Source organism: Amphiura filiformis, chromosome 15, assembly GCF_039555335.1.
Source record: "Amphiura filiformis chromosome 15, Afil_fr2py, whole genome shotgun sequence".
NCBI classification, from domain to species: Eukaryota; Metazoa; Echinodermata; class Ophiuroidea; order Amphilepidida; family Amphiuridae; genus Amphiura; species Amphiura filiformis.
In genome coordinates, this window is record NC_092642.1 from 62,584,464 (window position 1) to 62,656,552 (window position 72,089).

At 35.8% G+C, this 72,089-nt stretch overlaps 1 protein-coding gene across 1 annotated transcript; it reads right to left on the reverse strand.

Moving 5' to 3' along the window:
• Positions 1-38,654: 38,654 nt before the first annotated feature.
• On the reverse strand, positions 38,655-40,226 carry LOC140171097 (uncharacterized). The gene is made up of 2 exons (XM_072194265.1): positions 40,221-40,226; positions 38,655-39,725 (listed from the first exon to the last, which is right to left on the reverse strand). Exons 1-2 carry the CDS (start codon positions 40,224-40,226, stop codon positions 38,655-38,657), a joined length of 1,077 nt encoding a protein of 358 aa, XP_072050366.1.
• Between the last annotated feature and the right edge of the window lie 31,863 nt (positions 40,227-72,089).

A 72,089-nucleotide genomic window follows, 5' to 3' on the forward strand; every position in this document is an offset into this window, starting at 1 on the left:
CACTCTTTTATTTTTGATCAAAATCAATCCACTCTGTCAATAGCACCGCTTATTTTACATGAATAGAGCAAATACACAGTTATCTCAAAAAACAAATACAACAGATCGGTCAGGTACGTAGGACAGGTTTCTTGTGATCCAAAGGCACCTTTTCAGGGGAAATAATAAACATCTTGCAAAGAGAGCAATGTATACGAATGGACCTGCAGTTATTATACCTAAGAGTACATTATATTAAACAAAGACCAACAATTCAATATTAATTTGAAGCCACGTTCTGATAGCTTTATTCTGAGTATTGACATGATTGATGATGATGAAGATGCGTGAAGACGACGCGTGAAATTACCATAGTATTCTTTACTTTTTAATGGATTCAATGTCATGCTATTAAATATCAAAAAGATTATAATTAAATACTAGAGAACTGATTGATTCCCCAATATTAAGTTACTGTGTTGATAATTTGAAATGCGCCTGATGGCTGTTTTTTTAAATTTTTTTTTTCAGAGCAACCATGTTCATCACTATTTTGTTTTCTTAACCACATAATTATGCTCTCGTAGCAAAATGATTCTTATTAACTTAGGTCCTGAGTGTCACGATAACGATTACATATGACAGCTGATGAAATGCGTTACAAACTCATGGCTACTTTTATATACTTACTTTCTTACATTCTTACTTGCTTATTTCGGGTGGTTTTCCCGAAGCACGACAGCTCTCCATATCCTCCTAGATCCTGTCCTGCATCGCCGTACCAGGTCAGATGCTTCCCATCCAGAGACCTGCCTGAATATATCTAAATATGTAAGGGCTGTCTACCAGTTTTTTTTTTTTTTCTCGTTCCATGTTTCCAATACTCAGTGTGGCTACAGGTTCGCTCTTAATCCAGTGTCCAGCCCTAAGCGTTCGTACAGCCGTTCAGCTCTTTAGAGAGTTTGGAAGTTACAGACGTAGGGCATGGAAGTTGGGAAGAATAAAAAATAAATAAAGAGTAAATAAATAAAATATATAAACAAATAAATAAATAAACAAATAAGTAAATAAATAAATAAATAGATAATAATAATAAAAAATAAATAAATAAATAAATAAATAAATAAATAAATAAATAAATAAATAAATAAATAAATAAATAAACAAATAAATAAACAAACAAACAAATAAATAAATAAATAAATAAATAAATAAATAAATAAATAAATAAATAAATAAATAAATAAATAAATAAATAAATAATAAACCATTCTCTCTTCTTGCTATTATACATAACGTACGAGGTACAATTAATTTAACATCTACTCATCATTTTCAAAATATTTATGAAGTACTCCAGCCGGAATTGTTTTTGCATAGTTTAAGTGTCTGGTACTTTAAATGATAACTAAAGCACATGATATTAATACCAATGTAGTGTGTAAAATAAGGCGGACTTCCATTTAAAGGATCAAATGGCAAAGTATGTTGCGTGATCTAACACAAACTGCAAATTGAAACTAAAAATGAAAATTTTTTCCTTTAATAAAGATTATACAATTTATTATAGAATATAGAATATCGTCAGGTGTGCTCAATTTCAGCATTAAAAATGTTATTACGTTGTTGTGTTAAAAATACAGACAAAATATTGTTTTTAACCTATAATTTGATTCACTAATAATCCTAATCAAAACGTATTCAGAAGTGTATAATGAAATATTAATTTTCATTAATATTGACGTAAGTCTGATGACTCACGTCAACGTGATGTAGATAGGATTTCAATTGCCCGTCAAGTTATTAACCTTAATATCTGACACCTTTTAAAAAAGCTTTATACATGTAAAATATATAGCAGGGTAGATTAGTGAATCAATCTACCACATGGTGATAGGAGCAATGGATTGGCATACACTCATTATGGATCACTTTATTACGAAATAAAAATTCCTTTAAAAAAGGAATGGGGCGCCCAAATTATGTGAGCTTGGACGTGATATGGTGAATTCCATGGCATGGTGTTTAGATTTGGTCCCGGGGATTTGGTATCATAATGATTTTTTCTAGGGAAGAGTAGAAGATGATCAAATGCAAGACAAATGTGTTTGATTGGGGAAGGTGTATCACAGGACCGTTTTGGATGAAATAAATTGAATTGGAATGAAGCTGTCGTGTCAATTTGCGATTATGTGGGGGGGGGAGTTCAATTTTGGGGCATATTGTAGTGATGATATTGCTTTGGATATTGAATATTGTTGAATTTCGTTATGCAGGGGGTATATGATGGATAGTATAGAAGAGGATCTACCCCTATGTTGACCAAAAGAAAAGTTTTTATGAATGTATAACGTCTGTGATACATATACATCATAACGTCTGTGATACATATACATCATCTACTTGCTAATACACTGAAAATCTAATAGAGATGAAGGATAAAAGACAATTACAGAACATTCATTCTTCAAAAGTAGCTATATGGGTATACAATGTTTACAAGATAAGAACGTTAATGTTTTGTACATGAACGTATCATCTTTGATACATAGTTGTTAACACACTGAAAATCTGACTAGAGATTTACAATTTGATGATATCCAAAAGAATACTTACTAACTTAGCATTGAAGAATTAAAATAATTACAGAACTTTCATTTGTTAACATACACGTAGCAATGATTAACAATGTTGAAAATACAAACGTAACGTTTTGTTCATAAACATAACATCCTCGACACATCTAGGATCCGCATAATTTGTTGATTAATGTCATAAACAGTCACAAAAGATTTATGGTCTGATCATTTTATCATTTTAAGGGGGACCTGATATTGCATTTGGAAGAACCAGGCTTTTCAATTACTATCAAAACTGCTGGGTACCAAACTTTTTGATACAGCTTGTATAGTAATTTGTTCTAATTTCCATGCAAAAGGAGCCAGTTGTTTCATCCTTAAAACAAATAGGCTACACCAGAATTTCCAATTACCCCATGCAGATAGATAAGACCTTGGTAAGATAAGCGTGTTAATTGTTATGTCACTATCACTATCTTGATCTTGATAAGATGCCTGACTTTGAAACTTTGGGTACAAAAACTCATACTCTGCAAGTTAGGTCAAATTTTGCACTATGATTGTTTATTTGAGCTTATTGGACTATGCCATTCAGATTAGGCTATTGTAATCCAAAGTGTTGGTCACCGTCTATCGGGTTCTAAGAGGCGGTAAACTGGTTACAAAGGTCAAAGTGGTTACAAAGGTCAAAGGTCTCGATTTATTTGGTGTTTTACAAATCCATTAATTTTGTCTTTTAAACAAAGAATATACGCACACCATTTTATCCTGTGCATAACAGAAAACAATAATAAAATAAAATCCAAGCATATTGTGGATTTATTTCTGAGCAAGGGCATAATTTTAGCAAAATAGCACAACAATTGCGGAGTAAATCTAGTAAGACTGAAATTAGAAGCTACTCACAAGTACATGCCAATATTGTGGGACGCCTCCGTAGAGGGCGCCCCAAAAACATTGACCAATTGGCATCTTTGAGGAATGCCAGAATTCTAAGGTCAAAGTTTATTACATGTTTATATTTACAGTTGGAAAACTCTCATTAAAACCAATAGAATTTTCCAAAATATTCTTCTGATCATAATATTTCCTACAACTTTTCAGTCAGGAGTTATTTGCAAACGTCGAAGATCAAATTTTGGTTTCACATGGGTAAAAATATATAGACAATTTCGCTGATTTCATTTCTGGTGATCCGTCAACGGTTAGGGTTAATATCAATTGGATGAGATAAGCACAAAAAACATATTCCCATAGCATCGACGCCTGGAAAATTCAGAGTATATTCAATATTTGTTGTCTTGAAAATGTTCAAGTGGAATATGGTAACTTTAGCACTATCTCGGCTAATACGCTGCGGAAAAATAAGTCAATGTTCGATTTGTATTAGTTACCATTGGTTACCGTCTAATATGTGCTATACTGGATCATTTTACATTGGTTGACTAACATTTAATCTTCTTATTTTCTCAAATTACATCAACAAGTCGATTTCAATGTCTAATCGTAGATGTACTCTTGGCATATGCATGTAATATTCAAAGGACCTTTTCAGACCTTTTTCACAAATTTAAATTTAAAATTTAAGTTCACCAGAGACAAGACGGTCTAGTAATTGACATCCTACGTCAACTAAGACTACGGTGGTTTGATCACGTTAGAAGACTGTACCACAATAGAAAACTAAAAATAGAAGCTTTTCTAGACCAATACGCAAAGAGAAGACCAAAAAGCAGATGAAGCGACGTAATGAGAAGACGTTACAGATTGGAAACAGCAAGTGGCGGAGAAAGAATCGTGATGACTTGAGGGGCATGGTGTATCTTGTCTCAAGTAGAGAGTAACGCAATATTGGATTTCATAATGGAAGATTCGAACCAGTGCATTCACGCTGTTCCGTAGCCGTAGTGTGTATACGCCCCGCGGGTTTAGGTTAGTATGCGATTCGAATAGCTTCGAATTTCCCACTTCGAAATCCAACATGGCGTTACTTTCAACTTGATACGAGACACAAAAGGAACTATAGTCGTAGTGAAAAATCCCAACCGATCACGCAAGGGGCAAAATGCATTAATTGTTTGCAATGATGAAATATTTTGTACTTGGAAGTGCAAATATATCTATTATAAATTAGAGAGTTTGGCAAACTTGTAGGGCTAAAAACCTTTACGGTCTACATTAGAAGGATTTAATAATTATAAGATCATGAGAATGATTGAAAATGAACTGAAATTCCTAATTGGGATTCGGTATAAAAGGCAGAGGTGTCAACACAATGAATTGCGATATGATCTATAAATTTAGCAACATTAACGGGGTCCTCTCGCTATTCCGAAGGTCCGCCATTCCGAAGGTTCGCTATTCCGAAGGTTTGCTTTTCCGAACGTGTAATTCGGAATAGCGAACCTTCGGAATAGGGAACCTTCGGAATAGAGAACTTCGCCCTCATTAGCCAGATAGGAGTTATAGCGAAGGTGCTATAAATTAAGCCGCTGAAGTAAGCAGAATAGCAGACTGTGCGCAGTTATCTCAAAAAGAGGAATTAATTTTGGTCTCGTCTTCATCGCTCTTCATTCTGACAATTGATTCAATGAGCTTCTAATTTCTGTCAACTGGAACAGAATGGATGGATGTTCCTGAAGAGCAAAGAATAAATAAATAAATTTACCTTAAAAGATTTATTATAGATTATAGAAAATCGCCAGGTGTGTTCAATTTCAGCATTGGAAATGCTAATACGTTTGTGTGGCGAATGTAACTATCATTTGCACTGTCATCGTTGCCAGACGGATATATTGTTTTATATTGTGCACCCGAACATTGTATCAATACATTGATATACAAACTGAACGAACTTCCCTTTAATTAGAAAACACGGAACATGTCCAGTGTCGTTAGCGTAATAAGTTCTTTGCTACCTTACTTGCCCGTCTCACTTGGGTACCATATACTCACATCCGATATAACAACGTTTACACTAGTAGGTAATTGTATACATTATATCACTTATCGTTAAAGATCTTGCCCGGACAGGTTGCTGGCGATCAGCAACTAAGTAAAAGGACCAGTGGCAATTATGCAAAACAATTTTCTCGACATGCCGATGCTCAAATTTCCCAAAGGATCTACGTGGACATTTAATGTGGATGCAGATGTAAGCAGAGGTTTAAATCAAGAAAATTGTGTGTCAAAATATCGACACATTGTCACAACAAGGGAATAAGAGAAGTAAGATCATACCCATGACTAAAGTACATATATCATATCATTATATGAATTCTGAAGACTCGCAAATTGAAACTTTTCAGCAAATTGAGTTAATGTATGATTATGTTTCAGGTGATCTTCAGGTGATCCGGTTAAAATGGTTGTAAGTTTGTAGAAGAAATCAGTTGTTGTCATGTTTTGTAAAATTCGCCATAGTTTTCCTTTTCTAGCAAAATAGAACAGTATCGGGTTTTCTAAGTAAAGCGTGAGAGGTTACCGTTTTCCAACCACATCTAAAAAAACGAAAACAATATTTGAGGGATTTTGAAACCCATTTTTAAAATTTTCGACTCCGTCGGGCTATTCCAGAATGAGCCATAAATCGCGTTTGCTGTAAGATTTGGGTAAGCGAAGTAAGCCAGAACTATTTCAAAACCTTAGATCAGCCCAAAAACCTTATCATACATTCTGTTTAACATTTTAAAGTTCAAATATATACATCTCAAGACTAATAAACTGCTCAAATAAAGAAAGTCCGCAGTCATGTAACCCGTCCTAGACCAAAACCTGATCTTGTTATGACAATTTGATTGAAAAGGTCGTGTTCAGAATCTTGTTAGCTGCAATTTGATACCCAATTTGCTGCCGAAAACTCTAAATTCACAGAGATTGATACCAGTTTATGAAATTTGGTGCATTTTCAAAAGTTGCAAATTAAAAACAGACCACGCGGACCTGTAGAGGAGAATGGCAGAGCGCGACCATTGGCATAGCCCGAACCAACCGCTAGGTCATATCGATCGCATCGTGCCCTAGTATTCATCAGTAAAGCACTGTAGCAATCCATGCGTTTTAAATTAACAATTGAATAAAGCGCGCACTTGGGATAGTCGGCGTGGGCAAGCAAGCTTGACCATATTGCCATGCTAAGCAATTTCGACCGCGTGCTTCGTTTTGATTTGCAACTTTTGAAAATGCACCAAATGCCATAAACTGGTGTCAGTCTTAGTCACTTTTGAGTCTTTGGTTGAAAATTTGGTATCAAATTGGAGCTAACAAGAATCTGCACACGACCGTATCAATCTAATTGTCATAACAAGATCAGGCTTTGACGTAGGACGGATTACATGACTGCGGACTTTCTTTATTTGAGCAGTTTATATACCGCAGACCTCGTTTTTCAAAAATTAATGTCTTCATTTTGCAAACTTACTGATTATGTGCTGGTTATAAATTAAGGTTCTGAAATGATGGGAATACAAGAATCGCTGCTGTGATCTCGTGCAAACATTGGTTATCAAACAACGTAACTCTTTTTTTACCTCTTTGCCCTTTTATCGAAAATGTCAGCTGGTATATAACCATATAAAGTCAGCATTCCCTGCTTTTGAATCTTTAATATTTCAACAGGGTTCTTTCGTATATCTAAAGTGTAAAACATAGGGTGGGTGCACTGTAACGACCTGCAGTGTAAACAGTGGCTACATGATGAGTGTTGTTTGTTCAGACTATATAAGTGGAACTATCTCGCTCCATATTGCAGTTGTACTTGTTTCAATGTATGTGAGGTTGAATCATACTGACCGCATTAACTGAATCTTAATAATCTGGGAATTGATTAGCAAAGGGTAAATATCAATTGTGTAAAGTATAGAGAGGGTAATAGAATAAAGAATATTGCTTATCCATTTTTCTATACTCTAGTGCTTTCTATTAAGCATTCTATTCATTATTATATATTTAAATTGAATCTCAAACACTATGAAGTCACTTGATTGCGACAAAATCCATTCAATTGCCATGAAACTAGGCACTTGAGGTACACATTGCCGTGGTTACGCTTTTATAGTATTTACTCTCTGTCGAGGGAACAATGGATCGATCAAACCCGTAATTTTATTTACAAAAAAAAAATGACTCGTTTGATTTAATGGGCCTCAATAATATTAAATAGAAATAGAGACTACAACGAGTTTTCTAACCCAAGCAGATGAATCGGTGATGCTTATTTCAGAACTGCTAGGTAGAAGAGGGATTCACGGTAATCAGCGTAGGGCGTTTAAGCCTATCTGCACTCGACCGGCGCAGATGAAACACGCAAATGGTCATGCAAACACTATACGTGTTACGCAGAATAATCGTTATAAGGCCAAAAGAAAAATACACAATATAAAGCCAAAAGAAAGTTGTTTGCTTGTCCTCATCTGACTGTCTCGACTTTGCAGTGTTTTATAAAACACTGCAAATGTTCTAAGTCTGCAAAATAGCAAAACCTCTATATCAGTATCATTTAACCACGTACGATCGCCTTTGGCGGGAGTTTTCTTGACTTACTATACATTTAATGATTGATTGATTGATTGATTGACTGGCTGATTGATTGATTGATTGATTGATTGATTGATTGATTGAATAAATGATTGATTGATTGATTGATTGATTGATTGATTGATTAATTGGTCGATCGATCGATCGGTCATTCATTCATTCATTCTTTCATTCATTCATTCATTCATTCATTCATTCATTCATTCATTCATTCATTCACTGCTCGACAAATTGAAGAAGCAGCGGTCAGTGCTAGTTCTAACCGATCGATGTTATAACCGCCGCTCATTATGAGTGGAATATTTCATTCTAAAGCAAGATTACGCTGCGCAATCTGTTTGAATTTCAAAGTTTTCGAATCGCAACAATTTTTAAAGGATCGTTAAAATCTGCAGCTGAGAAAACTCTCAATACGTTAATATTAATTTAAAAAACTGAATCGACAGCAAATGAACTACAAATCGGAAATTATGTTGAGTGGCACTTTCAGTATGATGTTTAATCAATTACGCGAGTATTTTAATTTTAGAAAACTGACTATTTGTACACCTGCAAGATGATTGGGATGTGCAAATTACTAGTACTTCTGATTCAATAAGCATTTTAACGGAGAAATAACACCACCATATGTCCTACCATGTTGTTTGGGCTTTAGGCTATATAATCATGATCGTTATTGCCATTGATTATCGAAATAACATACCGACGTAAACGACGTGTTATACGACTAGGTGTAAAAGCTTCGTTTCAACTTTCTAACACGGCAACAGATAATATAGAAGTGTCAAAGCACGTGTGCACAAAGTGAGATGATTTCATGTTGTTACATTTCACATCAATTGAGATGATTTGGTGTTGCAATTTAACGCACATCAAGAGGTGTCTGCTAAAGCAATCCGAAAGAATGGCAAAGCAACGCCCTTTGGAACCTACAGATGAAATGCCTTTTGTGTTTTAACACATAATCAGAGCACGCACCAGTCTGTCGTTCTGCATATTGAATTATCACGACAAAGAAATAGTATCTAAAATATTGTATTGGTATAATGATAATTATTCTGGTATACCATGTAAAGCGAACCCATTACTACATGGTGTCTTCACATTCAATCACTCGTTTCTTTTATAAAATCTGTAATCCAAAACAGGAATGCAACGCGATTATACAGGGATATACTGCTTTTGTCTGTTTTCAAATATTCATAGCATACTCGAGGTGTAATTGTTGTATGCATATTAAAGTAATACGCACTCTATTTGGTTTTTGTCATTCTTTTTCGTTACCACAATTTCATGAAGGTGTTATTATATATGAGTAAATTGTAAAGAGTGTAACATTAGCTATCCCTTGTCGGTTTTAAATTATTGCACCACGTAACTAATATAAATTCTCTCACTTCTCATCTCTTTCTCTTTCTCTTTCTCGTTCTCTTCTCGTTCTCTTCTCTTCTCTTCTCTTCTCTTCTCTTCTCTTCTCTTCTCTTCTCTTCTCTTCTCTTCTCTTCTCTTCTCTTCTCTTCTTTCTCTTCTCTTCTCTTCTTCTCTTCTCTTCTTTCTCTTCTCTTCTTCTCTTCTCTTCTCTTCTCTTCTCTTCTCTTCTCTTCTCTCTCTTCTCTTCTCTTCTCTTCTCTTCTCTTCTCTTCTCTTCTCTTCTCTTCTCTTCTCTTCTCTTCTCTTCTTCTCTTCTCTCTTCTTCTAATGTAATGTCTAATTTAAAAATGTAACAAATAATCTTATCTAAATAAAAATACACACAATCTAAATTAGCTGGTATGTGTGAATTAACAATCACGACACGCGTGTTTTTGGTTCATCTTCAGGTCAGGTATTATTCGATCTATTATGCAATAAGCTACATACTGACTAGGTACATAAGTGCCTAACATTTTCTGTGATCACGTATGAAGCGATAGATGATGGAGGGAAATGCAATTAACCAAGATTGTCAACATCATAATAAGGCAATACATAACTACTGCATAAGATATTCATCACGTAACATATGCTCAATTTGATATAGAGTTTCTAATAAACTTGACTTAAACTCGTATCATTCATTTTTTATTTTCAGATACGTTTTGCTAAAGTTATTAAAATTCCAAGAATTCGAAATGTGATCAGACGTATCTCTAAAGCTTTCAAGCAAACACAACTTCCTACATAATCGTTAACTTGCACTTAACACTCTGGATGAAAGTTTAAGTCATACGTCTGAATTACAGATATTTTTGCAGGTAAATAACAGAGCTGCTAAAGTCCTATCTATTTTGTAAGAGTTTTGACCAAAAAGAAAGAATTATTGTTTCCTTTTAAATATAACTTATTATCTGCCATCTGATGTAATTATTAAAAAAAAACGCATTTTAAATCACATTTTTAGTTGTTTGCTAAACTAGCCAATGAAAGTATAACTAATGATACATGTGGTTTCTCTTTGGAAAGAACAGTCCATCTGATTGGACATAATAATAAATAACAATCCTTCACCACTTTTTCAGTAGCCTGATGCGCAGATCGGTGGTTCAGATGAGGAAGAGGGTATGCAATCAATGTATCCACAGCCCAATATCGTATCACCTGTGTTCTAGAGTGAAATCACACCATCGCGTTGACGAGATTTACCATTTAAGAAAACAACCATGTCTTCAAGGAGGTTTAATCAAAACGCAATAAAAGCTGTCAATACGAATTCGATTTCGAAGCTGAGCAAAACAAAACCAAGGCAGACTGCAATTGTTTTAGGCCGGAAAATCTTGAGGATTTATTTATTTCAATTCAGCACCAATTGTCCTTGTTGGCATAAATGATATGATACTATATTCAATTGAAAATAAATTTGGACTTTAAAGTCTTTAAAGTTTGTTTTAGAATGTAGAAGAGCCCAATTTATGGACCATAGCTTTCTTTTAACATTGTGGATAGTTAATATAAAAATTAATAACTCAAATTGTATATTATCGTACAAATCTACATGATCTTCATTAAGCGGACTTGAAAATAATCACACAATTGCATGTAGCAAAATACCGTAGCAGTTTGCAACCACTGTAATTAATTTTTACAAATCCAGCTCTATCTGGTCTCACAAGAATAGTACACATCATCAACAATAAAAGCAAACCAAGGATTGTATTTGCAAATCAAATTCTTATAGAAACCCCTTCTAGCAATGTTGATACCTTGCTTTAAAAATTCTTCAATCCATTTCAAACCTCTTTATAATGAAAACAGGTCATAACACTCTATTTTCCGCGGATATTGATCGTAATCCCATCCATAAGTCATTATTACAGTTCATTTTTCCATGGCCCCGTGTAAGAACAGCATTTTAGCTGATCGGGCTATCCTGGGTAAATATGATGTAACAAATAAATAATAAATAATTTTAAAATGGAATCAAAGAATGCAGAGTAGTCTGCAATTGAAATAAATGAAATACAGCTTGAATTTTATTGATAATCGTTAGGATACAAGTTATCAACCATTCAGTAAAGCGTTTGTAGAAAACAAAATCAATATTCAAATAAGTTTACTATCTTATCAGTTACATTGTAACATTTTAAACATAACTTGTCTCTTCTCCGCAAAATTTATGATTCAAAGAATTCAAAAATTATTAGAGAATATGCGGAAGGACACAAATATTTTTAAAGGTTAACAGAGTGTTATTTGCCAAGGATCTTAAATTGATATACAATACGGTACATAACGCTTTTTGTTTGATTTTCCGACCGACGAACATCACACCTTTGGTACCAGTGCCTCATTTCAAATATATAGTTTTAGTTTTGGTTTTGGTTTTGGTCACGTGGTTTCCTATTGTCCTGCCTAACCACTTGAATCATAAGATATCGAACTCATTGTTTCTACCTTTTGTTTAAAACCGAACATTTGTGTCAGTCAGTTTCGGTTTTGGTTTCAGTTTCTTATAAGTGGTGTGGATCGTAAAATTATTTGATTTGAAGTTACCTACTCTAAGTATACAAAAGAAATGTTTAAATTTCGCAGTGCAATATTCACGAGCAGAGAAGTCGAACAAAGCAGTCTACATTTGAAAGCATTGATTTAGTTTGAAAGCATTGACTTGAGACTACGAATTAGCCTAAGCTGATTTCACTGTGAAAATATATAGACCATCGAAATATTTCCACAGACATTACAATAGCCACTTGACAGATTATGACTTCATTGATATCAACACTATTATACACAACTCTATTTATGTGCATGTCGCATGACGGAAGATCAATATCATAGAAAGCTAGTTTAAACTAACTTTTATTCAATTTATTTATTGGAGAATAGAGAGAGAGAGAGAGAGATAGAAGAGATCGCCAGGGAAAGAGGGTATGTGTGTGTGTGAGGGGGGAGGGGTAAGGGTAAGGAGAAAGAGAAACAGAGGGAGAGAGCATTGGAAGTGGGAAGGGAAGGAGGGGGAGAGAGGAGCTCAAGAGTGGAGTGGAATAATAGGGAAGAGTCGATATCGAGTGTGGGGAGGGGGAGGGAGGAGGTTATATAGGTGGCGGAGGGAACATAGGTAAGAGGTATGGGTTGTGCTTTCCGGGGAATAATCTAATTCATAATCAAATCATCTACATCATCATGCATCGTTTATATTTCAGACAAATAAACAAAACACACCCCCCCTCAATATATGCACATGATTTCTACATGTAGGCCTAGGTCTCGTATATATCCATCCATTGTGTCTCAACGATGTCTATGCATAACTTATCAAACGAATCTCGGAACTCGGGTGTAATTTTATGGTGTCATGGAAGTGTGCCACCTACGGCAAAAGTCGCCCGCGTTGATAGATATCGATAATGAAAATGTTAGCACAATAGGCTATTATATACGTATGGTTATAGGCCATTATACTTTTGATTATATATACCTTTTTTGGTTTCTGAACAATAGAGAAACCAAAACTATATATTTGAAATGAGGGAGTGCCTCATTTCAAATATGTGACTCTCGCCACAACTGAGCCCGGATGTCGCCAGTGCCACTATTGAGATATGCTCCATCGAACTTAACAATAAACAATAGGAAAGAAAGGATTTATTGACTGTTTTATTGATTTTTCACTACTTAAATGTCAAGTACTATAGACATGATATACATCATTTTAAAGCTAATTTCAAGCAGAATATTTTGGTTGAATATCTCAAAAATGATGATTGGCGACATCCGGGCTCAGTTGTGGCGAGGAGTCACATATATAGTTTTCGCAGTGCAATATTCGCAGTGCAATATTCACGAGGAGAGAAATCGAGCATGGTAATCTACATTGAAAGACGTGGTTTACAAAACCGAATAAGTCTAGGCTGTGAAAAAATATAGACCATCGAAATATTTGCATTCGACATTACAAAAGGGGTCACTATTGTAATTGTATAGGTGCTATAAACAAAATCGATTCATGTCCTTAATCCCATGTACCAGAATCGATGGAAGGCCATTATATGACCTCTAATAACCTAATGACTTTTACTGAAGCAATTTTTACTGCAAAAAGTAGAAGATCGAGGGGAAAAGAGATTGTGTGGGGTGGGTGTGTGTGTGTGTGTGTGTGTGTGTGTGTGTGTGGGGGGGGGGGGTGGTTGGAGGGCAAGGGGATATGGGCCGGGAGAGAGAGAAACAGATGAGAGAGAGCATTGGAAGAGAAAGAGAAGGGGGGGGAGAGCTCGAGATGAAGATATCGAATGTAGGGGAGGAGGAGGGGGGAAAGGGGTAATTTAGGGAAGAGGTGGTTATATAGGGAGGGGAGCCCCTCTTAAAGAGCTTTGGGTTGTGCTTCCCGGGGATAATTAACTAATTCATAATCAAATCATCTCCATGCATCGTTTATGTTTCATACAAACAAACAAATCCCCCACCCCGCCCCATCCTTCAATATACGCGCATGTATATGATTTCTAGGCCTAGAACTCGTGAGTGTAAATGCCACCTACCTTCGACAGAGAGCATCAACTGTCGTCCGCGGGATAGATTTCCGATATCAATCATGATAATAATTATGTTAGCACAATAGGCTATTGTATACTTCTGGTTATATACCCCATACTGTGTCCTTCCAGCATAATAGTGTTATGATTGCAAACCAGATCAGCTCTACTTTTTAATCCCTTGATTTTTGGTTTCTAAACAAAAGAGAAACCAAAACTACATATTTGAAATGAGGGATTGTATCGCCGTTGAAGTTGGTATCTGCGGTCGAGGAGTACGAAATCGTTGTAAAACATGTCAATACGAAATAAGCCAAGACATTAATAGGATCTTGTCCAAGCGGTACTATACATGTCAAAATAAAAAAAATTCCAACGAGATTTCGATCACAACCATGAAAAAGCATTGATCAATACCGAACTTGAGGCGAACCAAGATGATGATGGTTATGAAACATTGTAATCACACTTTTGGAGACACTTTCAGTAACAAAACTTAACATGCTAAATATGTCAAAAACCTACTTTACTTATGGAACTAATTGTTTATAGATATCCCTACGCGACTTCTGTCTAGGAGATTTCTTATGGTCATACACATCTCTGGTAGTTTGGAGGTTGAAAACATCCTGTGGAATAAAGCTTGGTTTATACCAGGGTCCACAAAAAGCGGCGCGCACACACTTGTGGCGCGCCGTGGCGCTCGTTTAGATTTAAAAAAAATTTAAAAAATGTTATCCTTATAAAGACAGGCTAAAATTGTACAAAATGTTGCACCAAATGGCGTCATTTGCACCTCAAATTTTTACAAAAAATCGATCGCTTTAGGGGAGACACCCCCCTTGACTCCCCCCGGCGGTGCTTAAGCAACGCGGCAGCCATTGAGTGGCGCTTTGCAGTTTTCTTTTATTTCATGTGGCACTTCAACAAATCTATTTAAGGAAGCCTGGGTTATACTCAAAAGCTTAGTTTATACTCCATCGCGCAATTATTGAAAATAACAATAATATCTCTCTGTAAATACATGTGATTACAATATAGGAAGTGTGTTATGGAATACAATCCCAATAGCTTTCAATCCAGACTTTTAAAATGTGTACCTTATCTAACAGAGTTACACCAAATTGTAAGTCAAAAAGCCAATTAGTGAGTTTTTCAAACCAAACCATTTGAAGTTTGTTTTTCAGTACTTAAAATCGAGTTGCATATCACATACATCACACACGCGCATACTTGATCCACTTATCGCTATATTAATGTTTTGGTATTTTATCTTGTAGACTCATTAAGATCCGTCGTTTGACACCGTTTTTCCTGTGCCTTAAAGTATGCATGCAGACACCTCAAGTCACACTAATATTGTATAGAAAATACATAGCAGTATCTGCACTGATAATGCCTTAAAATATTCATATCGGCTTCCTATATCGCTTCGCCTCGCTACTTGACATTTACCGTATATTTCCGCTATACTTAACACTGGTGCGAAGATTGTGCATTCAATTCCTTAACTAGAGGCCACGCGGTTAATTCTGTCTTGTAACCAAAAATCCGATCTAATGCAAATGAGCAACACTTTCAGAAATGTTAGAATTAAGTCCATTAATATCAAAAATTTTTGCTATGGTTTGCCTTCATTGTAACACAAAGATTTCAATCCGTTGAGTTCTATACTATGGCATCAGTGGTCCGATTTGTTGAAGCTTGGCTAGTGGTCAGGCTTCCTAGCCCTACCGATGTGGATCCATTGTATTGATTCATCTTTCTATTTTATGTACGTCAGAAATTGTAGGCACTGGTGTATAGGACTAATTGGGCTTAACTTCAAGTTGTAAGCCCAACTAGTGACGGCTTAGAAAGAGAAGAGAAGAGAAGAGAAGAGAAGAGAAGAGAAGAGAAGAGAAGAGAAGAGAAGAGAAGAGAAGAGAAGAGAAGAGAAGAGAAGAGAAGAGAAGAGAAGAGAAGAGAAGAGAAGAGAAGAGAAGAGAAGAAGAGAAGAGAAGAGAAGAGAAGAGAAGAGAAGAGAAGAGAAGAGAAGAGAAGAGAAGAGAAGAGAAGAGAAGAGAAGAGAAGAGAAGAGAAGAGAAGAGAAGAGAAGAGAAGAGAAGAGAAGAGAAGAGAAGAGAAGAGAAGAGAAGAGAAGAGAAGAGAAGAGAAGAGAAGAGAAGAGAAGAGAAGAGAAGAGAAGAAGAGAGAGAAGAGAAGAGAAGAGAAGAGAAGAGAAGAGAAGAGAAGAGAAGAGAAGAGAAGAGAAGAGAAGAGAAGAGAAGAGAAGAGAAGAGAAGAGAAGAGAAGAGAAGAGAAGAGAAGAGAAGAGAAGAGAAGAGAAGAGAAGAGAAGAGAAGAGAAGAGAAGAGAAGAGAAGAGAAGAGAAGAGAAGAGAAGAGAAGAGAAGAGAAGAGAAGAGAAGAGAAGAGAAGAGAAGAGAAGAGAAGAGAAGAGAAGAAGAGAAGAGAAGAGAAGAGAAGAGAAGAGAAGAGAAGAGAAGAGGAGAGAAGAGAGAGGAGAGGAGAGGAGAGGAGAGGAGAGGAGAGGAGAGGAGAGGAAGAAGGGAAGGGAAGGGAAGAGACGAGACTGGGTACATAGTAGTGTGTATTTTACTTTGCCCTTTCTACGTGTTATCAGATGCCTCCAACAACTGCCTAAGAATTAATCAATTCACTATCAATAAATCAATATTGTTGTGCGGAGAAATGAATTGATCTGTATGTAATCTGAAACCTTTGAATTTGAGAAAGTTGTAAATGTGACAGATCATATTTTATTTGTATTACTGATCAATTTGCTCTATAAGAAATACCGTTCTGGTTTCAAGAACCACTTTAATTATTAGGTTGTCGTATAACAAACATTGAGGTTACATCATGCAATTATTTTTTTTAACTAGATCGATGCAAACTACTTATTTGATTATTTTTCAAAATTATGTTTGGAGTGCTTTATCATTTTGCATATAACAAATTACATGGCGCATTTCTACTCCCTATCATGTGTTTCAAAGTTGCATTTTTGTTTAAGGAAATATAGTCATGTAATAAATTACACTGCAGTTTATTTGTTAAAAGTTTTAGATGAAAACATGATCGCAGAATTTAGGTTATGATTGTCTTTCCATTTTAGCAATACACAATCAAAATTACTCTTGCCAAGGACCGGAAGAAAGTTGCATCATGTCACTTAAACTCGACTCATCAATATGCAAAGGTGTCCCATGTGCACGCTTTTGTCAACATCAAATAAACTCTGTTCAACTTATCCAAAACGGGACGACAATCTAATGTGTTTCTATTAGAATGTGTCACTATCGATTGTCACATGCATAACATATCTTTGAACTATATAACGTAGGGGCCTAGTTTCTTGTTTATGTGTTATTTCAGGAAGTTTAATAACAAAATCCCTGCATTATGAACCATTATGAACAATTTTAAAGCGACAACTTTAAAGGTAATGGATGAATAGGTGATTTCGTCATAAAAACGCGTAACAAGAATACAATTCATCAAGTCATAAATTTAGATGCTGGTAATACTAATTTTTTTTTATAAATTTACTCTTTCATTTAATATCACCGATTATCTTACTTTGGAGCATTATCCAGCATAATACTCACGTAAGTATTACTGTGATTATGAGAAGACGATATTTATATTACGCGCACCTGCAATGTGATTTTGTCAAAAGCAATCTGTAACACGAGTAACCAGTATTGCAGACACGATTGTAACCGCATCTTTTAGGGCTTTTTAAGAATTCATGGATCTTGCGCAGTCGAAAACTTCTGCAAATTATATTTCATATAATTGCCTGTAGATGTTTGATGGTATTTCTTGGTATCAGGCAAAACAATATCCAATTTCATCATACATTCTAGGACAGAGTGGGTTTTGTATTATGTGTGATTTCACAAACTAGGCCAGTGCACTCAAACGTTGCGTCGAAATAATCTTTTGAAAGGGAAAGATTATTGAAACATCTGTCAAGAACATGTTTTGATTTCAATAAAAGATACTTTAAATCTGTAAACCGGGAAGTATGACCTTTAGGGTTCTGATTTTAATTCTCACGTGTGTATAGAATAAAATATCGCATTGATGTTGTGGAATGTGCTTTGAAATCTAACAACTAAATCTATTTATTGCGGTGCAAATTTTTATTCGATTTAAGGGCGCTCACGGGAAAATCAAAGTATTGTGCCATTCTTATTTCGTTGATCATAATAAAAACTACAAGGCTCAAATACATTTACATATCAAAAAATTAAAATACCCCTTTTAAAATAAATGTTCAACTGACAACTAAAAGCCTACTTGCAAAACAGACAAATATGTAAGTTGACTTTTCGCGCCTTTGCAGTCGTCTGCATTTTACGCCACATGTTACAGCTAATTAACGTTCGCTGAATTGCTCAATGTAGTCTAATGTTTTTACATCATCAATCCAAATGTATATTTCGCTAGCTACCTTACTATTGAGTTCCAAACTTAGACGCTTGACCTTCACACTCTTATATAGAAGTGTAAGCATATGGGTAATTATGTTTTCATGTAGCTCCCTGTAGCTCCCAGTAAGATGAATCGTCACAGTTATGGCTAACAAGTTATTGGCAACCCAAATATGCATAGTATTATCTTGAAGAAAATAACAAGCGATGGATCAGCCACTCCATATTACCCAAAGGTTTGGTAAAAAAATATCTAAAATTTTTCTACTCACTAATGATGAAGCACATAAGCGATGTATATTATATTTAAATGAATTTAAATAATACAAATGTGTTTTATTCTATATAATGAATTTTAGAAAGAAACCTTTAAATAAATATATTTGATTCAACTGTATACCATGAATTTGTATGTTACCGCTTGGTATATCAGATATTCAAGGGGAAATAAACACCTAGACACCATACTGTATCTTATGAATGCGCTGTTGGTTAAAAATGACTGTTGAGTTCGTGAATTTCCATTTTTACATTGTACATGTCATTAAGACCTCACAAACAATGACATTATGCGTGTCTGCAGAGACGCTGTTCTTTAGCCACATAATGCTTGCACAATCATAAATTAACTTTTGTACTGGGTGCAAAAATTCATACTCCGCAACAAGAGGTCAATGGATGCTATTGAAAATGTCATTGGAAATGAGGATATTTTGGATATATTGCGTCAACAAACCAATGATAATCCTATCATTAACAACTAAGGAAAATGGGTTAATTGATGTTGAGACGTAGTCGAGTCCAATATTTTAAAACTTTTGCAGCCAGCATCCTGAAACATAAAAACAGCTACACACTTGAATTATTACAAGTTTTTTACAAAGATGTTTATCGATTTTTCGTTTTAATTCGTTTTAATAGTTCGGCTTTCCAAGCAAGCTGAGCAAGCTGAGCAATGACCTGATGCGGTGATGAAGTAACTGGTATACACGAAAGAAAAAAGGAAAAATTATAAATCCGTTTTAAGGCACAGTGTTCACAAAAGCTTTTAAGAGAGCTTAGACGGAGGTAGAAAATCATGCTTTCCCATGATGCATTGATGAAATTGTACTAAATTACACATTGAACCTTGCTATACTTCGTGAAATAGGGTGTTAACATGATCGATGAACAACGTGGAATATCAACAAAGTGAATTATGCATAATGCGACTGTTATTTCAAATTTCAGCATTACTTGCTATTTGCAATGCTTAGAGACCACTTGGCATGTGACGTCATTGCCCGGCAGTATGCGCGCGCATTATGACAATTTACATTGTTCTTTGCCCTGCAGTGTGCGTACGCATCGTAGTCTGCTAAGGGCATGTGCATTTTAAATCGCCCGCCACATTTCATACAATACAAGAAAGCCATTGAACAGTGTAGCGGCTCGTTCGAGCATATCGATAGACGAGTCCCTCGCCTTTGTTGATAAACAGTGATGTCAAGTGGTCTATAGAAACACTAGAGTAATGCATTATGGGAAGGCATGATTTTATTTTATTAGCTTACACCAAGGCATAGTCGTTTGCTTTAATGGAAATGCATGTCCAGTTGATTTTAGTAGTGCAAGGTACTTTGTATCCAGTGATGCACTCTCTAATATCGCATTATGTTTCTGTATACTCACTTAGGACAAATTCATGGAATCAACCCATCACTTAATGATCAAAGCTTGTAATTAATGCAAACAAACGTGGGTTAGATGTAGATATAATCATTAAGGCCTTAGTAACGGTTCAACAGTAAAGTTATTTTATAAGTCAGGTAATTGTTATTCTTACATTTTGAACCTGCTTTTCTCTTATACTTGGTTTGTTAGCTTTTCGTCATGGATCAAACTTTGGAACAGCAATGCACGCACATTTCTTTTACTGTATGGTGAACGAGGACGTATTACCATCATTAAATGACGTTAATGTTCCAAGAAATTGATTGCATGTCTGAAAACAGCTTAGCGAACATTATCGTTGAATGTCACCGACACAGTGCAGGTGCTCGTTGCCGGGGGTAGGGATGGTTGGGATAAGTGTGGTGTGTTGGGATGGGTATGTGGGATATGGTCGTATGTGAGTAATCAGAGAATATGATAAACAAACACAAAGTGAATACCAATCCTCCCATTAAAATAGTACATAATAAAGGAACATGGGTACGTTTTAGTGGCTCATATGAAAAATGGTTGTAACATACGCATACAAAGAGATTATCACAATATTACTGTATTTTGCCATGATGGCATATACTTTGGCAAAGGCAATTAGCTTCCTCTTACTGGCTTTACACGTTACATAATTTTATCATGTGAGTGCCATTGAAAAAGTTTCACCAAAACTATAGCAAAAGGAAGTAACCTGTTGGTGAAGTAACTATAAGTTTGTTACCACTTTTACAACATTAGCAAGCAAGTTCTTCATTAACAGTAAAGCAGGCTCTCTTCTCTCTCTTCTCTTCTCTTCTCTTCTCTTCTCTTCTCTTCTCTTCTCTTCTTCTCTTCTCTTCTCTTTCTCTTCTCTTTCTCTTCTCTTCTCTTATCTTCTCTTCTCTTCTCTCTCTTCTCTTCTCTTCTCTTCTCTTCTCTTCTCTTCTCTTCTTCTCTTCTCTTCTCTTCTTTATGTAAATTTGGCAAGATTGTACATTATTCAAACTTTCCATAACAATGTTGGGTTGTCTTTTTTTCTCATGTGGGTGTCTGGGGTTGGGGGCCCGAGAATGCGGTTGTGTTTTAGCTTCATTCCACACAAACTTATTGACGACTCAGTGCCAGAAGTGGTTATTGCAATAGTAATAATGTGCGTTTGATGTGCGTTAGATCGAGATTTCTACCTCCTTAGCATCATCAAGCATTAATTTTAAACAGTGCCAAATATATACATTATGTATGTGCTTGAAACTTTGCAATGTAATATACATCAAGGGATATATCAGGCTTAGGTTGCTGACGGTCATACCCTCAGGACAGGTTGGGATAGTTGATGTCAATAAATGCGCTTTGAAATGCAAAGTACACTGTACTTGGAATAAATCTATTAGTTTAAACCCTACTGTGGTATATTATATGTTCGTAGAAATACATTGGAGTTGTAAATAGTGCAAAAATATACCACAAGGCATCAAATTTATGACACATCGTATATATTATATTGGCCTATATCTCGCTTTATTCAAGAAAAACGATGAAGATACCTTTCTATTTCGTGTAAAGCTAACCTTAATCCTTCCTTGATTAGGTATTATTTTGTCGGTATCCCAAAGAAGGACTTGAATCTCTTATTCCTTCATCATGTATATACTAAAGTAATAGATCAGCTCAAAAGCTCATATCTTGATGCATTTAGCCCAATATCTTTGTCACTAAATAATCTCGCTCTTTATATTACATTACAACCAGCTGCATTCAACTTGATTATGGACAATACGATATCGTCATAACATTTTACTTTCTACAGCTGCCGGGCTATCAATGTACTTACATCTATAAACTATCAGTATAGATGATTTGTAGACTTGATATAATAATAAACTTTGAGAGAACACATAATGTGTCTTACAAAAGATGAAAATTAACAACAATAGCACGTCTGGTTTACTGCTAATTCCTGCTGATAAAACATTATTAAAATTCATATAACGCTTGATTTTAACCCTTCACTACCATTGTTAATGTTATAAGCTTTAATTTTGAAGGGCGTTTTTATTTGAGAAATTGCCGTGTCTGCATTTATAATGGTATAATTCCAATTGTATGTAATTTCTAACAATGTTTTTATTATAGGGGGAAATCCTTCAATTTGTCTTATTCAATATTGGATTTGTCTGGCTTTGTACCGTTATTTTTTTAATCTTTTGACATAGTATGTCAGGCAAAATGCCTTTTATTCACATTAAATACACAATAAATATTATAACAACAAAAGTTATTGCACTGCACATAATCCATATATAGTAGATGTTATAAAACAAATTTACATACATGTATATAATAAGAAAATCAAACAAATAATTTAAGCAAAATGACAGAGCCAAGAACAGACACGGAAGTCATCCAAGTAACTGTTCATCTGCGATCAACTAGCTAAAGTCATCGCAGACCAAACCTCTCATATGAAGTTCCTGCCTAAAGAGGAACAGAAGACAAGGATGATCCCCGTATCTGAATTTGCCAATGCACATTTTGCCAACACATATAACATAATTGATATATTTTGAACGATCACTGGTAATGTCATTATGATAATTAAATAAAACATTTTCAACAGAAAGCATAAAGTTCTTACCAAGCCTTTGTGTAATAACCCTGTTAGTAAATTCCCAAATAGGAGTGGTCTTATTGCAATGAAAAAAGAAGTGCTCTGGATGATCAACAGCATTACAGGAATTGCACACATTTGTATCTTCTTTCCCCATTTTACATAATAAAACTTTTGTAGGATACATGTTATGAATAATTTTCCAATTAAGTGAAATAAGCCTGGCCTCACTGGTACAACATGGTATTGAACCCCAACTCTTTTCCCAATCAAAATTGTAATTGGGGAATCTTCTACACCAATAGTTCATACAAATTGGTGGAACATAAGTCTCATTAACCATGGCATGTCTAAAAAACTTTGAAGAACAGGCTTCTATAGGGACTGCATTAAAGACAATTGATTCAGTCCTAATTTGGTCTAGGGTTGGTGCATTCTTCCAATCATCGGCAGAGCATTGCCAAGAGCGAAGTACTGAAAAAGAATGTTGCCAGTGCGCTTAATGTGGTGCCTAAAATACTCAAGTGAGTAGATTGAACCATCATCATCAAAAGATCTTTTATAAAAATAAAGCCAGCTTCAATCCAGTCTCTATAGAAAAGCGTTTTCTTGTTAGCAGTTACAGCATCATTGTTCCAAATGATTTGATTGTAGTAATCAGATATGTCAGCTTTATTTGAAGTACATTTAGTATCGAACCAGACTTTAAACATGTTGTTATAAAAAACAGGAAAGGTGTCAATAACATTCTTGCATACAGTGTTGATTTGGTTGAAGCTACAATTACAATTAAACACATTCATACCCAAACCAAACTTGTTGACATAGTAAAGTGGAATGTTTTTCCAGCAAGCATGATTGTTTAGTTTTTTGATCCAAGACATCTTGAAAGCATTGAAAAACATCTCAACCTGAAATATGTTCATACCACCTCTTTCATAATCTGCAATAATGGTGTTCCGCTTCACCGCTTCCACTCTATTCCAAATAAATTTACAAAACATAATGTTTAATTTCTTTACAACTCCCTCAGGAAGGTCTACAACTGGAGCAATGTATGAAAGTTGTGAAGCCAACAATGTTTTCACGATCAAGTTTCTTTTGTACCATTATGGTATTGTTGTGACGATAAATAAATAATAAGAAAGTACAGAGTTTGATATTCAAGGATACACATCTCATCATTATGTGCCAGGATTTATGATTAATTTCCATTGTATGGAATGTAACAGTACACATAATATGCACATACAGTAATATTATTATATAATTTCGATATATAAATGTACAGTATATTTACAGCAAAACACGGCACGTTTGCAGCGTTACACCATAGTGCAGTATTTAAGGATTGTAACCAAACAGAGAAAATAAGCACGCAAGAGCGGTGACGTTTTAAACATTTGAAATATATAAAATTATCAACTTGGATAACTTGATATTATAAACATGACAATGAAAGTTCATGGCGTGGACTCAAGAATTATATTTTCTTTCCTATCTCCAAGGCTTGTGGAAATGTTTAGATGAATCGATAACATCTTCAAGAGCTTCTTCAACTCCAGGTCAATAGCCAGTACCTAACACTTGTGAGCGAACATTCCAAACTGACCGTAGGCAAAATGGTCTAGGAGAAGGAAGCACTTCATCCCTACCAGTTAAAGTCAAAATACACAGCATATTGATCATCTTTCCTTCCTTCGTACCATGGCAAAATGGGTCAAATCTAATCTGGAATCTGCCCATCCGATTTCATTATAATTGGCAGCTGCAAGGAACTTATTGGTCCTGCCCCTTTGCAGAACACCGGTGAGAGCATAACCGGCTCGAAAATCATCATTACTAACATGTGATGTCATGATCAACTGGAAATAAGGAAGTTGGATATTGCCACTAAGAAATTGACCAGTAATGTACAGCATCCCATCGGCTGTGTCTGACACTTTTCCAGAAGTAGAGACTTTCTTTCCAGAGGCACTGATTTCTGTTATTTTACACCGTTTTCTATTCCATCTTGATAGTTTTATTTTCCATGATATATTTGCAGCTACAGCCGCCCATCCGTCATAAGGAAATAACAAAATTGTCACCGAGCGTCCTAGTTTGCAGAGTACTTTTAGGCACGGATGTCCCCTCTTTTCGTAGTAGAATAAACTAACCATGGTTCTTTAAATTCACACCGTTGGTACTATTTACGATTACAAAACAGTAGAAAATTCATGAATTAATAGTTCACTCTCGAGGTTTTGTCAGTGTATATCAGAACTTGTATGCATATTCAAACAATTGAATTAGTTAATACAGTTGTCACAGTGAATAATCAAACAGCTCAAATTCAAATAAGTTAAAACACATCGCAAGTATAAGTACGTACACCACGTCCACTATATACATGATATACTTGATTCTATAATAGCATATTTTCAATTGCAGTGACGCAGTTGATGTATATTGCACCGACTTTAACTGCAAGTATTTAACATTACTGGTGTTTTCAGACAGCTGAATACATAGCTAGTTTTATCACGACTGTCTAGTCACGCTATCAGGTTTGTCATCCTCAGTCTGGTGGTTAGATGCGGATGGCGATGATAGAAATTGCCCGAGTAACTTGTGTTCAGCTAATGTAAGGAGCAGCATAGGTGACTCACTGTAAACCGAACCTCTAAGCACCGCGCTGTTTACGCTGATGAGAGTCATTGATAAACTACCTGGAAGAAATTGTTCGACGTATTGCAGTAGGTAACAATCAATACATCATCACCTTTGTAAATCCAAAGCTTTAGATGGAATTAGATGCCGTTTTACCGTTATGTAATCTTTCAGATGTTATAACTCCTTTGTAGATAGGATATCAATGTCGAAAGGCAACAAAATTAGAGTTATACGTGATGAGAGTACAAATGTGTAAGTCATTCACCACAGTACTAGCGCCACACTGCAATCTGATGTGTCAACCGAACAGCAGCGACGTTTGTGAATCATTAGTAGCGATGAAGCTGACTAGTTTTAAACTCCACCGACAATCTACGCATGACGACAGACTGGTGACACAAGGCGATTCCATTTGTTTTTCGCAAACGTTGAATCCTTATTGACGTAAGAGGATAATAAAAACTTCTAGTATGACTGCGGTATTGAAATCACCAGATAAAAAAACTCAAAATGTATACCATGAACAATCCATTGCTACCTTTAAAAGCAATAGATGGATGCCTAAGGTTACTGCTGTATAATGTTATATGATGAAGGTTCTGTCAGAATAAATAAAGACGTTATACTGACGCTCACATGAAAAATGGAAAGCTGGTATACAGAGGTGCCGGCGCACATATAGATGTATTAATACAAGTACGTCTTAGGTACCTACTAGCTTATAGAAATAATGCCGGGGGCTTAAGTATGGCAAATCACGTGGCGGTTCTGATGCTGTTTTGGATTATGCAGTACGCTCTCAATACAAAGTATAGCATCCAAATTGGATATTCCCCGCCCATGAAATTAAATGAAAGATTGATTAAAATGGAAAGTGCTGAATTGTCAATTCAGCAATATTGTAATAAGGCGTGGTGGGAGAAATTGAGTGTAGAGCTATATAAAGGGCAGTTCGGCCAGATAAGAGAAATGTAGGAAATGTTATAATATTGCTCTCACCTTCCTCTGCTTGTTTTAACCCCACGTGTGCGATAAATACGTACCAGTTAAACAACATGTACTGGATATTGATAATAATATTACCAATTTCGCCAAAATGTGGATTCCATTTCAATGAATAATTAATAATTTAAGGCATGGGTGAAGAAAGCTTTAAAAGAAGCTTTTTATATACTTGTTAAATAATTTTTCATAGAGTAGGCGACAAAGGCGATCTACAAGTGATATGACGTCCCTAAAGAATACAGCGAGTGTACGAGCTTATGTTCAGCGCATTGTTGCAATGGTAATCAGTAATTCCGTACGAGTATCGCCTTTAGGGAAGATGGTAACTGACTCATTAAAATGATCGAGTGCATTGCTAAGTCACTGAACACTTTAATACATATGCCGGTATTGTTCAATGAGGTTAAGTATTTTTTCATGTGCGTCAACGCCATTACCGACACGCATACCTCATACGAAAACCCATTACCAAACCCCAACATTCAGAAGAGACTCAAAATATTGAATGAGCAAACAAAATATCACCTTCTCTCACAACAATAAACATCAAGAATATAATCACTTCTGGGAAAGGAAAAGCAACCCAAACAAACAAAAAAAGATGAAGAAACAAAACAATAGAGGTTTCTGGAGCATATACTTTACATAAACACGCATCTTATAATAAATTAAACAGCGAAAATGATACAGCACGGTGCCAACGAGACTACTAATAATTTAATAAAATAACCCTAACCTTGGAAAGTCGTTTTTTTCTAAATTAGCCAGCGTTTCTTGATCTGAATCGTGTGATATTTTCCTACTATGATATACGCACTGTCCATTCTAGTATTAATAATAGGGCCTACTTGTTTGAATAATTTGACGTAGGATGCAACTCAACTCTAACTCTATTAAATAATTCAGTTTCCATAACCGATGCGTGCAGAAACGCCATGCTCAATTACGATAAAAAAAGAAGGTACTTAACAATGCTTGAATTGCCGTGGGCTAGAAACGTTTAGAAGATCGGACTAATTGATGACTTTGGTCAGAAAGTCAACGTGCGTGTTTTTATTATTCACTCAGCCTTTAAGTTGACTGCTTCTAACAAGATGTAATCACACCTCACTGCCGATACCGTCCAAGACATTGTCACCGGACTTCAATTATACTAGTATCCACTGTGACAGGAACTATATAGAAAGCTATACGTGCGTTAAATTTGGATTCGGATCGTGTGCTAGCAAAATGTGCATTTTCAATATGGTGGCTTATTGTGCATGTAAATTCTACAAGTTGGTTAGCTTACTTGCCTTTCTGGTGGATTTGTCAAACTGAAGTCATGTACAGTAATGATGGATTGATTTATTAATGATGATAAAGTTTTCATGATCTTCGGCTATATTGGTATGCTGCATACAAATTCATCTCTCGATCATTGTAACTATTTCTCTTATTAAACATATTAAACTGGTTAATAAGTTCCATTCAGAAACTGGCAACCGGATAAATGTATAAAATCTGCCTGCCAGAAAAGATTTAGTGTCTCTCTCACACAGGTGATAACTTTACGGACCGATCACACCCTACTGCATTAGCAAGAAATTGCATTATCAAAAAAGAATGACAAAAATATAAGAAGAGAAGAGAAGAGAAGAGAAGAGAAGAGAGAAGAGAAGAGAAGAGAAGAGAAGAGAAGAGAAGAGAAGAGAAGAGAAGAGAAGAGAAGAGAAGAGAAGAGAAGAGAAGAGAAGAGAAGAGAAGAGAAGAGAAGAGAAGAGAAGAGAAGAGAAGAGAAGAGAAGAGAAGAGAAGAGAAGGAGAGAGGAGAGGAGAGGAGAGGAGAGAGAGGAGAGGAGAAGAGAAGAGAAGAGAAGAGAAGAGAAGAGAAGAAAGTCACCTAGGTTTCATTATCATTGAGGTATAGGACTTTTTATTGTTTTGGAGAAGAGCAGGTAGGGCAACTACTTGATTATATTTCTACATGTTCATACTACATACTCTGCAAATTTTAGAAAATTCGCACGGGGCAGTTTTTTTTTAATCACATTTTTGTTCCTAAAATGGGGGTTATATCAGTCTTAAACGGGCACTCTCTCCATAGGGCTACATGTAAAGACCAGTTATAGACAAATGGCCCTAAAATAAAACGGCCTCGTACAATTTTCCTCAAATTTTGCATATGATGTAGATTTAACATCTGGAATGTAATGCAGGTGGTGTCGTTGCTGCTCTTCTAAATTCATTTTTAAAATGTCCGCCCCAGACCAAGGTGTAGTGTGTATTTTACTTTGCTCTTTCTCCATGTTATCAGATGCCTCCAACAACTGCCTAAGAATGAATCAATTCACTATCAATAAGTCAATATTTTTGTGCGGAGAAATGAATTGATCTGTATGTAATCTGAAACATTTGAATTTGAGAAAGTTATAAATGTGACAGATCATATTTTATTTGTATTACTAATCAATTTGCTATATAAGAAATGCCGTTTTTTTACTCCCTATCATGTGTTCAAAGTTGCATTTTTGGTTGAAAGAAAAATTGCCACGTAATAAATTACACTGTAGTTATTTGTTAAAGTTTTAGATGAAAAGATGATCGCTGAAATCAGGTTATGATTGTCTTTCCTTTTTAGCAATACACAATCAAAATTACTCTTGCCAAGGATCGGAAGAAAGTCACATCATGTCACATAAACTCGACCCATCAATATGCAAAAGTGTCCTATATGCACGTTTTATCAACGTCAAAATAAACTCTGTTCAACTTATCCAAAACGGTGCGGCAATCTAATATGTTTCTATTAGAATGTGACACTATCGATTTTCACATGCATAGAATACTTTTGAACTATATAAAGTAGGGGCCTAGTTTCTTGTTTCTGTGTTATTTTAGGAAGTTAAACAAAATCCCTGCATTATGAACCTTATAACAATTTTAAAGCGACAAATTTAACGGGAACTTTAAGTCAAACTATTTTTAAGGTAATGGATGAATATTTATCATAGGTGATTTCATCATAAAAGCGTAATAACAAAATCCACCAAGTCAGGGATTTAGATGTTGGTAATACCATTAAATATCACCGATTATTTTACTTTGAAGCGTTATCCAGCATAATACTCACGTAAGTATTACTGTGATTCTGAGAAGACGATATTTATCTTACGCGCACCTGCAATGTGATTTTGTCAAAAGCAATCGGTAACACGAGTACTATTTATTGAAGACACGATTGTAACAGCATATTTTAGGGATTTTTTAAGAATTCATGGATTTTGCGCAGTCGAAAACTTCTGCAAATTATATTTCATATAATTGTCTGTAGATGTTTGATGGTATTTCTTGGAATCAGGCAAAACAATATCCAATTTCATCATACATTCCAGGACAAAGTTAATTTTGTATTTGTGTGTGATATCACAAACTAGGCCAGTGCACTGAAACGTTGCGTCGAAATAATCTTTTGAAAGGGGAAGATTATTGAAACATCTGTCAAGAACATGTTTTGATTTCCATAAAATATACTTTAAATCTATAAACCGGGAAGTATTACCTTTAGGGTTCTGATTTTAATTCTCACGTGTGTATAGAATAAAATATCGCATTGATGTTGTGGAATGTGCTTTGAATTCTAACAACTAAATCTATTTATTGCGGTGCAAATGTTTTATTTGATTTAAGGGTACTCACATCAAAGTATTGCGCTATTCTTATTTCATTGATCATAATAAAAACTACAAGGCTCAAACACACTTACATATCAAAAAATAAAAATACCCCTTTCAAAATAAAGGTTTAACTGACAACTATAATCCAACATGCAGAACATACAAATATGTAAGTTGACTTTTCGCGCCTTTGCAGCCGTCTGCTTTTTACGCCACATGTCACAGTCAATTAACGTTCGCTGAATTGCTCAATGTAGCCTAATGTTTTTGCATCATCAATTTATATATCGCTAGGTGACTTACCCTTGAGTTCCAAACTTAGACGGCGGTTTTCTTTCACTCTCTTATATAGAAGTGTAAGCATATGGGTAATTACGTTTTCATGAAGCTCTCAGTAAGATAAATCGTCACAGTCAAGGCTAAGAAGCTATTGGCTATCGTTTCGCGGTTCTTGTGTGTTGAAGAGAAGAAAATACGTCAAAGGCGGAAGTGAAAGCCAATAGTGTTTGATTGTCTTCTCGAGTCAAGGACGTGGCAGACTGTAATATCTCCATTATTGAACGGAGGTATGTGCTTGCCTCAATTTTCTCAATCTTGCAGTTTATGCGCAGTAACTGGGGCAGCAGGTTATTGGCATCTAGTGCCACCTGTAAAAAAAGTAAACATACTTATGAGACAATTTTTGCACCATAGTGTACATAAGGACCAGTGATTGCACTGACAAAATTTCATTGATATAGCTCTTTCACTTCTGGGCGATTTCTAAAACTTTTGATACCCCCTCGTATGTGCTGGACTAACATAGTGTGTTATCTGACTGTTAGGTGGAGCAGATAGCTTGCTCCAGACTAGTGATCTCCAATAGAGGAGCTCGGTCAATATAGAAGACCATTTGGAAAACACTAGCATAGCAGCTAGGATAGTGAATACATAGTCTTCAGGACATGGTTGAGACTGTGGTAAACCAGGGGTTTCTCTTGGGTAGACAGTATCTTGGACATTGCCGGATCTCGGATAAAGAACTGAGATCAGCAAAGGAATGAAGTAACTGGTGTACACGAAAGAGAAAAGGAAAAATTATAAATCCGTTTTAAGGCACAGTGTTCACAAAAGCTTTTAAGAGCACTTACACGGCAATATAAAATCATTCTTTCCCATGATGCATTGATGAAATTGTACTAAATCACACATTGAACCGTGCTATACTTCGTGAAATAAATTAGGATGTTAACATAATCGATGAACAACATGGAATATCAACCAAATGAATTATGCATTATGCGACTGTTATTTCAAATTTCAGTTTAAGCATTACTTGTTATATGCACTGCTTATAGAAACACTGCAGTAATCCATTATGGGAAGGCATGAATTTATTTTATTAGCTTACACCAATGCATTGTCGTTTGCTTTGATGGAAATGCATGTCCAGTTGATTTTACTAGTGCAAGGCACTTTGCATCGAGTGATGCACTCTCTAATATCGCATTATGTTTCTGTATACTCACTTAAGACAAATTCATGGAATCAACCTATCACTTAATGATTAAGGCTTGTAATTAATGCAAACAAACGTGGGTTAAATGCAAATATAATCATTAAGGTCTTAGTAACGGTTCAACAGTCAAGTTATTTGACTTTTGTTTTCAGATCCACAATGCGTTTTATAGTTTAGTTTAATCTTTATTATTATTCAAGTAAATGTTCTTGCTACATTTCGGACACATCGTAACATTACTTTACTTTTACTATTACCGATACTTTCTTTTAGCTTTTCGTCATGGATCAATGTTTGTAACAGCTGTAACAGCAGTAGACACACATTTCAATTTTGGTAAACGGCGACGTTTTACCATCATTGGCTGGTTACCTTTATGGCACATACTTTGGCAAAAGAAATTAGCTTCCTCTTACTGTCTTTACACATTACATCATTTCATCATTTGAGTGCCATTAAAAACTTTCACCAAAACTATGGCAAAAGGAAGTAACCTGTTGGTGAAGTGACTATAAGTAACTATAGGATCCACAACTTATAAGTTCCCCCTAAATACTTTTTAAAATAAATCGAAAAATATTTGACAAAATGCAAACCTGTAAAATGATATGGGTAGCCTTATTTGTTTTACACATGTGGACCAAAATTCAGCGTCACGCGTCATTGCGTTCAGTCACAATGGTTCATTATGTAAAAAAAAGAGACCGTTTTAAACAGTGTTAAAAGTTGCATCTGAGTCCATAGGACTCAATTCTCAAACAATATAGTAGGCCCGGGATATTCATGTGTTTGTAAAAGAAAACTCAATCTTTGGTACTCTTTTTCATCTTCTTTTTCAATAGCAAAGCAGGTGTTTAATTTTTTCTTTTTAATGATAAATGGCTGAGATGGAAGGGATATGTTAAAAAAAACCTTATCAATGAACACAACACTGCAAGAGGAACAACATGGACCAGCAACGGGTCCGGAATTTAATAAACAGCATGCGGCGACGTTGCAATGAACTTGTCAACAGTGCAGGAGGACACATCCCCTACTAAACATCTAGACTTTAAGTTGTATTTCCATTACAAACACATGGAGAGGCCTAATATACTGTATTGTTTGACAATTGACTCCTATGGACTCAGGTGCAACTTTTAAAACTCCTTCTTTTTTACATAATGAACCATTGTGACCAAACGCAATGATGTGCGGCACTACAAATTGGCCCGGATTTGTAAAACAAATAAGGTTGACTGAGAATATTCACAAAAATAAGGTTACTCATAACTTTTTACAATTTTAGACTTCGTTAAATACTTTTCGATTTATTTCATAAAGCATTAGGGGGAACTTATAAGTGCACCCTATATAAGTTTGTTACCACTTTTACAACATTAGCAAGTTCTTCATTAACAGTAAAGCAGGCTCTGTAAGCTTACATTAATTCATACATAGTCACCTGCTTGCTTCAAATTTATGTAAAATTGGCAAGATTGTACATTATTCAAACTTTCCATAACAATGTTGGCTGTCTTTTTTTTCTCATGTGGGTGTGTGGGGTTGGGCGGCCGAGATTGCGGTTGTGTTTTAGCTTCATTGCATGCAAACTTATTGACGGCTCAGTGCCAGAAGTGGTTAGTGCAATAGCATAGTGCGTTAGATGTGCTTTAGATCGTGATTTCTAATTTTAAACAGTGCTAAATATATGCATTATGTATGTGCTTGAAACTTTACAATGCAGTATACATCAAGAGATATATCAGGCTTAGGTTGTTGATGGTCATATCCTCAGGACAGGGCATGATAGTTAATGTCAATGAATGCGCTTTGAAATGCAAAGTACACTGTACTTGGAATAAATCCCTTAGTTTAAACCCTACTGGGGTATATTATGTTCGAAGAAATACATTGGAGATGTAAATAGTGCAAACATATACCAGAAGGCATCAAAGATATGACACAATGATCGTATAATTATATAATATATCCCCGGAATATATCTCACTTTATTCAAGAAAACGATGAAGACGATACATTTCTATTTCGTGTAAATCTAACCTTAATCCTTCCTTGATTAGGTATTCTTTTGTCGGTATCCCAAAGAAAGACCTAGTATTCCCTCAACGTGGTATATACTCGTAGACTAAGTAATAGATCAGCTCAATAGCTCATATCTTGATGCATTTAGCCCAATATCTTTGTCACTAAATAATCTCGCTCTTTATATTACATTACAACCAGCTGCATTCAACTTGATTATGGACATATCGTCATAACATTTTACTGTCTATACCTGGCGGGCTATCAATGTACTTATATCTACTATCAGTACAGATGATTTGTAGACTTGATATAATAATGAACTTTGAGAGAAAACATAACGTGTCTTACAAAAGATGAAAATTAACAACAATAGCACGTCTGGTTTACTACTAATGCCTGCTGATAAGCATGTTATTAAAATTCATATAACGCTTGACTTTAACCCTTCAATACCATTGTTATATGCTTTAATTTTGAAGGGCGTTTTTATTTGAGAAATTGCAGTGTCTGCATTTATTATGGTATTCCAATTATATGTAATTTCTAACAATGTTTTTATTATAGGGGGAAATCCTTCCATTTGTCTTATTCAATATTGGATTTGTTTGGCTTTGTACAAAAATTGTATAAATAAATAATAACAAATTATACAGTTTGATATTCAAGGACACACATCTCATCATTATGTGCGGGGATGTATGATTAATTTCCATTTTATGGAATGTAACAGTACACATAATATGCACATACAGTAATATTATATATAATTTCGATATATAAATGTACAGTATATTTACAGCAAAACACGGCACGTTTGCAGCGTTACACCATAGTGCAGTATTTAAGGTTTGTAACCAAACAGAAATAAAATATATAAAATTATCAACTTGGATAACTTGATATTATAAACATGACAATGAAAGTTCATGGTGTGGATTCAAGAAATATATTTTCATTCCTATCCTCAAGGCTTGTGGAAATGTTTAGATGAATCGATAACATCTTCAAGAGCTTCTTCAACTCCAGGTCAATAGCCAGTACCTGACACTTGTGAGCGGACATTCCAAACTGACCGTAGGCAAAATGGTCTAGGAGAAGGAAGCACTTCATCCCTACCGGTTAAGATCAAAATACACAGCATATTGATCATCTTTCCTTCCTTCGTACCATGGCAAAATGGGTTAAATCTAATCCGGAATCTGCCCATCCGATTTCGTTGGCAGCTGCAAGGAATTTATTGGTCCTGCCCCTTTGCAGAACACCGGTGAGAGCATAACCGGCTCGGAAATCATCATTACTAACATGTGATGTCATGATCAACTGGAAATAAGGAAGTTGGATATTGCCACTCAGAAATTGACCAGTAATGTACAGCATCCCATCGGCTGTGTCTGACACTTTTCCAGACGTAGAAACTTTCTTTCCAGAGGCACTGATTTCTGTGATTTTACACCGTTTTCTATTCCATCTTGATAGTTTTATTTTCCATGATATATTTGCAGCTATAGCCGCCCATCCGTCATAGGGAAATAACAAAATTGTCACCGAGCGTCCTAGTTTGCAGAGTACTTTTAGGCACGGATGTCCTCTCTTTTCGTAGTAGAATAAACTAACCATAGTTCTTACCGAGTACAAAACAGTAGAAAGTTCATGAATTAATAGTTCACTCTCGAGGTTTTGTCAGTGTATATCGGATTCAAACAATTGAATTAGTTAATTAAGTTCATTATTTAGTCAAATAAGTTCATCACATCACAAATATATAAGTACGTACACTACGTCCACTTTATACTTGATTCGATAATAGCATATTTTCAATAGCAATTGCAGTTGATATATATTGCACCGACAATATCGCTTTAACTGCAAGTATTTAACATTACTGGTGTTTTCGTAGACAGCTGAATATATACATAGTTTTATCTCGACTGTCTAGTCACGCTATCAGGTTTGTCATCCTCAGTCTGGTGGTTAGATGCGGATGGCGATTATAGAAATTGCCCGAGTAACTTGTTGTGTTCAGCTAATGTAAGGAGCAGCATAGGTGACTCACTGTAAACCGAACTTATAAGCACCGCGCTGTTTACGCTGATGAGAGTCATTGATAAACTACCTGGGAGAAATTTTTCGACGTATTGCAGTAGGTAACAATCAATACATCATCACCTTTGTAAATCCAAAGCTTTAGATGGAATTAGATGCCGTTTTACCGTTATGTAATCTTTCAGATGTTATAACTCCTTTGTAGATTGGATATCAATGTCGAAAGGCAATAAAATTAGAGTTATACGTGATGAGATCACAAAATGTGTACGTCATTCACCACAGTACTAGCGCCACACTGCAATCTGATGTGTCAACCGCACAGCAGCGACGTTTGCAAATGATTAGTAGCGATTAAGCTGGCTAGTTTTAAACTCCACCGACACTCTACGCATGACGATAGGCTGGTGACACAAGGCGATTCCATTGTTTTACGCAAACTAGTGCTGCGCTGAAATTCCTATTGACGCAAGAGGATAATGAAAACTTCTAGTATGACTGCGGTATTGAAATCACCAGTAGAATTAAACTCAAAATGTATACCATGAACAATCCATTGCCACCTTTAAAAGCAATAGATGGATGCCTAAGGCTACTGCTGTATAATGTTATACGATGAAGGTTCCGTCGGAATAAATAAAGACAAATATACTGACGCTCATGTGAAAAATGGAAAGCTGGTATACAGAGGTGCCGGCGCACATATATGTATTAATACAAGTACGTTTTAGGTACCTACTAGCTGAGCATATAGAAATAATGCCAGGGGCTTAAGTATAGCAAATCGCGTGGCGGTTCTGATGCTGTTTTGGATTATACAGTACGCTCTCAATACAAAGTGTGGCATCCAAATTGGATATTTCCCGCCCATGAAATTAAATGAAAGCTTGATTAAAATGGAAAGTGCTGAATTGTCAATTCAGCAATATTGTAATAAGGCGTGGCGGTAGAAATTGATTGTATAGCTAATGGCAGTTCGGCCAGATAAGAGAGGTGTAGGAAATGTTATAATATTGCTCTCACCTTCCTCTGCTCGTTTTAACCCCACATGTGCGATAATACATACCAGTTACACAGCATGTACTGGATATTTATAATAATATTATCCATTTCGCCAAAATGTAGATTCCATTTCAATGAATACCGTGAATGTGCGCCCAAATTCCAGCACTGAGTTTTTAACTGGAAACTTTAAATATGTGTAATGCACAGGGCTTAATAATTTAAGGCACGAGTGATGAAAGCTTTAAAAGAAGCTTTTGATATACTTGTTAAATAATTTTGCATAGAGTGGGTGGCAAAGGCGATCTACAAGTGATATGACGTCCCTATAGAATAAACGAGAGACGTGTACGGGCTTATGTTCAGCGCATAGTTGCAATGGTAATCAGTAATTCCGTACGAATATCGCCTTTAGGGAAGATGGTAACTGACTCATTAAAATGATCGAGTGCATTACTAAGTCACTGATCACAGTAATACATATGCCGGTATTGTTCAATGAGGTTAATTCATATTCATGTGCTTCAACGCACCGACACGCATTATCCAGCACTCGGAAGAGACACAAAAGATAAAAATTAATAACTAGCAAGCAAAATATCACCTCCACCCACAAGAACATAAACTTTAAGAACATAATCATGATCTGTGAAAAGAAAAGCAACCCAAACAAACAAAAATAACAACAACATAAAGAAACAAAAAATAGATATACAATAGATATATGGAGCATATATTTTGTCCTTTTCTTTCACTAAGCACGCATCTTATAATGAATTAAACAGCGAAAACAATACAGCACGGTGCCAACTGGACTACTAATGATTTAATAAAATAACCCTAACCTTGGAAAGTCGTTTTTTCTAAATTAGCCAGCGTTTCTTGATCTGAATCGTGCGATATTTTCCTATTATGATAATACGCACTGACTATTCTAGTATTAATAATACTTGTTTGAATAATTTGACGAAGGGTGAAACTCAACTCTAACTCTATTAAATAATTCATTTTCCATAACCGATGCGTGCAGAAACGCCATGCTCAATTACGGTAAAAAAGAAGTAAATTAACAATGCTTGAATTGCCGTGGGCTAGAAACGTTTAGAAGATCGGACTAATTGATGACTTTGGTCAGAAAGTCAATGTTCGTGTTTTTATTATTCAATCAGCCTTTAAGTTGACTGGTTCTAACAAGATGTAATCACACCTCATTGCCGATACCGCCCAAGACATTGTCACCGGACTTCAATTATAACAGTATCCACTGTGACAGGAACTAAAGTCTGCACAATAAGTAACTCAGCTCTTTGAACAAGTTCATTTGGATTGTTAGATTTCACTGTTAACATAGTTCGTTTTATGCAAATCCAAGAAAAATGAAGATGTTAAACTCACATTTTTAGTGACGTTTCACCACTACACTAGTGGTTTCTTCAGACTGGCAACCCATCTCATCTGACTGCTTCCTTTTATAGGCAACAGGAACCTCTATAGAGGGCGTGATGAGTTGGTCAAAGATGTTGTTGAGTGAGTAGGCCCCCTCGTCCTTGTTTAGAGTGTCTTTTCCTTTTCGGCGTATCCAGATGGCTTCTTTCAGCCACCTAGTGGTCTTGTCAGCTTCTCTGTCGATGACTTTTGAGTCCTCCCAATTGATGGAATGATTGGTAGAGACAACGTGATCAGTGATAGCTGACTTGTGAATGTCTGTGATAGATGACGTGCGGCTGGCTCTTGTGTAGGGCTTCGTTTCAAATTTTTCCACCTCTTTTTGGTGTTCTTTGAGGCGAACGCCGAATGGGCGGCCGGTTTCTCCGATGTAGGTCCCAGCACAATCTCCGCAGGGAATTTCATATATCGCCTCTGCTTTTTGTTGAGGGAGTAATTTGTCCTTAGGGTGGACAAGCATACTGCGGATGGTGCGGTGAGGTTTCATAGCGGTAGAGAAGCCATGCTTTTTGAAAACTCTTGATATTCGCTCGGTGAGCCCCTCTACATAGGAACTACAACCATACCTTTAGACTTTTCACTGTCATCTTTATTCTTTGAGGTAGTCTTTGTTTTTGGAGTGGCTCTATTTTGTTTGACTTTTTTTTTTTTTTTATCTGGGTAACCACAGCCAGATAACGCTTCGCGTATATTGGTCTCCTCTTTCTGTCTGTCCGTTTCCTCGGTGACTAGCGATTCACTCCGGTCTAGTAAAGTTCTGACAACTCCTAACTTTTGATGGAGAGGGTGGTGGGAGGAGAACTGAAGGTACTGATCGGTGTGGGTTTTCTTCCTGTATATGCTAAGTTTCACTGACCCGTCTGGTTTTCTTGTGATCAGGGTATCAAGGAATGGAATAGAACCGTCCTGCTCTTGTTCATAGGTAAATTTAATGCTGCCGGTGGGATCAATTGAATTTAAGTGATCAGTTAGATTGTCAACTTGTCCTCTGCGTATAATTTCTAACACGTCATCAACGTATCTCTTCCAGAGACGTGGGCGACAGCTATCCGGGGCTGTGGAAATAGCCTTCTGCTCAAGCCACTCCATAAAGATATTACAAGCAAGGGGGCTGAGGGGGCTGCCCATGGCCATGCCGAAACATTGGCGGTAAATCTGACCGGAGTAGCTGAAGTACGCAACCGTAGCTAGGCAAAATTTAGTCAGTTCTATAATGTCATCAGTAGAGAGGAGTGTTCTGTTTTTGAGATCTTTGTCCTCGTTAAGTCTTTCTCTGAGTATATGAAGAGTGAGATCAATGGGTGTACTGGTAAAAAGCGCCACCACATCGTGCGAGTTAAGAATCTCATCTTCCTCAAGGGTTACATCTTTGAGATCTTCAGCAAGACTTTTTGAGTTTAGAACATGGTGCTCAGATTGGCCAACAATAGGGCTCAAAATATCAGCAAGAGATTTGGCCACATTATAACCTATGGAACCTGTAAAGTCCACTATAGGACGAAGCGGGGTGCCGTCTGTGTGAATATTGGGACTACCATAAATTCGAGGTACATTTTCCGAGGTGGGATACAGGAATTGTTTGTCCGCTTTCTTGATCTTATCGTCTTTTCGAGCCTATGAAGGATTGAAACCAGCTCTCTTTGTGTTTTGGTGTGGGGTCGCGATCTAATTTTTCATAGGTCTTAGAATCACTGAGGAGGGCACACATTTTTTGTTGGTACTCCGTTTTGTCCATGACAACCGTTGCCCGTCCTTTATCAGCTCCCAGGACCATGATGGACTCCTCTTTTTGGAGCGGATTAATCGCGTCTCGCTCATCTTTACTGATATTTGAGGGTGGCAATTTCGCGGATTTTAAAGTTCCAACTATTTCGGCACGTAATTGTGCTGCTTCAGGTTTGGGAAGCTTCCAACACGCTCTCTCACACGCAACGATATGCTCATCAACAATGGACGAGTGAGTTAGATTATCTGGACTTACCCCGTATCCAAGGCCGCGAGCTAACACTCTGTTTTGAGCTTCTGACAGTTTGTATTTTGACAGGTTTTTTACCCATCGCTTCAGTTGAGTGCCACTCAAGTCCGGTTCCGTATGAAAATTGTTCTTACTTGCATTATTATTCGCCGATTTACCCTGTTTTTCCGCTAGCTCTTTCAACTTCACTACGTCACTAAAAATGTGAGTTTAACATCTTCATTTTTCTTGGATTTGCATAAAACGAACTATGTTAACAGACAAAGTAACTCAGCTGTTATAAATACGCCTATAGAGTCAGAACTAATAATTGTTTTCACAATATTTCAACATAAAAAGAAGTATGATTTATTTACGCGCATTTTGATACCCCATTTGTCCAATTTTGTTCAATATTGACAATACATCAGTGTTTTGAAAGAAAAATACCCCCATTTAAAAGTTGCAGTTATTTGTATTGATTTGAAGTAAGCGCGAAGATAATGGCGGGCTTTACGTGTTTTACAGTGCTGGCATTATAACCATTGATCGCTGTAAACTGCAACTTTTAAATTCGGGTATTTTTCTGTAAAAGCAGTGCTGTGTTGTTATAATATTGAACGACATTTGACGAATGGGGTATCAAAATGCGTGTAAATAAATCATCCTTCTCGCTATGTTGACATATTGTGAAAACAATTATTAGTTCTGAATCTATAGGCGTATTTATAACAGCTGAGTTACTTTTTGTGCAGACTTTATATAGAAAGCCATACGTGCGTTAAATTTGGATTCGGATCGTGTGCTAGCAAAATGTGCATTTGTTATATGGCGGCTTATTGTGGGTGTAAATTCTACAAGTAGGTTACCTAACTTGCCTTTCTGGTGGATTTGTCAAACTGAAGTCATGTACAGTAATGATGGATTGATTAATTAATGATGATTAAGTTTTTATGATCTTCAGCTATAATGGTATTCTGCATACAAATTCATCTCTCGATCATTGTAACTATTTCTCTTATTAAACATATTAAACAGGTTAATAAGTTCCATTCAGAAACTGGCAATCGGATAAATGTATAAAATCTGCCTGCCAGAAAAGACTTAGTGTCTCTCTCACACAGGTGATAACTTTACGGACCGATCACACCCTACAGCATAAGCAAGAAATTGCATTATCAAAAACGAATGACAAAAATATACCGCAATAAAAGAATCAACGTGATGCAGTAGTGCAAATAAGGTGACATAGCCGCGAGTAAATGGGGATAAAAAGTCAGAATTATGGAAATGTGCAAGCTGGTCTCCCTCGTGTCAGGAATATAAGAGAGATACACCATAATGGTTCTTAACTTCAGAAATGTAACGTTATACTTCCCTTTGTGTGTAGTATTATCATAAATATAATGATTACTTGACATCTTCCAAATAAAGAGGGGCTTTGTGATTTATAGAAACTATATAAATTGTGTTTGGATAAACTCAGTATACTGTCAAAACTGTTGAAACATTTTTTCCTACAACTCTTTATTCGTTTATTAAATCATCTTAGCATAATTTCTGGTTGATACAGTAAAGATCTTGTTAATTTGAAATTATTCCCAAAGAATGGTCATGACAAAATGAAATGCTTTCCCATTTCTTAATTCGATACAATAATACCCTTAGTGCAATGGTGCATACGCTCATTTGTTCTTGTATAATTTAATTTTGTATAAAACGTTCATGTTTGAATTTACACGTTCATATCATGAACTCAAAATACATTGCAAAGCAGCATAAGATTTTCCTTCTATTAAAGGTAATGAAAAACACTGAATATCCAAACTAAGAAAGCATTTCAAATGGTTATCGGACCAAATGGTTAAAGGACCAAATGATTATTGGACGTAGTGGATATAGACCAAATGGGTTTAGACGAAATGGATGTAGACGAAATGGATATTAGACTAAATGGCATTAGACCAAATGGCAAATCCCCATCATATTAACCGCGGGTCTTCATCGACACCTTTGCGCACATTAAAAAATACCACCAAACAAAAAACGACAAGCAGTTAAAAGTTTGCTGAAAAGGCAGATGTGTGACATGCCATAACTTTAAGGCACATGTGAAATATAAGAAGTTTAATAAGGTTTATAGTATCATACCCTTTCTGAAGCTCACATTTGCTTTAAATTAGATCAGGAATATAGCGACTGCAGCTTTATTAAGGTGGAAGAAAATTGCTCAATTTGCCACGGTTATCTACCTCTGTTTGCCAGTAAAGTAGAAATATTGCTTAATGTGGTGCATAAAAGAGTTTATTTACACAATGAAAGAGCGAGCAAGGTAAACTACCTGTCAATAAAACGGTAAGCTTCAATTTCTATAGAAATACAAAAGATTTCAAAATTGGTGACTTTGCTACTTTCTTAACATTAAACTCATAATCATCATCGTTATGAGTTACAAATGTTTCTTACTTAAGTCAGGTAATGCTCTTACGTGATTAATAAGTTCAATATTGGAGATTTTTAGTAATTTAGTTTCAAGGGCGTCGTTTTTACTACACAGAATAATCCGTTTTTCTTCTATACTTTAAGGTAAGTGGTATGACAGACAAGAACCACACTTTATTTCGGTAGTGTACTTCTTAATATCAACATGTCGATCTTATAGACAGACCTTAGTTCTTGAAACATTCCATGTTTCAATTGGACTTGTATAGAGGAGACTTGTTTAATGGAATACTAGAGTCCTGATGAACGTAATCAAGAATCAGGTAGTTCGATTAAGTGCCATATTTGAAAAAGCACAAAACTAAGAGACTACGGCAAAACACAAATAATCTTAGTAAAACATATCGTCAAAAATTACTGTCACATCATTTTCCTTATTAACGACAGCCATGTTTTGATATAAGATTTACAGCACCCTATCATTTGCCATGCGAGATATTTGGTAATTCCATCAAGTATTAAAGTATGGATTTTGAAATGCAAACATTAGAGAAGACGATATAAGAGTCATGGTTGTACTAATCCAAACCAAAAGTTTGTGAAATGCCTATCACCTAAAGGTAAACAACCAATACTGTCAAGCTAGAGATGTTATAAAGTCCTTAGAGTTAAATCACATTTCCAGTAGATAAGAACACATATTCCTGCAGGCTCTGATAGGGCATCGACTGAAAGTTATCCGCTTGCAGCTAAATTTGTGCTGCCGTATGTAGTAAATTTGATAAGAATTGTGCAATGTTTTGGATATTATGACACCTCTCCAAATGATCCTCCCCTTCTGCACTTATCTGCAGGGGATTGTTTTACTAATGATTACGTGATAACATTTTATGTTTTGCAAAGCCATGGAAAGAAGTTAAGCCAATCATATATTAAGACTGTTGGTACTTATTTGATACATTAAAGTTACTGCTCATTTTTTAATGAAAATATGATAAAACTACATCTGCCATGCAAAATTGCAAGCGGCTAAAAAGAGTAAATAGAGGGAAAAGAAGAATATTTGAATCCATATACACACACGAGCACGACATATCTCTTAGGCTGCGTTCACATAGAAGTATACTATTCGGGTATACGGTGCACGTTTTACAGGTGCACGCGTATATAGTTAAATCGAGCAAGGCAATTTCATAGTACCGGGTCACATAAGGCTACGATCGCATAGAAGTATACTATTCGGGTATACGATGCACGTTTTGAAGGTGCACGCGTATAGATTAAATCGAGCAAGGTAATTTCATAGTACCGGGTCACATAAGAGCTATTCGAAAAGGCCGTATACCTGCGTATAGTATAGTATAGTGGGAATCGCGCATGTTCGATTTTTAGTGCAGCGTATACCGTCCAAATTTTAAAAACCTAAACCATATGTGGGCAAATTCATTTTTGTAATTGATGCACTATCTAATTCTGCACATTATGACACCTCATTGAATGCAATGTGACCTCAAGAAGTAAAGTTACAAGCATTTGATAAGACGAAGAAAATGGGTAAACTGACATACTATCGATATTCGCTATACGAAATACGCTCATTCGATCAGGCTGAGTTCACATAGTATACTCCTATATGAACTCAGCCTGAACGAATGAGCGTATTTCGTATAGCGAATACCGAATACCGTATACTTCTATGTGAACGCAGCCTTATGAAGTAATTAATTTAGTAACATAATATGCATTTAGTGAGCGCCCCACAAAGAACGGAGCGCTTTACAAAAGAATATATACAGGTACATGAACCATAAACTAATACAAACAATACAAAGCATACTATATGTCATGACAATTGGATAAGAGCATGAGTACTTTTGTGAAGTAAAAGCATAGAGAAGTATGACACTCCGGCCTGAAGGCTAACTAATAGTATAATAGCTCACACAAGTAGGACAGTCTATAGACCAATCAAGAATAAGAAGCCTTTAGCAAGAAATTATACAATGAAAAAAGTAAATGATTGACATAATAAAGGTATAAGCCAAAATGTATAGAGTGGGTATGTAGTGAAAACAAGGCGACACATAGCATTAAGTAAATGGAATAATAGAGTCAGAACTTCGGATTGAGTATTACTCAATCTCTACAAAAATATACTGTTACACATCTTGATATGTTGTTAACAATTATATTAAAAAATGCAGTAGATGTGTTTAAGTTTATAAATATTCATTATCGCATCTCTTCATCACTTACCCGGAGGTATCTGTTGGTCCTGCTTCTTTATCAAAAATAATAATATATATAGTAAGTATAAATAATATGCGTTTTGTGTTAAAATCACAAAATCTTGACATCTCATCATCTTGATCTTACAAACTGGTGAATAATTGTTGGCAAAATTTTTCTTCCAAGGGGCTCATGAATTTCGAAACTAATTTGCTTTATTAGGAGAAAATGATTTCGTTGTTAAGCTGAAAATTGCGTGTGTTTATGCATGTAAATGTTTTTATTTATTTAGCAGGCGTTAGATGACATTGTGTATCTGGCAGGTGAGGGATGTTTATACATGCAGTACCTGGGAAAAACACTTAGATGTAACGTATCTTGACACAACATTTTTAGTGAAGCCTAACATTTTTAATCACCTCGATGACTGAGAATACGTTTTTACAATTTCTTCTCCTACGTAACTTGATGCATTCATTTATATTCTAATTTCATAAATATCGAAATTCCACGCGTTTTTAACTTCATTCCGTGGCGGTAAATTTCACAAATTCAATATTTATAAACTTGAACACATCTACTGTGTTTTTCATATAATTATTGATAACATATCAAGAGGTGTAAAAGTATATTTTTGTAGATATTGAGTAATACTCAATTCCGAAGTTCTGACTTTATTATTCCATTTACTTGGGGCTATGTGACATCTTGTTTTCACTACATGCTCACTCTATTTCGCTTAAACCTTTATTATGTCAATCATTTACTTTTTTGATTGTAACGTTTTTTGCTAAAGGCCTCTTATTCTTGAGTGGTCTATAGACTGTCCTACTTGTGTGAGCTATACTAACTTAGCCTTCAGGCCGGAGTGTTATACTTCTCTATGCTTTTACTTCACAAAAGTACTAAGTTAATTACTTCATAAGAGATATGTTTATACATCATATGAATAATGTTTAGTATTCGGAATCGTTTTGATCGTATACCCCTAACATGCCCGCGTACATTTTTGGAATCCAGTACCAATAATTACAATATTATCTTGAAGTCTGTAACGGAAGAAGTAAAGTAACACACCAGCCAGGTATTGCAGAATCAACAATATTTAATGGCTAGAATTGTGAAATTTCAACGAAATACGGGTTTATTTAGCTTGTTTAAATAGATTCAATTCTCCTCAGCAAAGAGTAGTTGTAAATATATATTACATTGATAAATTGAGCAGTAGGTTGGCCTTTTCACTGCGAGATTGTGACCATAGGTAGGTTTGACCTTTATACCAGGAGGTTGTGGGTATACGTAGTTTACTCATTCGGGTCCTTATAATTATATTGATCAAGTTATGTGATGTAAATAATCAGTATTTCAAAATATTGTTTTTATGTACAAATATTATTGGTATATGTGTATTGAATAAATAATCCTCTTTGAGGGCAGACAAATATCGCGCATTTAAAATATTTTCAAATATTCTAAATAAAGCTCTAAGTAAGTAAGCCCTGTCTAGCTGGCTTTATATAATTATAAAATATTATTTATATTAATCAAAAGTTTAATTTAATTATCATTAATCCGTTCATTCCTAAAGGATAACTCTTTAGCTATTTCAAAAATAGTTTTTCGTAAATATTGCGTAATGCGCGTGAATGCTTTTCCTGAATGTGAATATTTATAATAATGATGTTTGTAACTACGTGATAGGACCAGGATCCTGTGACCACCCTAACCTCTAATGGAACTTGCACACATCAAGATGTTCCAGCAGTGCAAGACCTGCCCTGCAGATCCATGACAAAGGGTTTGCTTGGTATACTAAGGGGTTGTGGCTTGACACGTTGGTTTCAACACCTTATACCGACAGTTCCTGGTCTGAAAGAAGGGAGTAGCCACTACTGTAATGTGATTCCCTGATGTCAACCGTTGTTGCACTGGAGAGGGAGGATTCCCGGGAACAAAGTGCTCAACCCACCACCGCCCGTCCCAAGTCGGGGCAGTACAGCAGAACGTTAGATTGATGGAACAGGATTTATAATATGTCTACCTAGGCTTGATACAGCAAACAACAACTTGCTTTATCTGTACACGTCCTTAATTCCTATGGAATTTCACACTAACATGCTATTTATCTAGAAGTATCTAGAATACCTACACGCTTTACAAACGAAAGCAAAACCATTTTTGTACACACGTCTATGGTATAATCAAACCATAAATACAACCTTAATAAACCATATTTCTACTCTACTGAATCTTACTGAAGCAGGAAGGTGTACATAATCGTGGCAAATTAAGCATTATCCTCAATAAAATTGCAGTCGTTCTAGTCCCAATCTAATTTAGAGCTAGAGTGAACTTTACTACAAAAGATGGCATATAGAGAAAAAACGCTCGAAGGAGCATTTTTATTTGTTTATCATTGAATTCACATTTGCCTTGGAGTGACATCGCGTGGCACATCTGCGCCTTTCTCATTAAAACCATTTTATTAGGCGAGGCGGACTTATTGAATGAATTAAATGTGTCATTAGAATCTTAAAGTTCATCAGAACCCATATTTAATCTCTGTTGAGGTAATACTTATGCTTGTTGAAACAATGATATTGGCAAAACCGTTGGCGATTACTAAATAGCATGTACGTTGTACGTGTTGGCATTAGTTACAACATATCAAATTTGAGCTAGTAAGTTGTCACGACTATATGAGTGAAAAATAACAGACATCTTTAAATGTTCTGGAAGTTGGTTAAAAAATAGTGTGATCAGTTGCTATCAATTGTCGTTTTGGACGATTAAATCAATGACATATCTCATCAACGACAACACTGAACTGGATGGAATAAAAAAGTACTGCAAATCTGAATGTTTTAGCTACACTACGCAAAAAAAGTTTTGCGTAGTTTATAACGTGGTATTAATAGGAATAGCGGCGAACTGTAACATATAGGAACAAACGGGCGTGTTTGATTGCACCACTATAATTCAGGGACATGCTGCACAGTGTCATCGCCCCGATATCTTCATGGCATAAATCGCCATGGTAGGTTGAATCCACGGCCACGCATGACCATTTTGTTCCGACCTGTTTAATAGTTTTGAGATGCATAATGAGCCGAGGGACATCCGACTAAGGCTACTGACAATAGCCTGGTAACTGACCTCTCTGTGTGTGAGTGAGCATGTATACGCCATGAGGTCATCTCATGAACTTGCCATTTAATATCCCTATTAGATGCTAAGTTATGTTTATGTTTAACTTAAGGGATCGAATATTAACGTTTGCACAATATTTTTGTGTACATCAGACATATCGAATTGCATTTTGAATACGAGGAATGCCCTTCTGATATCAAGTAGGCCTAATTTAGATTTTTTGAATTACATCCCCCCCCCCCCAAAAAAAGTTAAATTAAACGCACTAAGAATATGGATTAACTGGCCAGCGAGTAATTAATGGTTATCTCCTTGGATAATAATATGGGTACCAAATTTCAAAGTATATCTTTTAGAGGTCTTTGTCTCAAAGGGAGTTTGTCGTCATTGTGTGGGAATGGGTCTCATTTAACATCATAATATCATAATCTACTCCGACATGTCACGTGTGAGGCATCAAAACTCCCTGTACTATTATCAACAACCATTAATTCTTTGTTATAATTAACTGGGGCACACACATAGCGGCTCTTTATAGGTTACAACTAAACATCGACTTAATATCCTACAAAAACTTAGGAAATAAACATAGTCTTCATATTTTATTGACTATTTCTTACTATCCCCGTAGGTGTAACAGGTGCAGCATTCTCGTGTTCATATACGCTTAGCAGTCTGCAATATAATGATATGAATATTATAATAATCTTCTCGATGACACCTAAAATATTCTACTGTGATCTCTCGCTGCATATTCAAATGAAACTTTGTACATCTCCCAACTTGTTTTGTGTTGTCTTTCAATTAATTATATTTTATAACAGCATATTAAAGGAATTTTCCTTAAAATATAGATTGTCGCTGCCACATTTATATATTTTAAAGCTCCCTGCTGCTGGTACCGCAAACAACATGACTAAGGAATGCATGCATTGAACATTTGTTCTACGAACCTTTTCTATTTTGTTTATGACTCAATTCCGATGGGTTTTGCTTTATCCATCTTATACATGACAGTCGGTGGGCAATCTTTCAGACATAGCTTGTCTGATTTTATCAGTATAATCCATATAGTGATGTGTTTTTGTGACGCTACAGACTCATAGATTGTATCTATTCATTTATATTATCGGAGAGTTAATGCTTTATGTCCTCATATGCAATAGCTGCCGGGTGTCATATATTTCGAATGTTCATATACGGAGAATGGGCAAATTGTCAAATGTCTATAAAGCAGCTATTGCTGATAGGGCTTTATTAATCCATCGATATGTTGCATGCGGTAAACAGGTTGATAGCATCGATACCATTGGTTGAGTTGATTCTTTGTGTATATATGGAACTCCAGTATTATAGAGTTAAAAGGAATACAAAAATACAAGACAAATATATAAGAAGTAAGTGTACTTATATATATTACTCTCATCCTAACCCTGCCATCAAAATCAAGCAACCGAGCCCTCCCCCCCCCCTCAGCTTCGTGGATTGGGCCATACCCAATGCGCTCATAGCGTGTTAGGGTTATAGTTCCTTATATGGTCAAAAGGGAAAGAAAAAGAAAAAAAACACACTAAACACTAGATCTAATATAGCGCGTAAATTCAAACTCTAAAATGATAAACGTAATACCGATTGAACTTCTTTTTTAGGACAACAGGCACAAACATACAACGTAATGACCATAATTGACTAGGGAGATGTCATGTGAGAGACAGCAGTGCTATAAAGAAAGGAGCACAGTTGTATATTGAGAACTCTAGGGAAATTATACATCTCACACACTGTTTATTATTATAAAAGTGAGTGAGCAAACAACAGTTTAATTAGTAGTACAAAGTATCTTTGAACATTTTTACGAATTTGTTTTTAATTATGTTTTTTTGTTTGCTGGTCGGCGCTTGATCGGCCATGGAGAAATCCAGCTTGCTCACGGGGTAGCTGGGAATGGGATCGATGTGCGTGATTGTGATCTATGTACATCCACCAACAGGAAAGTCTGCATTGATGATGCCTTTGTTGTACATTAAGTTAAACATAGTGTTACAGGCGAATCTGTGAGCGGAGTTTATGTGCGCCGCGTTGTGTACATGTGAGCACAAGTGGCCGTCGAAGATATGGGTGAAAAGTTAATTTGGGTGTTACAGTACAAAATATTTGCATCAGGGACTTTTGAAAGAAAGTTAAGAAAGCATAATTGGTTATGGGCCTGCGTACCGTGGCTTAGTGTGGAAAAATTTAAAACTATTAAAAAGGACAACCCCAAAAAACAACAACACACACATAAAAATAAGTTGAAAATAACGTGGTGGTGACAGTAATGGTGACTAATGATATTCTGTTTCAACAAATTAAGAACTAGACATTCTGTTTTCATTAAGTGTATTTCAATGACACATCGAGAACATCCGATTCGTCTCACTGACAGAGAGTAAATGAAAAACAAACACCAAGTTTCCGTCAAGTATTTCTCATAACACATATATCCAGAAGCAAATAGCTCCGATTGTGTGGAATCATATCATCTCTTAAATCTGCAAACAGGGAAAAAGTCTAAGTAGGTTTTATTTGTTTGTGAAACTGAAGAACACGAATTAAAAATGCCGAGAGTGTGTAAATACCGAAAAGATGCCGACAAACAGCAAATAGACTGCGGCTATTATACTTGTACTATACAATAACAACGTGGTGACATCGAAATCATTATTGTTGTTGTGTTAACGTAAAACACTTCTAATACCTCTTTTCAATCATCTTACACCTTGGTGCTGATGGCAATGTAATTGTTTCATTTACAAACCCAAATGACTCAACTTGACAATCGTCTCCACGGATTCTATTCGCATGCAAGAGGCTAATTCCTATTACAAACGTAGAGGTAAATCCTCATCGATGTGTAAAGTGACGCGACTGATAGGTTCATTTACCATCACAAATTATGGACGCAGTTATATCAATATCCATTGACTGACTGACATTTAACCACTTGTCATGCTTGCGTTCAGCGATGGTCCCTGCTAATGAGATAAATTGTACATTATTAGACAATAATGTATGATTATATTTACTAGAGAAAAGCCAATCGCTTTACGCTAGCGACAGAAGTATGAATATAAGGTAGGCTACTGCGTGTGAGGCAGCAGACATCTTAAACTTCAATTCGATATCGGATCTCGATGTTCCGGCGAGTTTGGTTACGCTTCCTGTCTCGAATGATTCCGACTGACTGATCACATTTACCGATGTACCGGGATTTCTTAATAGACATGCTAAATGCGTATGAATATTATGAATGGCACTCTCTGTCGTATACTCTCCCAACTTATCACATCGATAATAAATCGTTTGAAGGTAAAATAATGTAAACCGTTTGAAGTCATAATATTTTAGGTGACTTTACTTAATTAGTGTTGATAGGGGGATGTTTTCATAGATAGCTTTGTTTACACGTCATCAACTTAGGACTTTAATTCCAACAAAAAGCATTTTTTTTCTTTTGATGAAGGTGAAATATATAATATTGGTTGGATATATTAAGCTAAAATATGTTTGAAGGTAGGCATGTTGAACGAGGATTGGCAGGTATGTCTGCCCACATCATCACTGCTCCATTTTTTTTGATGAAAATAGAGATTTGTTATCGGTGGCAAACCATTTGAAAACGAAATAAGGACGCTGTAGGAATACTCCAGAGGACACGATAATCACCATCTCTTCTTTATGATCGTTATCAGGTGAAATATTTTAATATCTATAAGCGGAAGCAACAGATTCGTTTATATCCACTTCATCAATTTATGTTTGATAGAAGTCTCAAATATGGTAACAGACAGAACAGTGACCTTTTCCTATTTGCCTATTTTAATAAAGATAAATATAACCCATACTTTAACGTGTTATTAGCTATCATAGAGGCGACTCAACATCAATGCAATTATTTGTCAGGAAATAGCCTATCGGATTGAAATCGTTTTGATCATTGGCGACTGTCGATTCTCTAATTTAGGCATGAGTCATGCCCATGAACATGTCAAGATCTTCCCATAAACATGCCAAGAACATTCCCTATTTTCGCTAGCAACGGTCATGAATTTTCGTGAATTTTCGTGAATTTGGGAATTTTTGATGGGTTGTTCATGCTCACACATGAACATTCATGCCCTTGCATGCATTTATTTTGTCATGCGTTTAGTCAGAGCCTTGACATGTCCAGGGCATGTTCATGGGTAACTCATGGACATGAATCGCGGTCAATGTCAAATTCTCTCTAATTCCATGCCCATAAATTCCTTTTTCATGGGTAACCCATGGCATGAATTATGGTCAATGTCAAATTTTCTCTACTTCCATGCCCATTAATTCTTTATTCAAGGGCGTCAATTACTATTTTAATGAATCCTTGGTAGAGGATTTTCATGCCATATATAAAACAAAAGAATCAGAACGTTATGTTATGTTCATGGCATGAACATGGCATGATTTGCATAGCAACCAGTAGCGAATTTTGGGAATACCCCAAAATTGTTTTGCCTGGGTTGGCATATTTGATGAATCTGATAATACTGCCGACAACGAATACCGATCTTTATATGCCATCGAGTACTACTTCAAAGTTGAGTTATATTTCTTTTAAGAATATTAAGTTAATCTTCATTTGTTTAGATTTGACTTTTAGCACACACTTTTAGCATATTACATGAAACCGGCACTGGGTCCAAACAAATTACGAAATAAGAAGAAAAGAATAGAATAAGCCCGTATTTCGGAAAAAGAAATTTCATTCAATTCATTCCATGTCTAGAACGAAGTTTGATTGCAAGATAGACCTATCTGCAATAGCTACCAGCTGTCAGACTTGTAAAATATAGAATGCATAATCAGCTATTGCAGATAGGAAGTTCTTGCATTAACTCCTGAATAAGAAGTGGCAAGAAAACTAAATCGGCTTCTGCATTTCACAAAGTGGCGGAAACACGGGTGGCAGTACATGGCAAACGCGTTTCGCTTGCAGCACGTACCGAACTGCCAAAAAGGCTATTTGACAGGTCTTTGACTTCTTAACCAAAGTAATTTAACTTTCTAAATACTGCACTGCGTTAGCATGCAGCATTTAACCATTGGAATACTGCGTGCACCGTTTCAAAAGTGTCATAATTTTACATTCTGATTTACGATTTGAAATCATAATGAAAAATACAATGATCGCAATCATACGAGTACTAATATTCCTAGACTTGGTATAGTTATTTGGATAAAGATATTTAAAATTAATTACATTACAATATAAAACATTACGATTGCGTGTGACACAATAAAGTAAATCCTTTGGACTGCATCTAAGATTCGTTAATGTAAGTGCTGTATTACTATTTTGATCTAATTCATTTCTATTTTGTGCAGTAAATATTAAAGCGGTACTTATCAGGGTAAACATCTCTAACATGAGGGTATTTGCCGGAAGGGTTTGAGTGCAAAAACGTGTTTCTAGCCGCCGGGGAAAACAAAATAGCTGTTCGCGAAGTACTTGAAGACAAATTGTGTCTGATGTTTTCAGAGATTCTTATTTGATTTGCGACAGAGCCAAGTATCGTGGGACATAAGTACAGGGAATAGTGGTAAGTCAAGAGGGAAACGGGTTTCTTTGTTTTCTATATTTTTCAAGGGAAATTAGATAAGGTACACACTGCTTTCATACTCATTTTGATTCTAGATGCAAATGTTAACGACATTAGGTAAATAATAGGATCAGTTACTGATCTGTTGTCAAATACCTTTTGGTGTGTTATCGCCTGTAGAAAAATGCATTTTTATACTTCAGTGAATGCTTCAAGTATTTGGTTTGCATGTTGACTTTACCGCATTCCTTAACAAAACTGGGACACATGATGCCCTGATACTTTTGTTTCTATTCGTTTTGAAATGGATTTTGTTTGAGTGGAAGGAAGGGAACTTCTCGTTTCAAAGTGCGTATCTACTCGTTCACGATTATTAGCATGTAGAAGTGAGGTTGATGTACATAAAGGACATTTTTTGAGAGGAAAATAAGCATAATACATTTGTTGGCGTTGTAATGGCACACCTAAACAGAATTGATATAATTATTCTCCAAAATGTGTACTATGTATGTTGCATTCTACAAAATTTTAAAACAAATAATGTAAAGTATTCTTTTCTTTTAAGTTTAAAACTCTGAATTTTGCCTTGATACTAGTCTTTTGCACAGTATGCGTGTGTACGCTTGTTGGGTAAAATACTGCTTTTTGGACTTTCCTCTAACATAATTTTATATAGTCCGTGCTGCTAATTGCTAACATAGTGGATTACTAGTGGGTTATCAAGCCGGTTTCTAGTATAATAACCAGTCATATCAGAAGGATACACAGGCAGGAAACATTAATTAGATATATTTTTAATAGAGTGTTTTCAGCTTTAATTTGGGACAACATTTTTTTCAAACTTGATCAAGGCATGCAAAAAAGCGTGTCCAGCTGCCATAAATACAAAATAGCTGTTCGCAACAAATTTTGTCTGATATATTTAGAGATTATTTGTTTTATACAACAGGGCCGAGTATCGTAGGAAAGTCAAGTGGTAAACTTGGTTTCTTTGTTATTTTTCCAACCACATGTACACAATGATTTAATCTCAATTCCAAAATCACAATTTAACATGATGCTTCAGCCCAATACGCCCCCAGCGTGTTAGTCAAAAAGTGAGGAATAAGAAGAAAAAAACCTAAACACTAGAACTCGTAACGCTTAAACTCAAACTCTAAATCCTTGTAGCATGCAAAATGATAAACGTAATAACAACTTAACTTCGTTTTTTTAGGTCAACAGGCAAAAACATACAGCGAGATGACCATAATTGACCAGGGAGCTGTCATTTGAGAGACATCAGTGCTATAAAGAAAGGAGCACAGCTGTATATTGAGAACTCTGGGGAAATTATACATTTCACACACTCAAACCTCGTTTACATTATTTAGAAAGTCTCTGATTAAGCATGTAGCCATTTAGATATTATGAGACGGCAATCTGTTCACGGCACTAAATACGAATAACCAGTTTAATTATAAAGGTGAGTGAGCAAACAACAATTTAACTAGTAATACGCAGTATCTTCGAACAGTTTTACGAATTTGATTTTTAGTTATGTTTGCTGATCGGCGGTTGATCGGCCATGATGGTAAAAGACCACTAATAGGCCTGGGCGATACATTGAAATACGACGAGGAACTATTTGTGTTCATGGCATTCGAAAAGGCTGCATTAAAATCGCTGAAATTGATCAAGTTATATAGCCAACAAAGTACTTTTTAGAGTTTGATGCTTCAAATGGTACATTTTCTCTCATTATATGACATTTTTGTTGTAATAGTACCAAAATTCATACGCACGGCTTCGGTTTTAGTAAACATTCGCCCTATCATATTGTAACTATCAGCTTCGAGGGCGCACTGTCATTTTAAGGTGTTTACGGTTCAGTGCGTTAAAACAAGAAAAGTCTCAGGTCAACCTATGTTGAATTTTTGATCATTTGGCATCTAAATCATATAGTTTCACCTGATATTAGTGGCATTGAACTGTGAGAGTTCTGAATATGAGAAAATTCCACCCGAAATTAGGAATTTTCCTATTGAAACCCGTGTAATACATAATTAGTGGTCTTTAACCTATAGAAACACTGAATTCTATGGATCTGATATTCGTCATGGAGACTTTTCTAGCTATTTGGTGCTTACATTTCTTAATATTTAACTGTATTTGCCCTGGCAAGAAAACGTGCATCTTTTTCGACTACTAAGGTATGTTTTTAGAACCCGTTGAGGTAGTAACGGGTTGAGGGGGGGGGGGGGGACTTGTGGCATTCGTATTGGGTTTACGGCTGGTTTCTGTGATTTCAGGGCTTTTAAATTCAACAACCTTCGCTTGCCTGCGTATACATATAGAAAGCTTACTGATGATGAAAAATCAATGTTGATGATCATATAGATATGCCACTTTGTTAATTAGAACCACATGCACATTTTGTTGGTGATTTCCTTGCCTTAAATATCGTACATAGGCATATACGTGTAAATACAGTATAGGCCTAGGCTAGGCATTTTGCTTAAGCTTTAAGGCGCATGTAAGGCCTATAGTCGCGTGTAAAATAAAACCTAGTGTTTGTGTACACGTTGTCTATGGGCCTCTACAGCATCATGTATGGCCTCACTCTATCCCACCTCAAGCCGAAACCCTAACTTGATCTATAACTCTATTTTAAACCCATATCTAATCCTCGGACCTAGCCGTATCTCTATCCCTATCCACGAGGCTAGCCCTATAAAACACCTTATTCCTAATGCGAACCTGACCCTAATCAACAATTCTAACACTAATTAGCAAGCCTAAATCGGAACACTAACCCTAAATCAATCTTAATCTGATCTGATCGTGCTAGGACATGCTGCAGATACGAATCTCCAGATATAGTCCTAGGTTGAAGCAAAAACAGCGAAACAGTCATCATACAGGGTGTCCGAAAACCATTGATATTTTACTCGTCATGCCATTTTCCAGAAATTTTCTTGTTAAAACATGTATTGCAAATGTCAATGTTTACATTCATGGCATTTTACCCGAGATTGGAGCACTTTTGTGCTTATATATATAGGTTAAAGACCACTAATAGGCCTGGGCGATACATTGAAATACGACGAGGAACTATTTGTTTTCATGGCATTCGAAAAGACTGCATTAAAATCGCTGAAATTGATCAAGTTATATAGCCAACAAAGTACTTTTTAGAGTTTGATGCTTCAAAATGGTACATTTTCTCACATTATATGACATTTTTGTTGTAATAGTACCAAAATTCATACGCACGGCTTCGGTTTTTAGTAAACATTCGCCCTATCATATTGTAACTATCAGCTTCGAGGGCGCACTGTCATTTTAAGGTGTTTACGGTTCAGTGCGTTAAAACAAGAAAAATCTCAGGTCAACCTATGTTGAATTTTTGATCATTTGGCATCTAAATCATATAGTTTCACCTGATATTAAAGGCATTGAACTGTGAGAGTTCTGAATATGAGAAAATTCCACCCGAAATTAGGCATTTTCCCATTGAAACCCGTGCAATACATAATTAGTGGTCTTTAACTTATAGAAACACTGAATTCTATGGATCTGATATTCGTCATGGAGACTTTTCTAGCTATTTGGTGCTTACATTTCTCAATATTTAACTGTATTTGCCCTGGCAAGAAAACGTGCATCTTCTTCGACTACTAAGGTATGTTTTTAGAACCCGTTGAGGTAGTAACGGGTTGAGGGGGGGGTGGACTTGTGGCATTCGTATTGGGTTTACGGCTGGTTTCTGTGATTTCAGGGCTTTTAAATTCAACAACCTTCGCTTGCCTGCGTATACATATAGAAAGCTTAATGATGATGAAAAATCAATGTTGATGATCATATAGATATGCCACTTTGTTAATTAGAACCACATGCACATTTTGTTGGTGATTTCCTTGCCTTAAATATCGTACATAGGCATATACGTGTAAATACAGTATAGGCCTAGGCTAGGCATTTTGCTTAAGCTTTAAGGCGCATGTAAGGCCTATAGTCGCGTGTAAAATAAAACCTAGTGTTTGTGTACACGTTGTCTATGGGCCTCTACAGCATCATGTATGGCCTCACTCTATCCCAACTCAAGCCGAAACCCAACTTGATCTATAACTCTATTTTAAACCCATATCTAATCCTCGGACCTAGCCGTATCTCTATCCCTATCCACGAGGCTAGCCCTATAAAACACCTTATTCCTAATGCGAACCTGACCCTAATCAACAATTCTAACACTAATTAGCAAGCCTAAATCGGAACACTAACCCTAAATCAATCTTAATCTGATCTGATCGTGCTAGGACATGCTGCAGATACGAATCTCCAGATATAGTCCTAGGTTGAAGCAAAAACAGCGAAACAGTCATCATACAGGGTGTCCGAAAACCATTGATATTGTACTCGTCATGCCATTTTCCAGAAATTTTCTTGTTAAAACATGTATTGCAAATGTCAATGTTTACATTCATGGCATTTTACCCGAGATTGGAGCACTTTTGTGCTTATATAGGTTAAAGACCACTAATAGGCCTGGGCGATACATTGAAATACGACGAGGAACTATTTGTTTTCATGGCATTCGAAAAGACTGCATTAAAATCGCTGAAATTGATCAAGTTATATAGCCAACAAAGTACTTTTTAGAGTCTGATGCTTCAAAATGGTACATTTTCTCTCATTATATGACATTTTTGTTGTAATAGTACCAAAATTCATACGCACGGCTTCGGTTTTAGTAAACATTCGCCCTATCATATTGTAACTATCAGCTTCGAGGGCGCACTGTCATTTTAAGGTGTTTACGGTTCAGTGCGTTAAAACAAGAAAAATCTCAGGTCAACCTATGTTGAATTTTTGATCATTTGGCATCTAAATCATATAGTTTCACCTGATATTAGTGGCATTGAACTGTGAGAGTTCTGAATATGAGAAAATTCCATCCGAAATTAGGCATTTTCCCATTGAAACCCGTGCAATACATAATTAGTGGTCTTTAACCTGATGGAATCCAGCTTGTTCACGGGGTAGCTGGGTATGGGATTGATGTGTGTGTAATAGAGATCTATATAAATCCACCAACAGGAAAGTCTACATTGATGATGCCTTTGCTGTACATTAAGTTAAACATAGTGTTACAGGTGAATCTGTGAGCGGAGTTTATACGCGCTGCGTTGTGTGCATGTGAGCACAAGTGGCCGTCGAAGATATGGTTGAAAAGATAATTTGGGTGATACGGTACAAAATAATTACATCAGGGACTTTTGAAAGAAAGGTAAGAAAGCATAATTGGTTATGGGACTGCGTACCGTGACTTATTGTGGAAAAACTATTAAAACGGACAACCCAAAAAATCAACAACACAGAACACACATATACAAACAACAATTAAAAAATAAGTTGAAAATAACGTGGTAGTGACAATAATGGTGACTAATGGTATTCTGTTTCAACAAATTAAGAACTAGACATTCGTTTTCATGAAGTATATTTCAATGACACATCGAGAACATCCGACTCGTCTCACTTGCAGAGACTAAATGAAAAACAAACACCAAGTTTCCGTCAAGTATTTCTCATAACACATATATCCCGAAGCAAATATCTCCGATTGTGTGAAATCATATCATCTCTTAAATCTGCAAACAGGGAAAAAGTCCAAGTAGGTTTTATTTGTTTGTGAAACTGAAGAACACAAATTAAAAATGCCGAGAGTGTGTAAATACCGAAGAGATGCCGACAAACAGCTAATACACTGCAGCTATTATACTTGTACTATACAATAACAATGTGGTGACATTGAAATCATTATTGTTGTTGTTATCGTAAAATACTTCGAATTCGTATACCTCGTTTCAATCATCTTACACCTTGATGCTGATGGCAATGTAGCAGTTTCATTTACAAACCCAAATGATTAGTCAACCTGACAATCGTCTCCACGGATTCTTATATTCGTGTGCAAGGGGCAAATTCCTATTCCAAACGTAGAGTTATATCCTCATCAATGTGTAAAGTGACGTGACTGATAGGTTTATTTACCATCTCAAATAATGAACGCAGTTATATTAATATCCATTGACTGACTGGCAATTGTACTTTGTTAGACAATAATGTATGATTACATTTACAATTGGCTTTTCGCTAGCGACAGAAATATGAATATAAGGTAGGCTACTGCGTGTAAGGCAGCAGGCATCTTAAACTTCAATTCGATATCGGATCCCAATGTTCCGGCGAGTTTGGTTACGCTTCCTGTCTCCGATGATTCCGACTGGCTGATCACGTGTACCGATGTACCGGGATTTGTTAATAAACATGCTAAATGTGTATGAAAATTATGAATGACACTCTCTGTCGTATACTCTCCCAACTTATCATATCGATAATAAATCGTTTGAAGGTAAAATAATGTAAACCATTTGAAGTCATAATATTTTAGGTGACTTTACTTAATTATTGTTGATACACGTCATCAACCTAGGACTTAAATTCCAAAAAAAAAAAGCATATTCTTTTCTTTTGATCAAGATGAAATAAATAATATTGGTTGGATATATTAAGCTGAAATATGTTTAAATGTAGGCAGGTTGAAGGAGGATTGGCAGTTATGTATGCCCACATCATCACCGCCCTACTATTTTTGATCAAGAGAGATTTGGTATCGGTGGCAAACTATTTGACAACGGAATAAGGACGCTGTAGGAATACTCAAGAGGACATAGCAACCACCATCTCTTTTTTATGATCGTTATTAGGTGAAATATTTTAATTTCTATTAGCCAAATCAACAGATTCGTTTATATCTACTTCATCACTTAACGTCTCTTAGAAGTCTCATATAGGATAAGAGACAGGACAATGGCCTGTTCCTACTTGTCTATCTCAGTAAAGATTAAAGCATCATCCATCCTTTAACGTGTTATTAGCTTATAGAGTAGACTCAACATCAATGCAATTATTTGTCAGGAAAAACCTATCGGATTGAAATCGTTTTGATCATTGATGACTGCCAATACTCTTTAGGCATATTAGATAAATTTGATAATACTGCCGACAACGAATACCGATCTCTATGCAATCAAGTACTACCAAATCATGTTCATTTCTTTTGTTAATAAAGGTGAAATATTAGGACCTTATAATATTGGTTGGATATATTTAGCTAAAATATGTCTGAAGGTAGGCAGGTTGATCGAGGATTGGAAATAATTATTGCTTTCCACCTTCTTTTTATTGATGAAATGAGATATTTGTTATCGGTATCAAACCATTTGAAAACGCTGTAAAAATACTCCAGATGGCACAACAATCACAATCTTTTCTTTATGATCGTTATCAGGTGAAATATTTTAATTTCTATTTATAGCGGAAGCAACAGATTCGTTTATATCTACTTCATCACTTTATGTTTGATAGAAGTCTTAAATAGAATAAGAGACAGTACAGTGGCCTGTTCCTACTTGTCTATCTCAATAAAGATAAACATCATCCATCCTTTAACGTGTTATTAGCTTATAGAGTCGACTCAACATCAATGCAATTATTTGTCAGGAAAAACCCTATCGGATTGAAATCGTTTTGATCATTGGTGACTGCCGATACTCTCTAGGCATATGAGATGAATTTGATAATACTACCAACACAGAATACAGATCTCTATATACCATCTAGTACCACTTCAAAGAAAGTTGAGTTGTTATTTTAAGAATATTAACGTAATATTGGAGCATCCAAATTTGACTTTTTTAGCAACTTCTTGTACAACTTAAAGATGTTTCATGAAACCGGCACTGGGTTCAAATTTAAGAATACAGAAGACAAAATGATATAGGATTATACAATATAAACCCAAATAAAATACATACTAAGAATAAAAAGAATAGAGTAAGCACGTTCGAAAAAAATCCTTTTAATTCATTCCATGTCTAACGAGGTACGTGTGTAAGATAGACATATCTGCAATAGTTACCAGCTGTCAGACCTGTACAATATGGAATGCATAAATTATGAAATCCCTATAGGGCAGCTATTGCATTAATTAACCCCTCCATAAGAAGTGACAAGAAAACTGAATCGGCTTCTACATTTCACAAAGTGGCGGAAACACGAGTGGCAGTACATGGCAAACGCGTTTCGCTTGCAGCACGTACCGAACTGCCAAAAAAAGCCATTGCCACAGGTATTTGACTTCTAAACCAAAATAGTTTAACTATCCGTATAATGCGACAGCATGCAACATTTAACCATTGGAATACTGAGCGCATCATTTCAAAATTGTTATAATTTTACATTTTGACAACCAAGTTGAAAACACAATGAAAAATATCATGATCGCACTCACATGAGTACTAATATTCCTAGGCTTGGTATAGGTCTTGAGATAAAAGATTTCAAACTAACTACCGACTCATTTCTATTTTGTGCAGTAAATATTAAAGCGGTACTTATCAGGGTAAACATCTCTAACATGAGGGTATTTGCCGGAAGGAGTTGAGTGCAAAAACGTGTCTCTAGCCGCCGGGAAAACAAAATAGCTGTTCGCGAAGTACTTGAAGACAGATTTTGTCTGATGTTTTCAGATATTCTTATTTGATTTGCGACAGAGCCAAGTATCGTGGCATTTCGCGTTAAATATTTGGCACAAATAAGTATAGGGAATAGTGGGAAGTCAAGAGGGAAACGGGTTTCTTTGTTTTCTATATTTTTTCAAGGGAAATTAGATTATGTACACAATGCTTTCATACTCAACTCTTGAAATTCACACACATGAAAACTCATTTTGATTCTACATGTAAATGATAACGACATTGGGTAAATAATAGGATCGGTTACTGATCTGTTGTCAAATACCTTTTGGTGCGTTATCGCCTGTAGAAAAATGCATTTTTATACTTCAGTGAATGCTTCAAGTATTTGGTTTGCATGTTGACTTTACCGCGTTCCTTAACAAAACTGGGACACATGATGCCCTACTTTTGTTTCTATTCGTTTTGAAATGGATTTTGTTTGAGTGGAAGGAAGGGAGCTTCTCGTTTCAAAGTGCGTATCGATGTACTCGTTCACGATCATTAGCATGTGGAAGTGAGGTTGATGTACATAAAGGACATTTTCTGAGAGGAAAATAAGCAATAACCTTTTTAGGATAGGTGGTGCAGACCTGTACAGTAGTTATACATTTTTGGTATTGTAATGGCACACCTAAAACAGAGTTGATATTATTCTCCAAAATGTGTACGATGTATGTTGCATTCTAAAATTGTTTTAAATCAAATATGTAAGAATTATTTTCTTTTGAGTTTAAAAATTGGAATTTGACCTTGATACTAGTCTTTTGCACAGTATGCGTGTATAAGCTTGTTGCGCAAAATACTACTTTTTTTTTTACTTTTCTCAAACATAATTTCATACAATCCGTGCTGGTAATTGCTAACATAGTGGATTATTTTTGTTATCAAGCCGGTTTCTAGTATAATAACCAGTCATATCAGAAGGATACACAGGCAGGAAACATTAATTAGATATATTTTTAATAGAGTGTTTTCAGCTTTAATTTGGGACAACATTTTTTTCAAACTTGATCAAGGCATGCAAAAAAGCGTGTCCAGCTGCCATAAATACAAAATAGCTGTTCGCAACAAATTTTGTCTGATATATTTAGAGATTATTATTTTATACAACAGGGCCGAGTATCGTAGGAAAGTCAAGTGGTAAACTTGGTTTCTTTGTTATTTTTCCAACCACATGTACACAATGATCTAATCTCAATTCCAAAATCACAATTTAACATGATGCTTCAGCCCAATACGCCCCCAGCGTGTTAGTCAAAAAGTGAGGAATAAGAAGAAAAAAACCTAAACACTAGAACTCGTAACGCTTAAACTCAAACTCTAAATCCTTGTAGCATGCAAAATGATAAACGTAATAACAACTTAACTTCGTTTTTTTAGGTCAACTGGCAAACACATACAACATGATGACCATAATTGACCAGGGAGCTGTCATTTGAGAGACATCAGTGCTATAAAGAAAGGAGCACAGCTGTATATTGAGAACTCTGGGGAAATTATACATTTCACACACTCAAACCTCGTTTACATTATTTAGAAAGTCTCTGATTAAGCATGTAGCCATTTAGATATTATGAGACGGCAATCTGTTCACGGCACTAAATACGAATAACCAGTTTAATTATAAAGGTGAGTGAGCAAACAACAATTTAACTAGTAATACGCAGTATCTTCGAACAGTTTTACGAATTTGATTTTTAGTTATGTTTGCTGGTCGGCGGTTGATCGGCCATGATGGAATCCAGCTTGTTCACGGGGTAGCTGGGTATGGGATTGATGTGTGTGTAATAGAGATCTATATAAATCGACCAACAGGAAAGTCTACATTGATGATGCCTTTGCTGTACATTAAGTTAAACATAGTGTTACAGGTGAATCTGTGAGCGGAGTTTATACGCGCTGCGTTGTGTGCATGTGAGCACAAGTGGGCGTCGAAGATATGGTTGAAAAGTTAATTTGGGTGATACGGTACAAAATAATTACATCAGGGACATTTGAAAGAAAGGTAAGAAAGCATAATTGGTTATGGGACTGCGTACCGTGACTTATTGTGGAAAAACTATTAAAACGGACAACCCAAAAAATCAACAACACAGAACACATATACAAACAACAATTAAAAAATAAGTTGAAAATAACGTGGTAGTGACAATAATGGTGACTAATGGTATTCTGTTTCAACAAATTAAGAACTAGACATTCGTTTTCATGAAGTATATTTCAATGACACATCGAGAACATCCGACTCGTCTCATTTGCAGAGACTAAATGAAAAACAAACACCAAGTTTCCGTCAAGTATTTCTCATAACACATATATCCCGAAGCAAATATCTCCGATTGTGTGGAATCATATCATCTCTTAAATCTGCAAACAGGGAAAAAGTCCAAGTAGGTTTTATTTGTTTGTGAAACTGAAGAACACAAATTAAAAATGCCGAGAGTGTGTAAATACCGAAGAGATGCCGACAAACATCTAATACACTGCGGCTATTATACTTGTACTATACAATAACAATGTGGTGACATTGAAATCATTATTGTTGTTGTTATCGTAAAATACTTCGAATTCTTGTACCTCTTTTCAATCATCTTACACCTTGATGCTGATGGCAATGTAGCAGTTTCATTTACAGACCCAAATGATTAGTCAACCTGACAATCGTCTCCACGGATTCTTATATTCGTGTGCAAGGGGCAAATTCCTATTCCAAACGTAGAGTTATATCTTCATCAATGTGTAAAGTGACGCCACTGATGGGCTTATTTACCATCACAAATTATGGACGCAGTTATATCAATATCCATTGACTGACTGACATTATTTAACCACGTGCCATGCCTGCGTTCAGCGATGGTCCCTGCTAATGAGATAAATTGTACATTATTAGACAATAATGTATGATTATATTTATTAGTGAAAAGCCAATCGCTTTACGCTAGCGACAGAAGTATGAATATAAGGTAGGCTACTGCGTGTGAGGCAGCAGGCATCTTAAACTTCAATTCGATATCGGATCCCAATGTTCCGGCGAGTTTGGTTACGCTTCCTGTCTCGGATGATTCCGACTGACTGATCACACGTACCGATGTACCGGGATTTCTTAAAAGACATGCTAAATACATATGAAAATTATGAATGACACTCTCTGTCTCATACTGTCCCAGATTATCACATCGATAATAAATCTACTATTAAGGTAAACCATTTGAAGTCATAATATTTTAAGTGACTTTACTGAATTAGTGTTAAAAGGAGGATGTTTTCATTAAGGTAAACCGTTTAAAGTCATATATTTTAGGTGACTTTACTTAATTAGTGTTGATAGGATGATTTTTTCATCGACAGCTTTGTATGCACGTCATCAACCTACGACTTAAATTCCAGTAAAAAGCATGTTCTTTTCTTTTGTTCAAGGTGAAAAATTAGGACCTTATAATATTGGTTGGAAATATTTAGCTAAAATATGTCTAAAGGTAGGCAGGTTGAAGGAGGATCGGCAGTTGTGTCTGCCCACATCAACACTGTTCCACTATTTTTTGATCAAAAGAGAGATTTAGTATCAGTGGCAAACCATTTGAAAACGGAATAAGGACGCTGTAGGAATACTCTAGAGGACATAAAAACCACCACCTTCTTTATGATCGTTATCAGGTGAAATATTTTAATTTCTATTAGCGGAAGCAACAGATTCGTTTATATCCACTTCATCAATTTATGTTTGATAGAAGTCTCAAATATGGTTACAGACAGCACAGTGGCATGTTCCTATTTGCATATTTTAATAAGGATAAGCATAACCCATCCTTTAACGTGTTATTAGCTTATAGAGGCGACTCAACATCAATGCAATTATTTGTCAGGAAATAGCCTATCGGATTGAAATTGTTTTGATCATTGGCGACTGTCGATTCTCTCTTGGCATATTTGATGAATCTGATAATACTGCCGACAACGAATACAGATCTTTATAAGCCATTGAGTACTACTTCAAAGTTGAGTTGTTCTTTTAAGGATATTAAGTTAATCTTCAAGCGTTTAAATTTGTCCTTTTAGCAATATCTTGTACAATTTTAGCATGTTTCATGAAACCGGCACTGGGCCCAAACAAATTACGAAATAAGAAAAAAAGAGTAGAATAAGCCCGTAGTTCGGAAAAAGAAATTTCTTTCAATTTATTCCATGTCTAGAAAGAAGTGCGATTGCAAGATAGACCCATCTACAATAGCTACCAGTTGTCAGACCTGTAAAATATAGAATGCATAATCAGCTATTGCAGATAGGACGTTCTTGCATTAACTCCCCAATAAGAAGTGGCAAGAAAATTAAATCGGCTTCTACATTTCACAAAGTGGCGGAAACACGAGTGGCAGTACATGGCAAACGCGTTTCGCTTGCAGCACGTACCGAACTGCCAGAAAAAGCCATTTGCACAGGTCTTTGACTTCTAAACCAAAATAGTTCAACTATCCGTATGCTGCGTCAGCATGCAGCATTTAACCATTGGAATACTGAGCGCATCATTTCAAATTGTTATAATTTTACATTTTGACAACCAAGTTGAAATCACAATGAAAAATATCATGATCGCAATCACATGAGTACTAACATTCCTAGGCTTGGTATAGGTCTTGGGATAAAAGATTTCAAACTAACTACCGACTCATTTCTATTTTGTGCAGTAAATATTAAAGCGATACTTATCAGGGTAAACATCTCTAACATGAGGGTATTTGCAGGAAGGGGTTGAGTGCAAAAACGTGTTTCTAGCCGCCGGGAAAACAAAATAGCTGTTCGCGAAGTACTTGAAGACAAATTTTGTCTGATGTTTTCAGAGATTCTTATTTGATTTACGACAGAGCCAAGTATCGTGGGATTTGGCGTTAAATATTTGGCACAAATAAGTATAGGGAATAGTGGGAAGTCAAGAGGGAAACGGGTTTCTTTGTTTTCTATATTTTTCAAAGGAAATTAGATTATGTACACAATGCTTTCATACTCAACTCTTTTACCAAATTCACACACATGAAAACTCATTTTGATTCTACGTGCAAATGTTAACGACATTGGGTAAATAATAGGATCAGTTACTGATCTGTTGTCAAATACCTTTTGGTGCGTTATCGCCTGTAGAAAAATGCATTTTTATACTTCCGTGAATGCTTCAAGTATTTGGTTTGCATGTTGACTTTACCGCGTTCCTTAACAAAACTGGGACACATGATGCCCTGATACCTTTGTTTCTATTCATTTTGAAATAGATTTTGTTTGAGTGGAAGGAAGAGAGCTTCTCGTTTCAAAGTGCGTATCGATGTACTCGTTCACGAGCATTAGCATATGGAAGTGAGGTTGATGTACGTAAAGGACATTTTCTGAGAGGAATAAGAAATAACTTGCAAATATTTAATAAGATAACAAAGGATAGGTAGGTGTTGCAGACCTGTACAGCAGTTTTTTTAATAGCGCGCCGAAACATAATTAATATTATTCTCCAAAATGTGTACGATGTATGTTGCTTTCTACACAATTAAAAAATATATGTATATAAATAAGTAGAAACAAATTCTGGAAAAGGCAACCGTTACTACTAGTTTCACAGCATACCCTCACTTACGATCATTGGGTATACCGATCATCAGACTGATAATTTGTCATGATTTCAAGTTAACACAAATGCATATACAGGTATATACATTCTGTGGTGTCAAAACCATGACAAAACGAGCCATTCCAGCACAGTCTCTACTCCAAAAGTAGTCGAAAGTGCTCAACCACTTAAAATCATGACAAATCCGTCTGATGATCGGTATACCCAATGATCGTAAGTGAGGGTATGCTGTGAAACTAGTAGTAACGGTTGCCTTTTCCAGAGGTCTATACTTTGAATTTGTTTCTACGCTCACCTGTAATGGGTTTGAGCACTTTTAATTCCAAAGTTAGTCACCTGAAAAATAATACTTATATTACGCCCCCACTATTTATAGTGGTTGAGCACTTTCGACTACTTTTGGAGTAGAGACTGTGCTGGAATGGCTTGTTTTGCCATGGTTTTGACACCACAGAATGTATATACCTGTATATGCATTTGTGTTAACTTGAAATCATGACAAATTATCCGTCTGATGATCGGTATACCCAATGATCGTAAGTGAGGGTATGCTGTGAAACTAGTAGTAACGGTTGCCTTTTCCAGAGGTCTATACTTTGAATTTGTTTCTACGCTCACCTGTAATGGGTTTGAGCACTTTTAATTCCAAAGTTAGTCACCTGAAAAATAATACTTATATATAAATAAGTATACATTTTGAATTTGGCCTTGATATCAGCCTTTTAGACAGTATGCGCATGTACGGTTGTTGTACAAAATAATACTTTTTGGACTTTCCGCTAATTTTATACAATCCGTGCTGTTAACTGCTAACATAGTGGATTATTTATGTTAATGAACGCGTATTACTTGTTTTAATAGCGCGCCGAAACATAATTAATATTATTCTCCAAAACGTGTACGATGTATGTTGCTTTCTACACAATTAAAAATATACATTATAAATAAGTATAAATTTTGAATTTGGCCTTGATATCAGCCTTTTAGACAGTATGCGCGTGTACGGTTGTTGCACAAAATACTACTTTTTGGACTTTTAGTAAACATTCGCCCTATCATATTGTAACTATCAGCTTCGAGGGCGCACTGTCATTTTAAGGTGTTTACGGTTCAGTGCGTTAAAACAAGAAAAGTCTCAGGTCAACCTATGTTGAATTTTTGATCATTTGGCATCTATATCATATAGTTTCATCTGATATTAGTGGCATTGAACTGTGAGATTTCTGAATATGAGAAAATTCCACCCGAAATTAGGCATTTTCCCATTGAAACCCGTGTAATACATAATTAGTGGTCTTTAACCTGCAGCGACATTATCTTTGAATGTCACCGACACAGTGCAGGTGCTCGTTGCCGGGGTAGGGATGGTTGGGATAAGTGTGGTGTGTTGGGATGGGGATGTGGGATATGGTTGTATGTGAGTAATCAGAGAATATGATAACCAAACACAAAAATTGACAGATACCAATCCTCCCATTAAAATAGTACATAATAAAGGAACATAAGCACGTTTGAGCGACTCATAATGGAAAATGGTTGTAAAATACGCATACAAAGATTATTAAAACAATATTAGTGTATTTTGCTATATGGCACATAGTTTGGCAAAAGAAATTAGATTCCTCTTACTGTCTTTACACGTTACATCATGTTATCACGTGAGTGCCATTGAAAAAGTTTCACCAAAACTATATGGCAAAAGGAAGTAACCTGTTGGTGAAGTAAATATAAGTTTGTTACCACTTTTAGCAAGTTCTTCATTAACAGTAAAGCAGGCTCTGTAAGCTTACATTAATTCATACATAGTCACCTGCTTGCTTCAAATTCATGTATATTTGGCAAGATTGTAAATTATTCAAACTATCCATAACAATGTTGAGTTGTCTTTTTTTCTCATGTGGGTGTGTGGGGTTGGGCGCTTGAGAATGCGGTTGTGTTTTAGCTTCATTCCATGCAAACGTATTGACCTTTTGAAGTCCAGAAGTGGTTAGAGCAATAGCAATGTGCGTTAGATGTGCGTTAGATCGAGATTTCTATCTCTTTAGCATCATCAAGCATTAATTTTAAACAGTTCCATTTATGCGTTATGTATGTGCTTGAAACTTTGCAATGCAATACACATCAAGGGATATATCAGGCTTAGGTTGTTGACGGTCATACCCTCAGGACAGGGCAGGATAGTTGATGTCAATGAATGCGATTTGAAATGCAAAGTACACTGTTCTTGGACTAAATCCCCTAGTTTAAACCCTACTGGGGTATATTATATGTTCGTAGAAATACATTGGAGTTGTAAATAGTGCAAATATAAACCAGAAGGCATCAAATATATGACACGTCGTATATATTATATATATCCCTTTATTCAAGAAAAACGATGAAGACGATACACTTCTATTTCGTGTAAAGCTAGCCTAAATCCTTCCTTGAGTCAGTATTCTTTTGTCGGTATCCCAAAGAAAGACTTTGACCTATTATTCCCTCATTGTGGTATATACTCGTATACTAAGTAATAGATCAGCTCAATAGCTCATATCTTGATGCATTTAGCCCAATATATTTGTCACTAAATAATCTCGCTCTTCATATTGCATTACAACCAGCTGCATTCATTTTGATTATGGACATATCGTCATAACATTTTACTTTCTACACCTGCCGGGGTATCAATGCTCTTATATCTACTATCAGATGATTTGTAGACTTGATATAATAATGATGAACTTTGAGAGAAAACATAATGTGTCTTACAAAGCTGAAAATTAACAACAATAGCACGTCTGGTTTACTGCTAATGCCTGCTGATAAGCATGTTGTTAAAATTCATATAACGCTTGACTTTAACCCTTCAGTACCATTGTTATAAGCTTTAATTTTGAAGGGCGTTTTTATTTGAGAAATTGCAGTGTCTGCATTTATTATAGTATAATTCCAATTGTATGTAATTTCTAACAATGTTTTTATTATAGGGGAAGTCCTTAAGGGATGGCGTATGAACGTTTGGACAGTATTTATTGTGGGACATGAGAGCACATCAGACATATCGAATTGCATTCTGAATACGAAGAATGTCCTTCTCATATCAAATAATTTTGATTTTTTGAAATTCGCAATGTAATACACATTTTATGGCAAATGATTAAAAATAGATATTTTTGATATATAACAGTCCTCGAAGTTAATTTTATAAATCTAATGATATATTCTTAAAGTGTATGTAGCTGGGAGGAAAAGCCGACGATCAACTGAAAATTTTGACCTTTCGTATTGAAGATATGGATTTTTTTCCCAAAACACCCACAAAAATAGGTCTTTTTTGGGAAAAAATCCATATCTTCAATATGAAAGGTCAAAATGTTCAATTGATCGTCGGCTTTTCCTCCCAGCTACATACACTTTAAGAATATATCATTAGATTTATAAAATTTACTTCGAGGACTGTTATATATCAAAATGTGAAAAATATCAAATTTTAATAGTTTGTCATAAAATTTGTATTATATCGTGAATTTCAAAAAATGAAAATGACTTGATATCAGAAAGACATTCTTCGTATTCAGAATGCAATTCGATATGTCTGATGTGCTCTCATGTCCTACAAAAAATACTGTCGAAATGCTCAAAACGCTCATTCCAGATCCCTTAAATCTGTCTTATCCAATATTGGATTTGTTTGGCTTTGTACAAAAATTGTATAAATAAATAATACAAAAGTATACAGTTTGATATTCAAGGACACACATCTCATCATTATGTGCGGGTATTTATGATTGATTTCTATTTTATGGAATGTGAAAGTACACATAATATACATTACACATGCAATAATTATATAATCTCGATATATAAATGAACAACATATTTATAGCAAAACACAACGCGCTTGCAGCGTTGCACTATAGTGCAGTATTTAAGGTTTTTAACCGGAAAATAAGCACACAAGAGCAGTGACATTGTAAACACTTCAAATATATAAAATTATCAACTTGGATAACTTGATAATAAACATGAGAATGAAAGTTCATGTCGTGGATTCAAGAATTATGTTTTCTTTCCTATTTCCAAGGCTAGTGGAAATGTTTAGATGAATCGATAACATCTTCAAAAGCTTCGTCAACTCCGGGTCAATAGCCAATACTGGACACTTGTGAGCGAACATTCCAAACTGACCGTAGGCAAAATGGTCTAGCTGAAGGAAGCACTTCATCCCTACCAGTTTATGTCACAATACACAGCATATTGATCATCTTTCCTTCCTTCGTACCATGGCAAAATGGGTTAAATCTAGTCCGGAATCTGCCCATCCGATGTCATTATAATTGGCAGCTGCAAGGAACTTATTGTTCCTGCCCCTTTGCAGAACACCGGTGAGAGCATAACCGGCTCGGAAATCATCATTACTAACATGTGATGTCATGA